Genomic DNA, 72,089 nt, shown 5'->3' with positions numbered 1-72,089 from the left:
TGTTACGATCAATATTAATACTAGCTGTTTATTACTAATAATGACTGAGTAAGACGCTTAAAGAGCATAATGTATCTGATTTTATCACATTTGCCGGTTATTATTAACTACCAATAAATTTCGATCAGTATATTAATTTATTTTTAAAACAAATACCATTTTGATTTCGATTAAGCATACAGGATTCCTGAATGCAAAAGATTTGCTAATAAATATCATATTTTTGTTATCATATATTAGTATATCTCATTATTATGAATGCAGGGCCCGAGCTAAGGATTTCAAATTATTAGCCAGTAAATTAGCCAAATATCAAACATATTCGTCAATTTTCGAAAATCTTCGCCAAATGCAAATCTTAAAATTTTTTATGATAAATTTTTTTTTTCTATAGAAAACTATTTTACATTAGTTTGTTTCAGGTATATATTAGACCCAATTCTAACTCGCATCTACCGAAAATTACAGTATTCAAATAAAAAATATTGATTTGTTTAGAAAAATTCATTTTGAGGTAACTTTTAGGATCAAATTGAATATATATTTTTCCTTCTGGTGGAAAAAATCATTGGCCAATACTTTCGCCAAAATACAGTTTTATTTGCCAAATTTACGATTTTATCACATTTGGTGAGATGGCGAATGCTTAGCGCCGGCTTTGTGATTCTTAAGTTTTATATTATCTGGAGCTTTGATGTAACATACTTTGCTAAAGTAAATGCATTGAAATCAATCCATGACATATTTCTAATTTTATACAATTTATTCAATCTGTATTAAATCTATGCTGTATCTGCTATATTAAAATTTATTAACTCAGGATTTCAGAATTATCATTCATCAATAAATATTTTGATGGATAAAAAAAAACAAATTAAACTTTTAAAGCTATTATTTAGAATTCAAACGTAAATGAAAATTCGTTTTTTCCCCTAACCCTTCCTTTCTTTCAATTTTACAAATTTTTGCAATGGCAAAATTATTATCACAGGAAGTAGACAAAAAGAAAATTGTATTAAAGTTCAAGTTTCAATAAATTATGATTATCCATTATCGATTGACAATTCTAAATTATAACCGTTTAAATCACATTCATCGAAATTTGCAATTGCTATTAATAATCACCGGCTATTATTAATAATAGCCAGATTTAATACTTTAACAGTAACATATATACTCGAATATAAGTATTGTTATAATTTTTTTTAGAAAATTATAAACACACCTAATATGTTTCTAAAAAAAATCTTGTTCCATTCAAATATCAATGTTATTTCATGTTCAATAATTTGTTACTTTACCAAGTTGCAGCTAAATACTTTCAATTAATAAAATATTTTTGAATGATATTGAAGTACATCCTTGTTTCTCCACATACACATTTCTAGGGATAGAAACTTCATTTTTTAAATCAACTTTTTGTTCCTTGCTTAATTAAACCATGGAATGTAAATTAGTCAACTTAAGACAAACAACTTTTTCAGTTGATTTGAACAAATGTCTAGAATTTCAATAAAGGTCTGTTTTTGGGGGGAGGACCTAGATTTAGCGTAAAAATAGTGATAAATAAATAACCAAAAATAAAACTATTTTGTGAGTTGATACTAACGTTGCTTTTATATTCACATGAGAGGCCGAAGTAATTTTCATATGTTTAAGAAAATCAGCTTCATGCCATGATCTAATTAACAGTTTCCCTCATGTGAAAAACTAGTTTAAAGCTAGAAATAATCTAGTTAAATGTTCTCAACTAATAAAAAAAAGTCATAACATATTTTTTCGCTCCAATCATAATTGTAAATGAGAAATTTGATTGAATTATCAAAAACTGTAAATATCTTTTCGGATGAACTCTTGTTTATATTATCAGTAAAATTAACTTGATTAGTCTGGTTTGAGTGCATAATTTTGTGATTTGAATTTTTATGAGTTCGTAAATTATTTAGAATATTTAGAACCAAGGCTCAATGCGGTAAAATATGCATGTTTACAAGGAAATACTAAAAATTATTATTATTCGTTTTTAGATGAGATCAAAACAAATACTTCAGTATAAAAATTTTACATTTGACCAACGGCGATATACATATGAATTTTTTATTGCTTCTAAAAATGAAACCTTCTAAAACCAATATTCTTCAAAGTTTTAACGCAGTTTCTTTACAATGCTAAACTAAAAGCGTCTGTCTCACTCAATTTACCGAAATCAAATAAGATTTTTTTTGTATATTTTGTTTAATGTCTAGTTTTGTATGGTAAGCTAAAATAGGACGTAGTTAGAAATTACAATTTATTTCAAAACTAATAGAATTTATGAAAATGAAACTCAAATATGTCTCGATGCAACATAAAAGTATATTGTAATATAATAGTATTGCAATATAATGGTTTAAAACTATCTGATATTGTTGTCAACGCATTCTTCTTGGCCAGAAAAATCACATGATGTAGGATACTTAATCGAAATTTTTTCTGCAATTAGCTTAAAATTAATGAAAGTTATAATGCTATTTACCTGTGTATAATTTTTTCCTTGTTTAGCAATATTTTTACTCTGTTCTATTCTTATTTAATAGATATCCCTTAAATTAGAGATTTAAAAGTAAAAGTGCTATTCATTTATATTTATATAAAGTAATGGCATCATATCATTTTTTTATGCTACGTTTGAAGATGATATTTAGTATGGATGTAAAGTTGATAATTTGTCAACATTTTGTAAATTATTGAATGTTTAAAAAGTTATGTTTCCTTTTTTAATTAGCTAAATTTATTTTTAAAATGAAATTTATTTAATACTTAACACATTCAATCAAATTTTCTAAATAATCTTTTTGATGAAAAAGATTTAGATTGAGTTTTTATAATTACATAAAATTAATTCAGAATTTTAAATAAAAGGATTCTGGATGAAGTTGCTATGGTAACCGAGGAAAATTATTTAGCTTCCGTAATTTTTCATTGAATCATAGTCGATGTTGAATAAAGATTCTCCATTGAACAGCTAGAACGGGATTGAATCATAATTATTAAACATCAAATCTACTGTTTAAGAAATATCCATAAAATTTATAGAGAGTTGGCTGTTAATTTATATGGACAACTTTCTATTAAAAAATAACCTAGCATCCACAATTTTAACGAACTTCATCAAAGTTAATAGAGTTAACCGTAACTTTATACAGGAAGATCCCTTTTTTTTGTTGAAAAATGCCCAGTGCCTGTTATAGTAGTGAAATTCAGAGATACTAGTAAAGTTGACCGTTAATATATACACTATTATGTAAAGCTTCTTAGTGTACACCTTTTACCTTCTTGTTTACAGCACTAGGCTATGGACACAAAAGTTCCAGGTATCGATCCTAAGCTCTAAACTCAGTGGCACGACAATCCATAGAGGGCCAAGGCCTACCGGGCCAATCTCAGTTTTCGTGACAATGGGCTCTGGGGTGCAGGAGCAGATGTTCCGGTAAGGTGGTCAGTCGAACTCGAGCGCGTAACCCTAAGTGTTTAGTTCCAAGCATGCTTGGTACTCATTTATCGACCCACTGAAGGGATGAAAGGCCGAGTCAACCTGGCCCGGCCCGAGGGTCGAACCCAGGACCTGTGGTACTGGAGCGCGAGGCGCTACCACCTGGCCACCGGGGGTCAGGTATCGATCCCAGTCGATGCTTTATACACACTTCCTCTACATTGGTGTCCACGGACTACTTTGTCTCGTTTTATGGTTTGTCTAGATTCAAAAAAAAAAAAAAAAGAATCACACGAGCATAATGTTGATTTATGGTCATTGGTCATATATTTTAAGAGAGAAATTTATTGTCGGATTTGTATTTTTAAGGCCATAAAAGCTTTATGGGCATAAATTTAATTTTTCGATCAGTGACTGGAATGCTTTTTGCTGATTGCTGACCGTAATTTAAGGGTGAAATTTTTTAGAGTGTAGAGATAATGCAAAACAATGATTAGATGTTGAATCGTAGTAACTTGAGTCCCGCAGTGGTCTGATCGTTAAGACACGGTTCCCATCAGATCACCGAAGTCAAGTATCACTGGCTGCGGTCAGTGTGCGGGTGGGTGACCACTTGGATCAGTCTGCGTAGGGACCGAGGGTGTGCGGTATTGGTCCTCGTTAAAACTGTGCTACCGTAAAGTGCTCGACTTCGCGTGCAGGTCGTCGGGCTACCGAAGCGGGGGTGCCATCCCCTCTGCAGAGGATCAAAATTGTGATGGCATGTCTTCGGATCATCCTCAGGGATGTTTCCCAGACCGTCGCCAATAGCCCATTGTGCAGCTCTAGTGCGACGTAAATGAACTACAATTACAACAACAACAGCAACAACGTAGTAACTTGACGATGAACAACGATGTCAGACAATGATGAGATGATTTTCGGATATGGAATCATTATTACTAATCATTTAAGCTTAATCATTGAATCATAGTTTTTCGACATAAGAATAACGATTCATAACGATAACTCATTACGATTTAATGTGTCATAATGATGATTCAGAATGTTTTTTTATTTCGTCTATTGCATTGGACAATACAATAAATATTTTTATGATTTCAAAGTAAATATTATTAAAGTAAATATACATAAGCTTATTGCATGGTAATTATTTTAAGCTCAATAAGTGATATTTTGTATTAAAAGATCTAGGTATTAAATATATATGGTGTTATGTATGTGTTGCTACATATTATCTGTTTGAAGCTGAAACTTTATTTGCGTTCGTTTCTGATACTAATAAATTTTACATTTACATTTTTTAAGGAAATTAAATACATTCTAATAAATTTGAGTAAAATTAGGTGATTTGGCCATTAATTTATGCTTCCAGCTCTCTTCTTTAACAAAAATGCCCAATGTCTGTTATTGTAACGAATTTTAGGAAATTTAGTATAGCTGATCTTTATGTTTTATGGTTATCATATAAATCTTTTTAACTCAATGTGCGATTGTACACCTTTTTTCGTGTGGGCTACAGCATGAGAAACACAAAAATCTCGAGTTCGAAACCAGCAATAGCCAAAGCACATTTCTCTCGCACTCCCTCTACATTAGAAATTGTTGACAGCAAACCCTCAACTATTTCACTCCATAACTAATTTCGCATCACACTATTTCGCTCCGTTCCACTGCTCGTCTTGATTCTACAACGTATCGCATGAGTCCCAAAAAAGAAGGCAAAACCTGAATTAAGGATAATATTTACGAACTTAACGTTATTTACGGTCAGAGGAATATTTATATATATATATATTTTTGGAAAAAAATATACAGGTAGAACTCCTTTTTCTATGGTCATGATAATTTTACGGGTATAAAATTATTTTATACTACTTTAACACTGGAACACTTATTACTTTGTCACGAGCCGTAATCTAATGGTGATACTTTTTTAGAGTATATTATCTGTTTAATACTACTGAAAAGAGCTGAAATGTTATTGTTACCATTTCTGTTACAAATAAATAATTTCAATTATATTTTATTTTATGATTCTTTACTGAAACATTTTTTACTGGTCACTAGCTGTAATCTAACAGTGATAATTGTTTAGAGGTGATTATCTGCTTTATACCACTGAAAAGAGCAGACATTTTATTATCATTTCTGCTTCAAATAAATAATTTCAGTTATATTTTTAAAGCAAACAGATATGTTAGCTAGCTTTACTTTATTCAATTATATTTTACTCTGCATTTACGAAATTGTTTTGTGTTTTTAAATATTTTCATACGAAAAGTGGTCGCAATTATTTAAAATAATTAGTTGCTTCTGACAGGAGTTATTTTTTTTTCTATTTTGAAAAATTTTTTTCTTTGCTATAAAAGGAAAGTCTCCACAAACAATTATTCTGAACATCATGTTACTGCATTCCAAACTTTTTTTATTCCTTGTATAAAAATGAATTGTTTCGCCGTTCGTATAATTATCTTTTTTTCCCTTTTCCCCGGAGATGTCATTTTTTCTAAACAATTATATTTTTTTCATGGTAATGTCAATAATATTAATGATAAATTATTGTCACTTTGTTGGCCTCAGAGTAAACGTGTCAAATGTCACAGAGGAAAAAGAAAAAAAAATTTTTTCCGATTTGAAACAAATTTTTTTAAGAGAGTTAAAGTAAAATTTTTTTAAATATTTTTTCCTCCCTTATGGAAATAAAATAAAATGTTCCAAACCATGTATAAATTAACCATGCAAAACCATGCAAATACTTCTCAAAATATCATAAAAATGTGATTGTTGTTAGAACGTTTCGAGCATTATTGTACAGAATCATGTGTTATATGTTCATAAATTTGCAAAGACTCTCTTAATATCATAAGCTATAATTAACGTTACACCTGTAATTAAAGCTATAAAATTAATTAACTTTAAATCAGCATTCAACTGCCAAGTACAATGCGTAAAATAAAAGCAGAATAATTTTTGATCCCTAATTGTCAGATCTTCACGTTTTAGAACTCAATCTTAGTTTCAAGGGGGTAGTTTCAAATATGATAATGAAGACAGGCGATTTTTTTAAGTTACGAAATCAGACAAAAAATGTAATTTCTTTGGACAAATATTTTTTTAGACGAATTTGGATTTCTGACCCGCAAAATATAAGGGATAGCTGTAGTGTGGGAAATTTGATCACAATAGTTAGGTCAGGGGGGCTGTCCAAAGTTTGGACCCCTTAATGTTAATTTCACTTCTTGTGTATTTCCCTATATCTCGAGAACTTTTTAAACGAAATGAAAATTGTTCTCACAGAATTATACAGTTCGTTTATGAAAAGGAATTTCATGCAAAAAATAACTTTAAATGAATATTTACTATTTTGAAATATTTTATTTAATAATAGTCTGAAAATTTTTGAATTGTAAGATATACAATTATTTACATCATTTCAAAGAATGCAATTTTGGATGACAAAATCAAAATTTGTGTAAAATCGATTCAATAGTTCCTTAGAAAGTATTTTTTTTGCATAAATATTTTTTAAATTCTATTCCCCATGAACTATTTAACCGATTTCCTTCAAATATTTTACTTCACCCTGTAAAATCGCATGCTTTAAAATAATATGTATGAATTATCGTATACCATGCAATTCAAAAATTTTCAGACTATTATTAACTGAAATAAGAATAAATAAAATAAATATTTACTAAAAGCTATTTCTTGCACGGAATTATCGTTGGATAAATAAATTTTATAAGTGTGTGTAAAAGTAAAATTAACATTAAGAGGTTCAAAATTTGAACCGCCCTCCTGACAGAACTATGGGGACCCTATTTCCCTGATAGCGGCTACCACCTATATTTATAATGTCAAAAAATCCGAATCCGTCGAAAAAAGGTATATTTATTCAGAGAAAGCATGTTTTTGTGTCTTATTTCGTAACTTAACATATCGTCAGCACAAATTAATTAGCATTTTAGAGGTCATTTCTTTGAACCATTAAGATTGAGTCCTAAAACTTAAAGATCCGATCATTAGATCAAAAGTTATTCCGGATGGACCGTTTTTTATTTTGCTCACTGTACACCAAAAAAATGACTTAAAACCAATATCTGATTCTGATAGATATTTCGATAATTATTTTAGTAAAAATTCCGTCATGTGCAATTTTTTCCCAGCTACCGATCCCTTGTATTGTTATCTAAAGGAAATGATAGGCATTCAATACTATACGTTTTAAATATTTATCCTTTGATATTTATCCTTTCATGTTTATTCTTTTAAGCTAAAATTTAGAGTGCTTAGGCTAGTCTTTATGGTGAATAAGCGAAAACAAAATCGAACTTTTAAGTAATAACATTCGCATATATTTTTTGTTTTTGATAGATTTTAGTTCAAAATGGCTCTTATTCGTGGGATGAAACAGCTATAATATTTCCATCTGTGAAAGATATGTACTGTTTCCAGTATGTTATTTTGCTGAATTGCATAAAAACTATCCTATGTCGATTAAATTTCTAGCTTATACGTTAGCAGAATTTTTTTTGTGCATAAAAATTAGAATTTTGTATTCATTTGTACTCACTGTACTTACTTGGACATTTTTGCGCATTTGAGATTGCCACTTAGACACGTTGAGTAGTGTGAATTAAGTCAATGGAACTAATAATTTAAATGCGTATTGTTTTTTACTTGTTTATGCATAAATCCCTTAGAGGTATTGAAACTATTATTTATATTGATCGATTGATTTTTTTTATATTGTTGAATTTATCGTAAAAAATATAACAGAACAGAAACAATCCTCATTTGTCTATTAGTTAATGACAGAACTGCTAACAAGACTATGTACGAAATTGTACTTTTTATTTATAAAAACGTCGATGACTTTTAAACTATCAGTCCCATTGAATTTGATTTAGTCTATTCAATTGGATTCAGCGAAAAAAATTACATAAAAAATTTTAAATCTCCCCTTGATTAGACGTGTCAGACGTCAGACTTATCAACGTCAAACGTGTAAATAGCTGCAAATAAAAAATTGTACATAATTTAATACTTACATAACTTACTTAATATTTAAATACTAACACATAATACTTAAATAACTTCTAAACTATTAGTTCTATTGACCTGATCTCATCCAATTATAGATAAAAATCTACGCCTTAAACAATACCTCATTTGTCTGCACAGCAATAGTTTGGTTACTCCAGAATTCTTTTCCCCATATAGTCAAGCCCAGCTCGTGAAAAAGTCTCCCTTATGTCACTGAATAGAATGGATACCATATTTGAAATCAGCTCACTAAACATTATAAGAATCAGTCGTAACTACTCAGTAACTTTTTTTTTCCTAATTTTTCAGATCTGTGTTATTTGTTTATCCCACATTCACTTGCATTCAACTCAGGTATTTATTCATGATCCCTTTTTTAACATTTCTCTGTCATTAAATCTTTTATTTTATTACTGTTCAACGTTAAAAACTTAAGTCCTTTATTAAATGGCTATCACGTAATATCGGGCTGTTTATACATGGTATTAAGTTATGCAGTAACTTTCTTAAAAACAATTTATTTTCAAAATATGAACTTCAAAAATCATTCGAAATCTAATTTTTTAATCCAGTAACTTAAATATTTTCGTTTTTTCGCATTGTATGATTTACGGTGCATTAGTCAAAATTTTCCGATTCTTTAAAAAAAAACAAAAATTCTGACTAATATTATATTTCAATAATTTATGTAGCCGCGACCAGTGCAAAATAGACAATTGTTAAAATATATATTATTTCATTATAGAAAAACTAATGTTTAAAATAATCCATCTTGATTCGCGAGGGACATATTCTTTCTTGTTGGACTATTTCGATATCTTCAAATTTCGGTTTTCACTTGAGTTTTAAAAATTCATGTACGCATATTAATATCATTAATTATTGGGGACCCAAGTGCCTTGTTTCTACGAGATAAAATTTCAAAAGAGAAATAATTGAGTTACCAGTCTTTCAATTTTTGAAAAAAAAATTGAAAGGGACATTGGTTTTCTATAGGTTAATTAGAAACGTAGTAAAACTTTTAAGAAATTTAAGAATCTTTAAAAATGTTTCAAAAATGTATCGTAAAAACCTTTCATTCGTATTTCCTTATTAAATTTTAAGAACTACAGAAGAAAGGAATTTTGGTGACCAAAATTAAGTAATTATTTCTACTCGCATCCTTCTTTAATTAGAACAAGCAATTATAAATAAGATCATTTAATGAGACATCCTTTTTTTTAAACTCTTTTTGTCGGAGTTTTTTTTTTACATTATGTTTAGTGTGCTAAAAATAGAACAATGTAAATTAATTAAGATAAATAACTCATCGATAGCCTATTTTAAAGATTAAAATGGTAAATATTTTACAACAAAAGCGCAATTAAATAAACTAAACAAAGTTTTTACTCACGAAATTCTTAGTCATACTTATTACGAGACACGCTCATTTACATTCCGGTTTCGTAGAAATTAAATAATTAGTAAAGGCAAATTACAAGACGTGTGCATCAAAAATATAACATCATTGCTTTCTTATTTTTGTTTTTTCTTTTAATGAGTAATTTTCAGAAATTCGGCAAAAAATTCTTCATAAATTGATATAGAAAGAATATGGAGTTCGGTCAAGAATAGTTGTAATTCCTATTTATGATGTATATGGAGGGGGGTACTAATATTGTAATTTATATTAATGTTGTAATTTATTCTTATGAGAACGATGCACAGTGTGCCAAAAGAAAAACGAACCAACCTGAATAACTTTTGATATAATGATTGGATCTTCACATTTTAGGACACAAACCTAATATCTGACGAGATTGACTCCAAATATGTTAATTAATAAGTGCAGATGATATTTTAAATTACGAAATCAGACACTAAAACGTACTTTCTTTGAATAAGCATACCTTTTTTTTTATCTGCATAAACATACCTTATTTTAGTCGTTTCATTCCATGAATAAGAGTCATTTTGAACTGAAAATACATGTGAATATTTTTATTTAAAAGTCTATTTTTGTTTTTGTTTTATCACCATCAAGACTAGCCTAAGCACTTTAAATTTTAGCTTAAAAGAATTAACATTAAAGGATGAACTTTAAAGGATAAATATTTAACATCTATAATATTCAATGCATATCCTTGTCTTTAGATAACAATACAAAGGACCGGTGGCTGGAAAAAAATTGTACATAACGGAATTTTTCCTAAAATCACTATCGAAATATCTATCAGAATCAGGTATTGGTTTTAAATCACTTTTTTGGTGTACATTGTGTAAAATAAAAAACTGTCCATCCTGATTAGATTTTGATCTAATGATTGGAACTTCACTTTCTAGGACTCAATCTTAATGATTCGAGGGGATGACTTCAAATATGCTAATTAATTAGCGCAGAGGATAATTCAAGTTTAGGAATCAAATACAAAAACGTACTTTCTCTGAATAAACATACCTTTTTTCGACGAATATCCACAAAATATAGATGGTATTTGGAAAACATGGTCGCAATAGTTAGGTCAGGAGAGCTGTCCAAATTTTTTTTTAAGTAAAATTAACATTAAGGGGTCCCCCTTAATGTTAATTTTACTTTTTGCGCATTTCGCTATACCTTGAGAACTTTTCAAATGAATTGAAAAATATTTGCAAGCAATTATAAAAATCGTTTATCCAAGGATAATGCGGTGCGAAAAATAACTTTTTGTAAATAATTATTATTTTTTATTACTTTCTTTAATAATGGTCGAATAACTTTGAATTGTAAGGTATAAAATCTTTTACATCATTTTAAATAATATAATTTTTCATGGCAAAATAAAAATTTTGAGCAAAATCGGTAGAAAATGTCTTGAGAAATTGAATTTCAAGAAAGTTAGTTATCTAAAATTCAATTTCTCAGGAACTATTCGACCGATTTCGCACAAATTTTATATTTTGCCATGTTAAATTATGTTCTTCAGAATAATGCAAAAAATTGTAAGTCTTACAGTTTAAAATTTTTTCAACCATTTAAAAAAGAATAATCCTAACTTTGGACCGCTCACCTGCTTTAACTATTAGGACCCTATTTCCAAGATTTCTCTACCCCATATATTTTAAGGCTCAGAAATCTGAATCCGTCGAAAAAAAGGGTATGTTTATTCAGAGAAAACACGTTTTTGTGTCTGATTTAGTAGCTTAAAATATCGTTTGCACTAATTGATTAGCATATTTGAGGCTTCCCCCTCAAAGCATTAAGAATCATTACGTGAAGTTCCGATCATTTGATCAAACGTTATTGGAGGTGACATTGATGCCTTTACGCTTTAAACGTCTTGAATAACAATTCGAAGATATCTTTAAGATTTTAACCTTCCTAAAAAATTATTTGTGGAAACTTTAATTAGAATCTTTTCCTTATATACTTTCAGAAAGAAATTGAAAACAAAATTTTTATATGGTACCTCAAAAATGGGTTTTACAAAAATAAATTTCCTTTTAATAAATTAGTTACATTCATTACTATTAGTAACATTAATTAATTAAAAATCTCATTACTTAAACTGATTGAGATTGAGAAATCACGAAACCTTTATCTTTTTTCAAAATAAAAAAATAAATGAATAAATCGTTTCGCTAGCGTAGTTTCTTAGCAACCCCATTTTTTACAAAACTTTTACCGCAAAACCTCTTAGAATACTTTTAAAATCCATGTCTGTGTGTATTATTTGAATAATTTTTACGGCCAATTTTTATTATTTCAATCTTCAGAGAAAATAATTATTTAAAGAAAAAAAAAGTTATTATTGTCTGTATTCTGTAACCTACGAAAAAATTGTATAACAATTGTTTTGTCTGAACCTCTCATAAACTCCTCAATAAAAAAAGTTTTTTTTTTCGAAAAAGAGATTTTTTCTTTTATTATAAAGACTTTCATTCATTAAAACTACTCATTACTTAAATCTTGGTCAGATATGTTGTTTATTAATGAACAAATATGTTCCCTGTAAATTGTGAGATAAAACTGAATTACTATGAACAGTAATTAGGTCTAGAAGCCTCTATACTTTCTCCTAAAAGGTAATGCTTGAGGAAAATTTGGAAAAATTCTTTTTTTATATTAATAATTAGTTCCATTAATTAAGATTACTCGTTACTTAAATCCTGTTGAGATGATATTATTTTATTTATTGTATGTCCCCTATAACCATTCGAGTAAAATTGGATAGTAATTGTTACTTTTGTGTATATACGCCTCAAAATATTCCCCTAAAATATCGTTTCAAGAAAAATGTGACTAAATTTTTTTTTATTAAAAATTAGTTCAATTAGGATTACTCATCACTTAAATGTTGATGAAATAAAAAGTTATTTTTTCTGTTTCTTGAAATCTTAGTCAAGTAAAATTGAAAAATCATTGTTTTGTCTAGATGCATCAAAAACTTCTTAAAAATTAGATTTTAGAAAAAGTAGGCTTTTTTTAAAAAAATTATAGAGATAAGAAATGGTGAGATAAGAAACGACATTGAATAAAAGACTGTTCTGTGTCCATTATTTTCGCGCATGAGCAGTGTTGGAATACTTTAAAAGAGAACATCCATGTGACTCTTAAAAACCATCCTTACTATAACAACATTCAAACAAAACATTTTTGAAAGAAAAAAAAGTTATTTTCTTTTCCTTTAACTTTTGAAGAAAATTGTATTAGGGTTATTTTATCTAGATGCCTCAAAAAAGTCTTCCAAAAAATGAATATTGGATAAAAATAGCAATAAATAAATAAAATGTTTTTTTTTTTAATGAAAAATTAGTTCAATTAATTAGGACTTATCATTACTTTAATCCTGCTGAGATTAGAATTGGAAATGGATTGATCTGTCCAGTTTCTGTAAATTAATATTAGAAGCCATCCTAACCATTACGTCCTTCACAAAAAAATTATTTTGAAGGAAAAAAATTAATTATTTTCTGTTCCTTAAAACCTGTCGGCGAAAATTGGATAAGAATTGTTTTTTTTATAGACGTTTCGAAAACGTCACTAAAAAAAAATGGATTTGTGAAAAAAAATTCTTCAATAAAATTAATTAGGACAATTCATTACTTACATCCTGTTGGGTAAGAAAACGAGATCGGAAGAAACAGTGATATGTCCTGTTCATATAAATAACTGTTAGAAATCGTTTTTACCTACAGACAAAATTATTTTTGAAAGAAAACATATAATTATTTTTTGTTCCCTTTAACCTTTCGAAAAAAAAAATTGGATAATAATTGTTTTATCTAGACGTCTCAAAAACTTCTCCCCAAAAAAAAAAATGAGTTTTCGAAAAAATATTTTTTTTCCATAAGGAATTAGTTCAATTAAATTAGGACTACTTCATTACTTAAATCCTGTTGAGATAAGAAATAAGATTGGATAAAAAGACTGATCTATGTTCATTATTTTTCTCGCATGAGCAGGGTATTGGATTACTTTGAAAAGCATCATCCAGTCCATGTGACCTGGTTACCAAACTGTTGGGCGTTTTGTTTGGCTTTTGTTAGCGAGAACCATGAAAACCTTTCCACTTGAGGGACTCTTAGAGGAATCGCTGATGGGACACAAACATAAACGAAAGAAATTAGCAGAGCATAAGCCACCTTTTATTCCACCCGATTTCGAATCTTTTTGTCCATCATTTGTGCCAGTTGTTAAAAGACGTCGACGCCCAAACACCTACTTCCGGAAAACTGAAGAAATCGCATCGATTATCTGGCGTCTAAAAAGAACTTTTGGTTGGCAATTACTAAATGAAACAAATCATCGGGTGGATCGTTTGAGAACAGAGAAAAAAGTTAGCCATTTTGTTTCGAGAATTACGAAGATAATTAGGGCCTCGTAGGGTGGAAGAATCTTATGCCTGAGGTTGGTTCATTGCTCTGAATTGTTCTGATAATTTTCTTCCCAAGTGTGTTCAAAGGGTTAAAATGAATGAAAGGGTTTTATTCTTTGTTTTCTGTCATTATCTGAAGATAAAAGAATGTTTTAAAGCAGGGTTTATTGTGACTTTATAGTTAAGCAATTAATTTCAATAATTTGTTCAACACTCTTAGAAAAAGGTGAATTAGATAATATCTAGATAAAAATCAAGAGTTATTAATGGGTTTATTTACCACAATCTTATTCTTACATCTAATTTTGCTGGTTTAATTGTGAATAGTTAAATAATATTGTGTTATTTAACTACAGCAAACTATTAATTGCTCAAGTAATAATGTTATAGGTCTATTTACAAGATTTTTGAAATTTTAAAAAATGTATTATACATATTTAATGTTTGAGTAAGTAATATATCTATTGTTTTTTTTTCTTATTTTCACTGAAAGTTTTAAAGAATATTTTAATTTATTATTTTCCGAAATTTCTAAAAAAAGTGTGCTTTTCTAAATTTTTTTGCAATGCTCCAAACCTAATTTGATATTAAATGTTAGTAAATTATTCACAAAGTTAATATAAATAAGCGGGATTTCTGTAAGAAAAAAAAAATCAAAAGCAGCTCAGTAAACTTTTATTCAAAAAAAAATTATCTCCCATTTTATATATTTTGATCCTTTTGAGTAAATTTAAATTTAATTTTTAAAAAATTAAAATTATTTCAAATATTTAAAATTTGACTATTTATGCAGAGTTAAAATAAGACAATAGTGAAATTAAAATAGGACTTTTGTTTGTCAAACTTGCCAAAAGTAAATTAAAGCCCATCGGAACTAGTTCAGTCCAAATAACTCTTTCATCCCATTAAATAGTGAAAGCTTTGTTTCGAGCAGTGTTTCCCAAAGTGTGGTACGCGTACCCCCAGGGGTACGGGAACAGTTTAGCAGGGGTACGCCTTCTTATGCAAAAGAAGTTGCAACAAACGAAAATTTTAAAATTTTTTATTTAAAAACAAAACTAGCCACGGAAATTGACGATCGTGCATTTTTCTATTGGCTTTTTTTTTCAAAGTTAACAGTTAATATAATTAGTGGTGTCAACAGCCAGTTGTGATTTTTAACTTTTGTGCAATTTCTTATAGTAAAAAATACATTCATTTCTTTATTAGTGGTACGCAGCGTTACGAAAAATTTGGAAAGGGTACACTAAAGTCATAAGTTTGGGAAACACTGGTTTAGAGGGAATATCAGTGTGAAAATTTCAAAACCGTTGTTCTTATTTTCATGTAAAGAGATAAATCGTATGAATAAACTTAGTATAAATATCAAAAATGCAATGCATATTTCTTAATTTTGGAATCTGTATAATTTTAGGATAGTCCATTAATGTAGCCTAAAACGATAGAAGGAACTGAAACCGAAATAATAAATTTCTGATTTATAATGAATTGAATTAAAGGCATTTAGAAGCACTAAGAAGAAATAATAAATTGCATTGAAAAGTTCGAACCTTGCTGAATTGGTTTAGAACTTGGTTGAAATGGTTTAGAAACTGTTGGTGATGTTAACAATTAAAACCGAAATAAACTTCGACTTTTTTTCTAAACCACAATTTAAATGTCTTGGATTACATATAAATTGCATTAAAAAATTAAAACATTAATGAACTGGTTCAGATGGTTTGGAAACTGGCTAAGATGCTTACAATCGAAATCGAAATAGATTTCGATTTTGTCTTTCTAATCCGGAATTTAAATGCATTGGATTACGTTAAAATTGCGTTAAAAAATTAGAACATTGATGAACTGGCTGATATAGTTTGGAAATTGGTTAAGATGTTTACAATCGAAACCGAAATATATTTCGATTCTTTTTTCCCAATCCATCATTTAAATGCATGGGCTTATTTTTAAATTGCATTGGAAAAGTTAGAACTCTGTTGAACTGGTTTGGAAACTGGTTGAGGATGTTTCGAAACTGGATTTAGTTTGGAAAGGCTACAAACCATTTACAATAGATTTTTAAATGCATGTTAATGTAGAAAACGTTTAAATTAATTGAAAATCATAAAATAGTTTCTCATTCCTTTAATAAATTTAACAAAAAATACATATGTACAAAATTCTCGGTATTTTACCGAGAAACTTTATTTCGCTGCAGCGAAATCGAATTTTCATAAAAACATGCTTTTGAAAAACACAAATAAGAAAAAATTATTTCTTGCATTTGTTCATAAGAGAAAAACAGATAAATAATTTACAAAAAACATCAACAGCTTCACGTGAGGACACACATAACAATGTTCTTAAATATACATCGAAATATAAATATATTTTTTAAAAAAGTGACTGTTTTGGACATTAAGAGTACTTCTTTTCATCTCTTTATAATTGGGTGATATCGAGTGTAAAAAGTGATAACACACATCTTACGAAATTTCAGTTCTTTTCACTAAATTATGATATCTAATAAGAGCTTTTATTTCCTCTGAGTCTCGGCCAAAATAAGAAGCTATTGATAACAGTGCTGGTTCACTTTCATAAGCAATAATACATCTCTGTAGTATCTGAGACAGAAAAATCTTTATATCTCTAAAATGCGGGCTACCACTTTTTACCGCCGAGTTCATCAGTTAATAAATATTTTTAAGAGCTCGCACCATTTATATTTTCTGTAAGACTAAAACTCTTGTTGAGACTTAAGAGCTTTTGAGAAGAGGTTGAAAATGAAATAATATATAAATTAAAAAATCTATTTCAAACTATATTTAAAAATGTCACCAAAGCCTCCAGGGCGCTAGTGTACCTTTGCTGGAAATTAACTCGTTTTTGTCCTGATTTTCACATACATCAGAAGCTTATCAGTTATTTTAAAATTAAAACTTTAAATCCTACATAGTTATTTTAAAATGATCGTGAAAAATGAGTATTTCATATATAAGATGTACGAAAATATATTACGAATATATGCTACGTATACTAAACTAAAAATCTGATCAAGATTATCAATTTTTTCTTTTAGATTTATGAAAAAATAGTAGGTAGAAATATGATAATCTAAGATTCATAAAGAAAATGGTTTATAAATCCTGTTGGCTAAGCAAATAGAGCAATTAATTAAAAAATTTATTTTAATATTTTTTTGCAGAATGTCGTAAAAAATAAAAAGGAAAAATTTAAGAATACAGACTATGTGCAGGAGTTTGTGCAGTGCAGTTTCCCTAAAATATCACGAGGCACTTACCTAACTATTTTCCCCATCCAGGACTTTAAGAAGTTAAGCCATATGAGTTTGAAGACCACGAACAAAAGAAAACGAGTGCTGGTTTAGAAATGTTTTTGAACTTTCCTTTTAAAGGAAATATGTAAAAAGAGTTTTTTGAAATTGAAATGAATGCAGGATACTTTCAGATATCCAATCGATTCACCAAGTCAATAAATAAACATAAATATTTGGACCAGGAGGTGAAATCACTGGATATATATGCGAACAAAAACAATCACCTCGTTTTTAACGGTTTAGACGTAAAACTCACACAACTTTTTAAATTATAAACAGTTAACTTGAATACCGAGGTAGTGTAGCACCTACAATATTAGTTCAATCATTTACCTGCTTCCAACAAGTGACTATCTTTCTAAATGTTAAAGCAAACAGTTTGAGCGTTAGTGAACCATTGGCACTGCTACCTTTAAAAACTCTGTGTTGTCGTACGAAATAGAGTTATCTTCTTTTGCTGTTAGGTGCTTGACCCTCATGAACAGGAATCCTGCCACGAGAGTAGATATGGCAAGTAGAAGCAACAGGAAAACTAGTCCTACGGCAAAACTGGGGATGGACATGCATACGCCCTCACCTTCAGCTCTGCTGGCATATACCACTGTTTCTTTTTCGTCGCTTGGCAAGCTGAAGGCTACGTCACCAGGTGCCACGACCTGAATGACCTTCTGTGTCGAAATATCCGTCATCTGTTCTTTCGTTTGACGTCTTTTCCTGTTGTGATCTTTAAGAGCCCTCGGTGTACCGCCAGTACCTGCTACCCCATAACCACTGCCTATATGAACATTGTTACCTTTAGCAGGTACTTGCTCTCCTTGACGATTGAAGAAGACAGGAGCATAGTCCTTATTTCCAACAAGGGAAGGATCTCCATGATGGTCAAGTGATCCGTGTCCAAGGGATCCATCATGATCAGTTGCTCCTAAAAGTGCTTGATGATTAGAATCCGGATGACCTTCAGGTCCGGAATAAGATACTACTTTGTTTTCCGTGTAAGAAGGATCGCGTGGTGCTGGTAAGTATCCAGCACCAAGATCACCTGCGCATTGCGGTACTGGACATTCATATCTACAAACTTGAATTACACATTGGAAGTGCACATTCATTGAATCGGGGAATTTGAATGCTTGGAAGTAAGCGAACGATACCACTGAAGCCGATGATCCAAAGTTCTTAACCTTTTGGAAGGGACTCATGATTTTTGGTCTTTGGACGCAGCCATATTCGTCCACCAGTTGAATAGGCTGGTGGTGACCGTCATGGGCAATACAGTTTCTGACCAGCATGTCGAATTTATTCTCTTCATCCTTAATGGCTAGTACCATTGTCATAGTTTGACCAATTTTTACGATTCCAGCCACTTCGCTCGCCCAGGGTCCCTTACCAACTTGGATTTGCATCCAACATTGAATGTTGTCTCCAAGAAAATTGGCTGTTACTGCGTCCAACATGTCGACTTGGAAAGGTCGAAAAGTAACAGCTTTTTCGTAGTAATCATACCATGTGCATCTAAGTCGTCTGGCCTGATCCCAAATTTCCTGCACTTGTGGATCATATTGAACAATGATGGTGTTCTCTATGAACAAGCCTGTGCTCTGTTCAGCGGGTAAGTTATAACCGTTACTTTGGCTACTTGTCATGCCGCACCCTCCCAAGAAAATGTCGAATTTAGCTTCGAGATGTCCGGTGCCGGGAGGGAGATGAACACATTTTGAATCACTGTAGTGGCCTTTGCTGAAGATCATTCCATAAAAGGGTCGGTCGAACTCGATGTATACTTTCATGTGATTTTTCTCGCATTTAACGTTGAGGGCTTTGATTTGGGCCATGTCTGGTCTGCCACCTGGCCATGGATCATGGCCATGTCCTGGTACCAAGCCATTTCCTCCAAACTCTCCCCCATAGTCCCCTCTGTGTTCGGCAGGAAGATTAACAGATTCTTCCTGTTGTAGATCTTGAGCACTGTCTATTTCTTTGGCCAAAACCTGCATATAAAATAAGGGAAAATTAACTGCGATGATAATAATACTATTTAGGCTGATAATAATGTAAATAAAACTAAGCTTGTTATAATTATTGTTTTCAGAGTACCACTTATGATATAGTTGTTTTTCAGATAGTTATAGTTTCTGACCCTTGAAATCATTGAAATCAGTCCTCAAAAGATTTTAATGTGTTTTCCATTAATCGAAATCTAATTCTTTTTTGCTGATAATCATTAATTAATTTTTGTTTTTTGTTTGTTATTAGATTTTTAAAATATGTCTGTACGACTCTAATCCCTCTCTCATGTAGCTTATGGGTAGGGTAATTATATTTCCTTTTACATAATAATTTTATTCTACGTTGCTTACATAACACTCGTGACAATTATTTCATAATAATGTGGCAGCTACTCCAGGGCAGTACTGATTTCAGATACCTTAAATTTAAAATTAATAAAAGTCCTTTAGAAGTTATTCAGAATCGCACGGGGAGTTTAATTTTGAAGTTAATCTTGGAGTATTCTTCTAGAGTTCTGATATTAATCTTGGAGAAGTTAATCGAGAAGTTAATCTTGAAGTATTCTGCATAGTTAAGATTTATATTATAACTTTTCAGAACGAACTATTTAAAAGTTCTTGTTTATTGTTATCAGTGTATTTTATGAACAAAAAAACAATAACCACAACAACTAAAACTGTATGTTTTAATTAGTTTTAATTCATTATTTGTTTAAGAGCGAAATAAATTTTATAATTCTATTACACTTGTGTAAAATTTTCAAGTCTTGAATTCTTCCTTTTCTCTTTAATTACTTTACTTTAGCTTTAAACTCTTGATTTTTACTCTTGAATTACTTTTAATATTTATTTGTTGTATACAATTGCAGGACGTTGAATTTTTCTAGTAACAAAAAAATAATAATCATGAAAATTGCTTGGATAATCGTTTATTTAAAGTTAATTATTTTTCTTTATGACGCCATATTTAATTAAATTCAAATTAAAAATGTTAAAGTTTTTAAATTGCGACTCAAAAAATTTACCACGTCTAAATGAATAGAACCATTCGGAACAAATCTAATCTTAACAATAATCAAACGACATTAATCAAAATTATATTTAAGTCGCGTTCAATTTCACAGAATTAACTGTTTCTTATTTTATCAACACGCAATAACAACGATTAAAGAACTAATAAAAAATATTCTATATTAATTAGTAGTATACAAAAAGTATAAAAAAAACGGTGGATCGGCCTTGGCAGTGATATTCCACACCATTTTCAAGGATGCGAGTTGAGTTGAGTGAACATCCGTCTGCTCTTTTATGGAACAACTACTACAAGATCCTTTCTCGTTCTACTGACCTAATTTTTAAAGAGTTTCTTCACCTATTGCTACAGGGTTTTGATCTTCGCCAAGAAAAACGACAGCTCTCATAATGAGATTCAATTGTTGGCGCACTTTTGATTGTCACTTTGTGTTCTTAATAAGAATCTTTTTGGAGACATAATTATGACTTATGTCAAGAGCCATTAGTGCGTGGCAAAGTTTTGGGACTTAAACATAGTCTCCAATAAAAGAAGAAAGGATAGAATGTAAACAATCGCTTGCACCCAAAGAGATTTCGATCTAGAGTATAGGGTTCTTTTAGAATGTCGTGGATCTTTTTTGAACAAGAAGGCTATTGTTCTATAAAGGTTAAAGCGCCACTTGACTACCTTGGCAATGGCATTGTTTGCGGCCATAAAAACAACTTATTTAAAGACAGAAGCAAAACGGATTTAAAGAAAAGTTAAATCAGGAAAGGATTTACTTTAGTTCTTTATGCCATTGAAAGTGAACATCCATCGCAATGTTTACACAAGGTTAAATAAAGAAACGTTACTAAAGCTTAAATATAGGTTAAAATGGAACAAATATTATTCCATATAAAGTTAACTTAACAATAGATATACTAAGTTTTGAAAACCACGTGCACTCATTGTTGATTATAGAGACAAGCTCAAAACATAAGAATGTACACATTTTTGTGACTATGCCTACTTTCGTTCAAACAACAAATTTCTCAAAATAGGAACATTTTGTGTAGTGTTTGAGACTGTGAAGCTTGCTAAAAAATAATTAATTGTCTTTTCCCGCCTGGTATTATACACAATAATGAGTACATGGGGTTTTCAAATTCGACTATATTTGTTTCTAAACAATTTTGCTTAATTTTTAGAAGCCTTGCTTTGAAGTGCCTAATCTTTTTTATTGACCATCATTTAACAACAGTTATTTTTATTATACTGTCTGAAAAATATAAGGAAACAACTATAGTTTTAAGATTTACAAGTTTTTTTTTTGTTTAAATTATTAATATGTTAAATAAAAAGTAACTTTTCGTAATCTTTTCTTAATTTTTAGTTTGCATTTTTAAATATCCACAAATTGACAGAAAAATCTTTCTAGGAAAAGTTTGAATTATGAATATTTTGCCTGAATAAGAAAGCATATCAATAATATTATAAAGACTTAAAATTCTTATCGAACTTCTAAAACAGATATTTTTGGTAAGTTAAACATCTATTCGATTCTTTTTAGTCAAATTTCTAAACTTTCGAACCCAATTGAGTTTATTATTTATCCTCTCAAAATAAATAAGTAAACATCGATTAAAAGCAATTCGAAAAGTTTTATATAAATTTTGGTTTAAAATTCCAACGAGTTCCTGCGTTAAAGTAGTAAATAAGATTTGAGGAAATATATTGCGATTGATACATGAAGCAGAATTTATAAACTTTCATTTTTTCAGAAACTATTCGACCGCTCAAAATTTGAAATGATGAAAAAGCATTAGCACCTTAAAATTCATTAACTTTTCGATTTTTTTAAAAGAAAATTAAGCGATAAAAAAAAATTAATGTCAAAAATTGTGTTTTGAATTTAATAATTTTTGGTGAAGTGAGTTTTAAAATTGAGTGTGTATTTAGCATTCATCAAGTATAGTAAAATGTTAAAATTATAAGTTAATATCTTTTGTCAGCGACACAAAATTATCAATATTAAATTCAAAATGTTTAATATAAGTATGACACATTTACCTCATATTTTTTTTACTTCACTATAAATATTCAATTTTAAATATTTTGTACCATTGGTACGGTAAAGAAATTAATTTATAGTTCAAAAACTTTGCACTACACTACTGCAATCAACAAAATTTTCATTTTCAGCAATAAAATTTTTTTTAAATATTATTTTTTTTAAATATTAATCAAATTTTGATCTATTTCGACTGCAAAAGATATAACTTTAGGATTATAAGATTTTTTTACTTTTTAGTTAAGATTGTTATGCCTTATAAGTTAAGTATATGTTAAGTTACATGCTAAGCCTTTATTTGTAGGCAGTAAATATCATAAGCGATACGATTGTAAGAGCAGTTCTTTGTGTTAAACCTTACAAAAGTTAATATTTTTTAATTTTTTTTATCAGCTTCAGCTACGTTTTAAAATTTCTATAAATTCAATTATTTCTTTTTAAAAAAAGAATTTTTTTAGAGAGTAATTAAGACAAAATATTATTTGAAAATTGATAATTGGGTATTAATAGGTAAAATAGTTATTCCTGAGTAATATAGTTTAAATTAACTCTAATTACATTTTTTAATGTAATTTAATCGAAAAATAATGCTTCAAATGTATCATTTGCTTGCTTATATTGTTTAAAATTTCTCTTGAACAATTTCTAAAATATGTTCTATCAAGAAGTTTCATACATCTTATTTTCTAGCATTTTCAAATATTTATAATTTTAAAAGTATAAAAGCATAAAATATTAAATATCATAAAATTTTTAAAAGTATAAAATATTAAATTTCAAAATAAAAACTATTTTCTTTCTCCTGCATTAAGGACTGAATCAGTGCTTAATTAATAAATAATAAACTACTGGTTCAAAAGACTCTTTAAAGATATTTAAAGACCCTTTTCATTAATTAAAAGGTCATTTAATTTATACAGACCCTTAAAAAGAATATTATTTTTATTTGTAAAAAAAAACGATTTGGTAAAAAAAATTGATTTTATTTCAGCTATTCTTAGTTTTTAAGCAAATTTATTAATTTATCGAAATTTTCAACAAAGATTGCTTTAAAAAATCTAAAATTAATGCATCATTAAAAAAAAACATATTAGTTTTAAATAAACGGAAAATGTAATAATTGCTTTGTTTTCTTTTTTAGAAAAAAAAATATACGCATAAAATAATTAACCATGACTCAAAAAATGTAACCAAGTAGGAAATGCGGGTATCATTTTTTTGTGACCCAAAAAATGATATGATTAAATACGTATCCCGATTCTCAACCCGTATTCATTTACAAAAATAGAGAGAATTCAACATTTGGCCTGATTTATGATAAATGTATTTTTTAGTTGGAAAGATTACGAACCTGTTGGTGAATCGATGACATTGATATATAGATACTTTAAGGAAGCATTACTTCACGAAAATGGTTATAATAAAACATTTATAAAACTGGAATTCAATAAAATGATTAATGTTGTTGTTTATAAAAATTTTTTAAATCGTTATTTTGAAATGAGTAAACAAAACATGACTCTTTTTTTTTTTGGAGTAAAATATTTTAGAATAGTGATGGAGTACTTAAGAGCCTCTTATTGTTTGAAACCTGTAGTTTCTGAAAACTGCATTACTATTCTGTTTTCATGAAAATTTTCTACTCTACGAAATCATAAGATTACAATACAGTGTTATTATAATTGATTTTATAGCATCATGTTGTAGAAATAAAATAACTCATAAGTTTAAATATTGAGAAAACATGGAAAATGATAAAGGTTAATTAAAAGAAAAGAAGAAAAATTATAGAAATAAAATTATTTTTAAAAAACGAAACATTTAGAAAAATTTTTTATGTATCCCCCAAAAAAGTATTAAAATTCCAGATATTTCGCTCTGTCTAAATTAATACAATATTAGAAAGCACTCTTTTTTGCGGATATAACCGAGTGAGCTGATGAAGAGGCTATATGTTTTTTTCTTTATTTCTTTTCTGGAATTTTAATGTTTTTTTTTAAGATGCATAAAAAAAATATTTTTATTTTTTCTTCTTCTCTTATATATATATATATATATATATATATATATATATATATATATATATATATATATATATATATATATATATATATATATATATATATATATATATATATATATATATATATTAATATTAGATAGGCTAAACTTGACCCAACAGTCATGGGTAATAGTTCCAAAAAGTCACAGCAGTTATAAAAATAGCATATTATTCGCAAAAAAAGCATAATTTTATTTTGCGATGGAGCCTTCGGAAGGCAGCTTTAGGCCAATGAGAAAAAACCCTCACAGACTTAGTAAAAGTTTTGAACCAATTTAAGGAGCAAGAGCTAAAATTCCCTCAAATACCCATCATTCGAATTTCTGCGCAAATGGCTCTGAAGATTCAAAGAAAAACACATACATATTCTTTTTCCATTATATTACAGATAAAACATAGTGCTAACTAACATTTTTAAAAAGTAATTTACTAAAGTTATTTTTAGCGTATAAAATCACGTTTCAAATTCAAAACAAATTTACCGCTCGAAAGAAGAGACTGATTTGATTTTGGCGTCCTCTTTTGTAAATGTAAGTGGATTTATGCATAACAAAATTCAAATCACAAACATCAATTCGTTTTCATTAAGCCCAGATTTCGTAGGACTTTTAGATAAGAAAAACTGCTTCTTATCAATTTTTCTCACTTTTCGAATTGTGTCGTGCATGTTGCGTCAAATTGACATTAATTCGAAGTAAATAAATAAATAAAACTTTTATTACATTTGTAAGATAAAAAGAAAATTATTCTTATTTTTTTTCCTAATAAAATTACTTTTCTGAGAAAGGTAAGCACGCTAGTTTAGAATGCGTGAGATGATCTCCATGAGATTTGTATTTTAGATAGGAGTAAAAGTTCACACGACAGATTTTATCGACACGTGAACTTATTTTTAAGGTCAGGTAACTGTTATTTGGCATAAAAAATTGGCGGAGAAAATGAATTCAATTTCATAGATGACCTCTAGTCGATTCCGTACATATGTGTATTATTTAGGCTAATGGATTTTTCTGCAATTATAGATTTATGAGCATAAAACAAGGATTTAAACAAAAAATTTTTTGTTCTATTCCAGAGGAGAATCCAGAAGAGAAAAGAGCAGCAAGAGCATCTGCTTCTAACATCCCATTCGGTCTAGAGTTTATTGACGATTAATGGGCCGAAGTCTCAATATAAACGTACATGATTGCCAATCACTTGCGAGACCCGCCCTTCTCTCTAATCTTGGCTAATTTCAAGCAATTTTGTGAAATATATATGCGAATTAGTGGCATACCCTCCAACTTATGAGGATTTTGAAAATAATTCTTTCTAGTGGTAGCGAACCAAAGTAGAAATTTTTAAACAAATGGATCTCTCATAAAACTTTTATCAGAACTTAAGAATCTAGCCATATGGCCTGCACTTTTATAAGTAATAGTGGACAAGTTACGCTAAAATTAATTTTTTTTAAATATTAAGACATTAATTTTGCTACCGTCTGAAAAGAAGATTTCTGAAACTACGGAAATTCCGTAGCAGTTGGAGGGTATGTAGTGGCATTATAGCAAGACGAGCGTAATTCAAACAAGCCTCAACTACTATCGTCATTCTGAAGGATTACGCACTGCACCAAGTACGATTTGTCCCTGAAAAACACTTTACGAGGGACTTCGTCGGGGAAAAATTATCCAATGTTCACAACGAATTTTAATTATGTTCAATGTTAAAATTTCATATAATATCATATATCTTTATATAATTTCCCACAATTTCCTATGTTTTCATATACGCTCAATTTAAAAAAATTAAAATCATTACGATATAGTTGTAAAAGGAGACAGTTTTATTGTTCATTACAAAACTTCGCATTATTGATTAAAATTACTTAATATATAATTGATACGTTTCATGTGTTTGTGTTTCATCAGCTTGTTGACAAAATTAACATGTTGCTTATCATATTCGGGGCAAATTGCATGCATTTGTATCAAATTGTTAGCAGTTCAATCGAAAAATTAGCACATTGATTAACATATTTGTGATAATGTTTGCATCGAATGTTAAGCAATTCGTATGAAACCCCAACAAATTGATTAACATATTTTAATATTGGAGGATGAGTACTATCTATAATGTCAACCTTCATCCATCTAGAGGTACCTCCAGGCAGAATCGAGTTAGCATGTCTTATATATTAGTGAATTGGAGTTGAATAATAGAAGAGGTAGACACGCTGTAGTACTAGCCCACCAGAATTTTATCAGTGATAGAATTCGATGAACGGATACAACTAGTTGATTCATTGCTGTTTTGTAAGAAGCCTGGAGAGCTGTATTAGGATCACCGGACTTTGAGTGCTGGACGTGAGAGCTGTATTAAGTACACGATCGTGGTCACTTCTGTTTTACCATTAGCAGTCGAGTGAATACAACCCGACGTTGTGTGTGATCGAGACTAAGTAGCAACAGCGTGGTGAGAACAATTTCGCAGTCTCAAATAGCAAGACAACTGTTTAATGTGAACCATCTATCGAAGTAGTCGCGTTCAAATCAAAGCAGGGGTATCTGTCGAGGTAGGCGTGTATAGATTGCGTCCGGGTCAAACAAAAGAAACATAAGATAATGTTGAATAAGAAACATGTTTCTCAGATGCATGGTCCTTTAGCTTATGTTTAAATAGCTTGCATCATATATGAGTAGTGAACAACTACGAACTTTTAAGACATTGTTTGGTTTAAACATTTGAATTTTAACGAAAGCTAATTTTAGTACTTTTTATTTAAGATTTCGAAAGACTAAAATGAACTTTAAAATCAAACATTTTTATTTTAAATAAAAATCTTTAAATCATTACTTGAAATAAAAAATTGACTTTATATATTTAACTTAGAGTTTAAAATTACAATTTTTAAGCTTTTAGTCTGTTACTTTCATTAAAATTTTAAAATCATTGTTCGATTTTAATAATGATAGTATTATTTCATAATTTAAATTTAAATATTTTACACTACTACTTTTTTATTGTATTTACAAAGACCTTTAATATTTTAGACGTATAACTCTTTCACTATTGCAGTTTTTTACAATCTTTGTTTTTTCTACCATTTAAGTAATAATAATTAATCTCTTTATAATTTTATGATTTCAGAAGCTTCTACTCTTATAGCCTATGAATCTTGTAGTCTCTCCATTTAAATACCTGTTTTACAGTTCTTGTTGCTACTGCTATTTTGCTATAGCTAATAAATAAATTTTTGATCTAATTTTGCATTCCTTGAAATCCTGACTATTTTTCAATTTCAGAGCAGTATCTGTAACATCTCTATTTAGATACTTTTTTACAATATTTGTTGATAATAATAATTTGTTATAAATGATCTATACTTTTTTATATTTTTTATAATCTCAGAAGCTCTTACTATTTTAAAAATAATGTTTGCTCACTCTGTATTCATGAGAAACAATCTCTGTTCGCAATATTCCGCTGTTACTACTGTTTTGGTAGAAATAAAGTTGAACTTTTTGTTTAAAAATTCCTGAAGATTAAACTATTTTAAACCTATGAAGGTTGCAGTCTATACTAAAGTGATTGCTGCCTTTTAAAAAAGGTATCTTAAATATTTTAAAATTAATAATACGTAAAGATCGTACTATTCTATGTTTTTTTTAACTAAAACCACTAATGTAAGATAATTAAACGAATCTAATTTAACTTAAACTATTAAATTAAATGTTCAGCATAAAATAATATAGTTAATACAAAATAATACATTTAATTATTAAATAGCGCAATTTTATGAGAGAATTTTAAAGAAATTATATTATTACATATTTTACAGAAATACAATTTATTTTTCTCTATAATTTCTAAATCATATACTATTTTAGTACATTTTACTATTTTTTTGTTTTTATTATTTTGGTATTATTGTCAAATCTCTAAAATCGCTATTATTTTTCTATTGATAAATAAAGCAAAAATAAAAAAGTGGAACTGCATATTTTACCAGTTTATGTAACAATTTGTTATTCTTTGGAGACACGTTTCAAATTTTAGAAAGAATTGAGATTTTAGAACGGAGTCCGAATCAAATCTGACAAATTCCTATCCGTCTTATTAACACTAATCATCATATGATATTTAACAATAAATAAGTAAAAAATACCAGCGAAACTATTATATGGTTTCATATTATGCTATTTTATTTAATGCGTTGTTGCTCTTTAGAGACACCTTACAATGTTTTGAAAGAAAGTTCGAGAGTTAAGATTTCGGAATGGAATCCGAAACAAAATTAGAAAATGAGAAATCCCTATCCGTCCTTTTACTTTTCTTCTTAATGAAAGGCTTAACATTACAAATCATTTCATACTGAAGCCTCTTGCAACCGTTGGCGACTAGCAATTAGTTTAGTGTTTCTGTTTAGCGACGAAAAATCAATTTCCGATATCGTGTCCCAAGGCGACATCCCTTCCGCCAAACGAGATTAAAAGACTTCAGATATCTTCGGTACTCAAGGATGCGTGCGTTGATGAATCGCTCCTTCATTAATTATTCCACCGTTCCATTTCTCGCTCGATGATGAAACAATCTATCCTAACTTCATAGGTTTTAACTTGGAAATAAACTGATGGAATCCCGGTAGTAACAGGATTGGGCGTTCATTCGAATGATCTCTGTAAGGGTTCCGAAACAGATAAGAACAGATCTTATTAGAACTTTTATCGTTTGCTCTAAAGTAGAATTTGATTAAAGAACATTCTATGATTTATTTTGAAGCATTGGCAAACTATACGCACAAATTAAGAATGGTGTTGCAATTAGATTTAAGCATTGAAATCAAGACTAAAAGGCTAATCAACACTAGTGATTCAATTGTGACAGCATGATTGGGTGACGGGGTGTAAGAGTTCGATGTAAGAGAAAAACAAATATTTTGTCACTTGCGTAAAAGTTAAATTTGATTAACAAATACTCTATGATTAAGGAATAGATAAGACTTAAATCGTACAAAGTATTTTTCAATTAAATTCCACAACAAAATATCAGACTAAAATATTAATCAACACTAGTGATTCAATTGGGACAAGATGATTGGACGTCATTTTGGATGAACAGTAAGAGTTCCATAAAGGACAAAAGTATTTTGTCACTTGCTCAAAAGTTAAATTTGGTTAAAGAACATTTAATGATTGAAGCAATACAAATGATTCATTTGTGTAAATTAGATAGAGAGAGTTGTCTTGGATTAGCTGAAGGGTTCAAAGAAAGTAAAAAACAAATCTTATTGAAATTTTTATCGTTTGCAAAAAAATAGATTTTGGTTAAAGAATATCCGATGGAGGATTAATGATGAAACATAAGCAAACTATAAAAAGATATTGCAGTTTGATTTCATAATTAAATCTAAACAAACACTTCAACTGTGACAGTAAGATTATGCATTGTTCTGAGAAAAATGAAAACCAATATTACTAAATTTTTTATTGTTTGCTCAAAGATATAGTTTTGTTGAAGTATGATAAATGTTTAAGCATAAGCAAACTGTATGCAAACCATGCGAACATTTTACGAAAGGTCAGTTTCTCTTTAGAGCTTTTTTAATAATGCCTTTCGCATTATTTTCTAAGCTATAATATTTAATCACATGATTTTATGATAGATTTTCAATTACAAAGTTATAAATATCATCGCTGTTTTGTTTTTAATTTTTTTAAACAAGCTAACAGTTTTAATTTTTTTTAAAACTCGTTGAAAGTCATGATCACAAATCACTTGAGTTTAATTCCTTGTATAGTTTAAGTCCCTATTCGAGTAAATAAAATGTCTCATAATAATTTTAAAAAGAATTCAAATAGTTTCATGTGATGAGGGAATTAAAAAAGCCAAACTTACGTATTAAAAATTTTCGTGTATCTTAACACTAAAAACGATTGCAATTACTTTTGAAACAACATCAACACTCCTCTTGATGTAAAGTGGCTGGACACAATATTTTGTCAATCAGTACCACTAATATTTATAAATACAGTGAGATAAGAGTCAATGAATTTATTTTTTAGAGACAATTTAAAGTAAGAACAGTAAGTATGGAATACATACATACACTAATTCATAAAATTAAAACTAGTTTATAAATACACGCAGCAAAATGTGAATATTAAGACAAATCCGAAGTAGAATAAGAGAGCAGAAGTATATAGAAATTATGCATAAAAAATTGTTCAATACAGTTTAAAGAGATTTAAAACTAAAAATATCCTCATTGCAGAACTGAACTCATGCCTACATTTTGTAATGGTATTTCTTTAAATGTATAAGCAGAGTGCAAAAATTCGACTATTTCCCTCCAACTCATGATCGATTGTAAACATTCCACGGATGATATAAAAATATCGAAAATATTGGTGTTATCGAAAACGAAAATATTTAACTTATGGTGTGAATACGCGTGATTTGGTGTATTCTCTATTATAAGTGTTTTTGATTCATCTACCCCTTGATACATTAATTAACTGGTTAGCCTTTTGAATGAATATGCCAGTTCATTAATAATCTTATTTATTGATTTGTTAATTCAACCACGCACTGATTATTTCTTCACTGGTTAGATTTTCAAAGATAATACCTGTTCACCAATGATATTGTTTCGTTAATTGGTCCATTCATTTCGCTACACTTAAATACGCTCTATCGCACTATTTTGATTAATCTGTTCATTAATACTCCGATTAATTAGTTTAATACTGTTCAATGAATTAATTTTCACTTTTTTCCCATTACTTTATTTATTTGATTCTTTATTAACTTCATTTATGCATTTACAATATGAAGAGTTATTCCCTGTAGTGATAGTTATTAAGGAGCAAAACTAATTAAACTAATAAAACTAAAAAATTCCTTAAAAATAATCACGCGTAAAAAAAAATTCTCTAGCGAAAATGTTAGACATGTGACAATTAATATAGGGTTTCTTTTTAATTGTTTAACATTTGACGTTCTGTATAAAGTCATAGTTTGAAAGCTATATTGAAGGAATATAAAATATAGTTTGTCAAAAAATGATTATTTAATTATTTACGTGCCGTATCATTTATTTTAAATTTATTGCAATTTATTCTAATCAAATAGGAAAAAAAAGAAAAACACTTTGAAGAAGAATAGGGAATAGAGCACTCGCCTCCTAATGAGGTGACTTGGGTTTGAATCTCTGTGATGCCTGGTCGATACGAATTCCACACCCGGCTCACTCTGATCACAGTGCTCGCGTGAAATATCCTTAGGAGCAGATTGATTATCCTGACCGTCGGGCTAACTGTGGGAGGTCCTCTCCCTGTAACGCGGGTTAGTTCCATCAAAAAACCCTCCACAAAGACAAATTTCTCGCAATACTCGATCCAATAGTTCCCTTGTCTTCTGAATTGGATTCAAAATTACAAGGCTACGGAGTTGAACATTAGAAGTCGTAAATTTAAATTCGGGGCTGTTTCTCAACACCGGAGATAAAATAAGAACTTAATTATTATCGCAAAAAAAGCAATTAAAGAAATAAAGAGCTTCCACTTAAATTACTCTTAAATAAGGAAGTGTATCACTCATAATGAGCCTGAGAACACCCGAAAACAATCCCAACGGTACCATTCTAGTTCTCATCAAAACGATACACACCCGTAGAACATTTAATTCCAAAATAGAAAGACGGAAGAAGAAAAAAACGTTCTTGCACCTCTTTCCAGCAGCCATGTATAACTAACCAAGACATTTGATAAATAAGTTGATGATGCCCTCAAGGGGAGGACAGAGAAAGAAAAGAACCCGACCCTAGATTCCAAATTCGTGATCAGCTCAGCCTCTAAACGCATTTGGAAGCGGTCTCTATGACCTCTACTTAATTTCAGTGACCATTAGGGATGTAAATCGTTGATTTAGACCGCTGGGCGAGAGTCTTTTGGTAGAAAAAGGAACTTTTTTTCTTATGTTTGGGTGCTAATATTTAACGCATGCTAAGAATTCAAATAAGCAAAAGATATTATGAGATGTTATCTTCATTCTACACAATGTTTCTAATTTGTTTTTACATACGAAAATGGGATGTGATTTGTAAATGAAGTGAAAAAAGTGGGACAAAAAAAATTGCTTTTCTGTAATTGGTTTTTTATTATAATATGTGTTAGGGTTAGATGAAAAAAAACACACCAATTTGTATATTCAAATGAGCCGCGTTTCGCACAAAATAATTTTTTTAGGTAATTAGGTAGTTATTTCTGTTTTATTACCCGAGATTTGAAAAAAAAAATAGAACACTATGTTAAATAAGTTATTGTGGCTCATAAAAAAGAATAAATTGCAAATAGGAAAAAATTCATTTAACAACTTTCCTTCTAATTGACTCTTTGATACCTTTACAAGTAACCACACTTACAATAAAGTAACAGAGATTAATTTAAGCCGTTTTACAATACTTCAGTAAAAGCATAGTTAAAACATAGTACTTCAAATTAATATTTTAAGAAAAGATTCAAATTTATTAAAATGATAATTTTTTATAACTAAATATCTTTAAGGGACAAAATCTTTTGTACATTTATATCTTTTTGTAAATAATACCACTCGTATTTTTGTCTTTCTAAATTTTTAAAAAACATTTTCAAAATTACAAAAAAGGAATAATGGTATTTATATTTCAAGGAAAGAAAGAAATCTGAAAAAGTAATGTTTAACCTTGTATTTTGATTTTGATAATAATTATCGAATGGATATTGATAGTTTTATTATAATTAAGTCATGCAGGTTTTGACTTGAATAATATTTTTTTTTGGAATATTTATGCGTTTTAGAAAAAAAATATGTAATATTTACTTCTTAATTGAAAGATAACATTTATTATCAAAATTATATTATTATAAAATTAAATTATTGTATAAATTTATAAATTTGCAGCCTTTTTAATCCTTCAAAACCAGAACATAATTTGCATTAACTCTAACAAATGTTTTGATCTAGATATTCTATAATATAACTTTTTCGTAACATACGAATGTTATCAAAGTTGAGATAATAAATTTAAGCGTATGTTCTTGGTTGTTTATTATGAATTTTATCAAATTTAAAAGTATACATAAAGGTAACAGTTATGGGATGTTTGTTAAACTGGTAATATATGAGTGTTATCACAATTCTAAAACTGAATTAAAATCTTAGTTTTGAGATGTTTACTTTACTGAAAATATATAAATGTTACCAAAGTTGGTCATATAAATCAAATTGGTAGTTTTGGGATAGTTATTTCACGTGTAACACACGCGGAGAAAAAAAAATCTGGTATAATTAACCATACTATAATGACATTTCTGGTTTAAAAAAAACTTAACTCTGATTGATAAAACCAAAATATACGATATTTGAGCCATTCAATTGGTAATTTTTCCATTCATAGGGTAACAATTTACCGGAAATTCTGGTTTTTAAAATTCTAGTTCTTATTAACATATATTTAGTGAAAAATACAAATCTGTAATGTAAATGTAACTGAATAATGGTTTTTATGCTATTCTCTAAGGTATCATGAAAAAAGGTACCGTGATGAAATTACCAAATTTTACTACCATTGGCAAATTTTATCACACATTATAAAATCATATTTTATTGGTAATTTTTGCCAAAATCATTACCTAAGTGCTTCGGTAGAAATTACCGAGCTTTTTGTTGTTTCCATAGAACCAGAAAAACGGTAAATTTTACCATATTCTGGTAGTTTTGTCCATACTTTTTTTTCTCAGAGCATGAATGTTAGCAAAGTTTGAAGAATATATCTAGGCTGTTTATTTTGCAATATTTAACTTAGGTCTAATACTTTGATGTTAGCTAATTGATGTACAAAAATAATTTAAACAGATCTTACAGTATGAAACTATTTGTATTATTAGTATAAGTTTGCATTATTTAATAAATAATTACTAGGAAAATTAAAATAATCCAAAAGGAAATCTAGTCCATACTCACCTGAGAAAAAAGAAGTGTCAGACACAAAATAAGAAAACTTTCTTTCCACGAGAGCTGTATCCGTCTGCCCATAATAAGGTAAGCTAAAAAAGAAAGTAAAATTAGAATATAGTCAAAGTTAACATGCTTTATTTTACTTAGTGAAAGTTTTTTGAGACGAAATTATTAAAGAAATTAAAATGTATTTGCATTATAATAAATAAATTGCAGTCACATTATAATTCAACTTAAATGCATTTACATATAGTTAAGTTGAATTATTATAAGTAGCATAATAAAATAGAACTTTAAATTATTTTGCAGAATTATTAAAAGGAATTCCTCATTGTTAAGTTGAATTACAAAAATATTTACATTATCATACAAAATTATTAAATAAAATAAGCCTATTTCTTATTTCTACTTAATTAGGCTTATTTTATTTAATAATTTTGTATGATAAAGTAGAAATAAGAAATAGAACCACCAATGAGTAGATTTATTAAATTATTTTCATACCATATAAAAAAAAATTAAATGGAGTTTCATGTTATAAAAGGATTTTTGTTTTTTAAGACTCAATTTTACAAACATCCAAAAGAATTTTTAATAATTTTGTGTGAAATAGAATTCTTAGATACGTCTTTAAATAATTAAATAAAATAGTTAAATCGAATTTCACATTATTAAAACAATGAAATAGTAATTTATATATTTTATCAAATTAATTATTTTTTTTAATGTAAAACAAATGTCCAACAGATTTGTCATAAAATATCTTATATTAATATTATGTAACATTTATCTACAAAGTTTCGTTACATTAAACATAACTCAAATATTAAATTAACTCATCGTATGTAATTTAAATAGTAAGCAATATTTACATTTAGAAACTTATATAGGATTTACAGATTAAATTAAATTTATGCACATTAAATAGAATTAACATATTTCATATGATCTATTCCAGGTAAATTAATTAACGGATGAAACGTATGTATTTTTTTTTCTTTTGTTATCTTTCCTATCACTAAAACGCTTCTTCTGTGTTCATTTTCGAAACAGAAATTTTAATTGATCAGCGTAACAATACGAACGCATAAATAATATGTTCAATACGAACGCACTCCAGGAAACAATACGAACGCATTCCATGAATCATTTTTGAAATAAAATTTGAGAATATGATTTATTTCCTCCACTTAATAGAAATTCCAATGCTTTATAAATTATAAATCATTTCGGAAAATTTGATTGATGATTAAGCTTTTCCGGATTCTTTCATTAAAATATATCCTCCATGTTGGCATAAAACGTAAGAGGATTTCTCTAATAAAATACAACAAGGAAAAACAATGAGAATAGCAAATCTTTAAAAATGGCGAATTAATAAAAAATACCTTAAAATATGCTAACGTTAATTTAAAAAAATAAAGAGGCTTTTCATGTTAGATGAGTTAGTGAAGTACCGAGAAAATATAATATAATATAATATAATATAATATAATATAATATAATATAATATAATATAATATAATATAATATAATATAATATAATATAATATAATATAATATAATATAATATAATATAATATATTTTATCAAATTATATATTAAATTATATATATTATTTTATGAAATTATATTTTAAAGTTTAAGAATACATTAAGTAATCAAATTAGTATTTGCGACTTCATAACAAAACAACAAAAAAATGCAAATTTATTTTTAATCTATCGAAGCATATTCTATTGTACCTAGTTACAAAATATAAATTTGAAGATTTCTTGTATCTTTTAAACTCGAATTTTCAAAATTTTTTAACTTAGAAAAGTTTAAAAAAGTATTTGAAATCTAAAAATTGAAATACCGAAAACTAGTTTAAATTGATCACATTTCAATGAATGAAACGAAACAAAAAATATTAATTATATACTAGACAAATGATAAAATGTTGTTCGTTCTCTGTTGTTCGAACTTTAAACTTACAGTGTCATAAAATGTTTCGTAAAATCTTACAATAAAATATAATAAAGTCTAAAATTTGCAAAAGTTTGAAATATTTTATTCTAATTTACTAAAGTATGTAAAATTTAAATAAATTACGAATATAAAATTTAAACACAAAAGAATTAAAAATATTTCTTTTTAACTGTTTCTTAAGCAATCTTTGGAATGAAGTTACTTAAATACTGAAGAATATATTTTCATACATAGTATGAAAAATTAAATAAATGAAAATATACCACAGTATAGTTTTAATAACAAGATTTAAAAGTTAAAATTAAGGAAAATGGTTTTTGCAATTCTCTAATAGAAAATAACGAAAATATTTAACATTTAGTTTCATAAGAAGAATCACTTTAAATCTTCAACAGTTATAATATTTTTATAATTTTTTTAAGAAACTAACGCATATATTCTTCATAATTTCACAATCATTTTATACCCTTATTTATAGTAAATTACACCTTGATCCATAAAAATAGACATTTATATATTTTATTCTAAAGATAGATAAAAGCGCTAAATTTATTCGTTATCACAACACTTTTAAACTTCCTAAGTATGAAAATTAAAATTCTAAATACAAAGATTTTGAAGCTTATTTTCTATCGGTTTAAAAATAAAATTTTAATCTTTTACAACAAATAAACGCCTAAAAAACAAAGCTAAAATTAGTATTTGCGTGAATGCAAAGGATAAAGGAATAAAAAGAAATGCATAGAACAATACATAATTTCGAAATTCGAAGAGATGTTCTATTAGACAATCGGGCACACGACTCATCCTAATTTGCATCCCCCGCGAATCATCGATGCGGGAAATATTGACGGCATGTCTCATTAATTCTCGTCTGCCGTCATACACGCTCCAATTCAATACCTTTTTGTGGAACATCTTCGCCATTTTGCTTTTAGGTCCTATTTGCAACATCTTAATAAATAACAAAAAAAACGTGTTGCAATATCTTTGTGGATCATGAAATAAAATAGCATTTTGTAGACATTTTGTTGCAAATCATTAAAATATTGTCTATTTATAAAGACTAATACGGCATCCGATTTCGAAAATTTTTCTGTATTCGTTAGAAAATGAGCAGAATGTTTTCTATTTAGTAGATGAAAGAAATAATATAATCTACAGAACGAAAGGGAAATCAGTAGGAATTGGAATAGATTAAATCTATTTATTGGAAGGAAAAGAAAGTGGAATAAAAAATAATTTATAATAATAACAGTAAAATATGTGAAGAATCTAAAGAATGGAAACAATTTAGTGGATGAAAAAATTATACTGTGGAGAGGTACAGTATAACATTTTGAGGATGAAATAAGTAAAAATTGGAGTTAATAAAAATTATTTAGTGGATCGAAAAGTGGAATAGAAATATAATAAGGTGAGTTAAAAGTTTTGATTAATAAGAAATTAGTGGAAAATAATAAAATAATTGAAAAAAAAATTTAAATGTTATGGATAAAATAGGTGAGGAGTGGATTGAATGAAAACTATTTAGTGGATTGGGTAATTATAGTGGAATAGAAATACAAAATAATTATAATATAACAAATCGAAAGTGAAATAAATGAACGATATTTAGCGAATAGAAAAATAACGCGTAAAATATAAACGTTAAATAATGAGAAGGAAATGAATGAAACTAGAATACTTTAAACTCTTGGATGGATGGAAAAACGTAAAGAGGTGAAAAATTTATCAAATAATAATGGAAAAATGAGAGAAAAATAGAATGAATAAAAACTATTTAGTGAATGAAAATAAGGTGGTTTAAAATTATAAAAATAATAATGAAATAAGCAGAAGGTGAAATAAATAAAATATAAGATAAAACAAGATATAAGAAAAATATATAAGAAAAGATATAAGAAAAGAATAATATATATAAGAGATATAAGAAAATAAATAAAATATAGGAAAAATATAAGTTAGTGGAATAAAAAGTATATGGAATGAAAGTTATTGATAATAATGAAATGAGGTAATGAGAAACCAATAAAAACTATTTGATGAATGAAATAAATAAAATTAGCGGAATAAAAATTATATGGGATAGAAATTATTAATAATAATGAAATGGGGTAATGAGAAAATCACTAAAAACTGTTTTGTGAATCAAGTAAATAAAGTTAGTGGAATAAAAATACTACACGCTAAAAATATATAATAGATGAGTAATAGTTAGTAGATTAAAGGATAATATAAAGAAATAAAACTATCAAGAGATGTATAAAACAATTGCATGCATAAATATTGCTTTGAGGCTAGAAGGAGAATATAGCGTTGTCGAAAAAAATAATTAACATGCAAAAAATATTCTTAATTACATACCATTAAAAGAAACAACATTATATCAGGTTTACAAATATTGTTTTTTTTATATGTGTAACTCGACTGCATGTAAGCTTTTTATAATTTTCCAAAACAGAGTTTTGAAAACTCTACTTAATCTCTTACGAATTTTAAACACGTTTTTCTCAAACTAAAATGTGTGTAGCAGTTATAACGATGCAATTATATTTCTCATCGCTTATAAATAATGCATTCATTATAAAAAACTTTGAATATATTTGAATGTATAAATGAGAATTATATAAATTAATGAATAAAAATTAAATTGAATCAATAAATTAACTTTATATACATAAATTAATAAGCTGACTGTTGCTTAGACTATCTTTTCAAAGACTATCTTGAAAGACTATCTTTTCAAATTTATGATTGTTTTGCTTATTACGCTATGCTGTGCTTATGCTGTGTCTCAACCTTTTTGATTTCCAGAGGTTTCCAGGTCCATAAAAGCCATAATATACAGATAAATAAAAAAAAAATAATAAAAAAAGTCTAGGTTCAAATCTATTAATTTTAGAAACATTTTCTAACCTTATAGTAGTAAGTACCAAAAAGGTACAATAATGTATTATTGTTTCATTACAATTAGTACAGAATTTTTCAGTTTTGCAATAGTTAGTGACTTTGCTTAAATTGTGGTTTTACAAAAATGTTAAATTTTTGTAAACTTGGTCTATTGTTAATTAAAGAGCTCACTTTTTAAATTTAAATTGCGCTTAATTTTAAAACAAATCAGATTTACAATTTATAATTGTATTACCATATAATAAATATTTATTGAAATAATCGAAATATTTTAAATGGAATTAAAGTAAAAAATATCGAATTAAGTTTCTGGATAATTTAACGTCGAAACATCAAGCGAACAAAATAACAAATCAAGAAAGGTGATTCACTACAAAAGGAAGAAAAAGTATCGGGGCGAATCTGTTTTATTCCAGAAAACCGAATCCATCCATGCGGTGAAAGATATGCACTTTCCAGAAGAACACCATTGTACTTCTAAAGAACATAACCATAGAACCTTTTTCATCTAACCTACTTCTAGGATATTCCACTCAACCTGGATGCCAAAACATCTCTTTTGATATCAAAACTTTCCAACTGAATATCGAAATAAATGAACCGTAAGATGATTATTTTAATTAATTACTAAAGAAGCGGCTAATCTTCTTTTGCTAATCCAAATTACATGGATCTTAAAGACGTATTAATAAAGATGTTGACTCAGCTGTGTCATATTAAGTGTTTCTGACGAGTGGATTAATTTTTAAACCACAAGTTTCGACATCAAAGTATACTGATTTAGAAAACTCTAAAATAATGAGGGTTCGTCATTAAAGTTATCGTACTCTGAAGGCGATTTTAATAAATGAACTTAATTTCGTTTTAAATAGTAGGAGATACTTATAAAATAATCGGCACTCATGCTTGGTGAAGAAATTTATTTAAATTTTGAAATTGGATGAAAATACTATTTGGAAACACAATAAATTTATATCTTACGTAAATATAAATTTAATATTCATATAACATTGATTCCCAGATTGTTTGCCGTGGCACTCTATTGTATAAATCGCTTATATTTATTTTATCAATTGTACTCTAAAATATAACCGTTGTCTTTTCGGAATTTCACCGTATATTTATTGGTTTAAAGCCGCTTTGTTGACAAAAGGGTTTTTCTCCGTTTTTTACCTTAATCACAAACCGATCAAAAACTTCAGTTGCAGTTTTAATTCCTGTCATGAAGTTTTGCATGTATTATTTCTTTACTTTTTTCCCAATTAGTTTACGATTATTTTCTATACTTGCTCTTACTTTTTCTGAAAATTACATTATGGTTTTGGAAAAAGTATAAATAAAGCTGCGATTAGATTTTATTGTCAAATTTATACAATACAGATGTGAAATTCTGACTATCACAGTTTTTTTCATAAAAAAAAGACACCTGAACGGCAGTGACTCAAGGGACCGAACGCGTGCCTATCAATGAAGTGAATCCTAGGTTTGAATCCCAAGGATGGTGGTCACTACAAAATCTAGCAGCATAAAATAGTCTCCGTTGTTTGAAAGTCTATTGAGACAACGGATTTATTTTTGTAGTAAAAACTTATACTGTTACAGTAAAAAAAAATTAGTTTGACTGCGGATTTTCTTCATAATGTTTACGGAAAAACGTATTTATGTATGGTAAAAAAAACTGTTGAGACTAAGCTACGGATTTATTCTGTAAATTGTATGGTTTTGCACAACCAACACCTGTCGGTTTAAAGCCGTACATTTAAAGGGATTTAATTGTATATAGTTCTTAAATTAATTTTTTTAAACTTGTATACTTTTCTTTAATCTAGCTTTTTAAGTTGGGTATTTTATGAAATGTATGCGACCCTATGTATAATAAATTTGTTTAAAAAAATCTCTTAATAAGCTACTACTTTACTAGTGCATAGAAAATGTGCTAAATTGACGCATTAAGTTCAAAGAAGTTTTTTCATATATAGTTTTTCCACTCGGCTTTGAAAGAAGAGTTCAGTAAAGGTAAATTGATCGGAAGTAACTTTTAAAAAGAATATTTATGAAGTGACAATTTAAAAGCAATTACCGTCAATTAACTTTATTTAGTGCGATGAAACTGGCTAACAAAATTGTTGGAAGTATAATAAGATATCTCGAGACGAGCATTTTTGTTTAATTTCACAATTTCACACTTAGCTCAGCATAAGAAAGTTACACATTTAGTGATTTTGACAAAGTTTCGTATTTCTTTTCAATAATATTCATACTTTTTCATTAGAATCGAAAATAATATTGCACTTTTTACACAATATTTTAATATAAAAATAAATTCCAACGAATTAAACTAAATTTATATTTATTATTTCTGTTTGAATGTATTATTTTTGATATTCCGCCTTCGAGTCAAATTTATCATTACTGACATTCTGTTTTCAAACCAAATTTATTTTTTCCGACATTCTATTTTCGGGACGAATTTATCACTACTGACATTCTATCTTTGAGCCGAATTTATTACTTCTGATATTCGATCTTCGGGACAAATTCGCTACATCTAGCATTCTGTGCGTTCGAATTAATTACTTTTTACATTTTGTCTTCAGGACGAATTTATTACTTCTTACATTTTATTTTCGTGCCAAATTTATTACTTCTGGCATTCTAATTTGGGCCAAATTTATTACCTCTTACATTCGGTGTTTGGGCCGAATTTATTACTTCTTACATTTTTTTCTTCGGGCCAAATTTGTAACTTCTGGAATTCTGCTCTAGGGCCGAAATTAATTACTTCTTACATTCTGTCTTCAAGCTAAATTTATTACTTTTGATATTCTATTTTTGGCCCAAATTTATCACTTCTGGCATTCTATCTTTGGATCGAATTTATTACTTCTGGCATTCTGCCCTCGGGTAGAATTTATTACTTCTGGCATTCCGTTTTCGGGCTGAATCAGGATATCGAGTACGACTAGCTAAGTGCAATCTTCGAAGTCTCTAATAATCATAGTAAATTAAATATTACAGCTTTGAAAATGAATATTTTTATCTTCAATTTCCTAAACTTTTGAAAACAAATATAGCTTTTACGTCAGTGTTTCCTATAACAATAAAAAAAAATTAAAGAGCATATATAAGCCATAAAAATTAAAGAGCAATCATTGCTTACATGCGCATGAGCAGGCAGTCTATAATAGGGAAATACCTCTAACATTGTACATTGATAATTCCCATTTTCAATCGTTATGGTATTCCTGACCTCTTCCCAAAGTTTGTAAGTTCTGTATTAAATAAGTCCGCGTAAATATGTTTAAGAGTCAAATTTCTTTAATATTCTGATTCTGAAAATATCGTGGCAAATTAATAGAAAGTTCGATACCAACTGCAATTTAGCAATAGTATTTTTAATTAAATATATTATATCAGAAATCTTTTTTACTGAGTTAAATATATCTGTTAGCTGGTTTATTAAGTTTCAGAAAATTGGGAACTTAGTTTTAAATTTTCTAGTAAGAAACACAATTTTTTTTTACTTTAACATTCTAAGACAAGGGCTTTTAGTTTAATTTGGAATAAATAATTTGCACTGAGGAAGTTCAAACATGAAAAATCATTCGGAATTTTAAACCTTAAACTAATTTTAATTAATTGGAAATCAAACTTCAGTCCAACCGAGCTTAAAGGATTGCTCAAAGAATGAATAGAAAATTAGTTCAGGAAAGTATTGTTTACCTTCTATTCCTCAAAGGTTAATTCCTGAGTTTAGGAATCACTTTTAACTTTATAGATTTATTGGAAAATAGAAGTTTCTGTTTTATTTATTTTTTTTTTTACTTTCAAAAAACAAACAATTTAATTCAAAGCCAAAGGGAAATATTCTTTTTTTTTCCAAGCAACTTACGAAATTCTATTTTTAGAAATAGAGTTGTTCCCCAAACTGTTGAAACATAAAATAGAGAAATAAAAAAGGGTTTGAAAAACTGGATAGTGTTTAGGATCAAATTAGAAATCCGGAGAAATAGTTGGAAGAGGAAAACGGAAATCGATATTTATTGTTTGTAAGAAATCCTGGTGATATAAAAATGATCAATAAGACGCCTGGAAACATTTTACACATTTACTTCCTTTTTTTTGGATTTTTTTTTTTCACCCAAGATATTCTAAACAATTTATCTCAAAATAAATGTAACGTTTGTAATTTGATCAGTGAAAGAAAAAGAAATATTTTAAGCTGAAGTTACCAACTCACTTATTGATTGGACCGTTTATTATGGTATTATCACCAACCGAATATTATTAGTTGTTCAATTAGATAATCTTTGTATGTAATCAATAAACATAAAATGCTTCATTGATTTCTATCATTTATCATTTTATTTCGATAACTTAATGACATAATTTTCTTAATGACTTTTAACTTGCTTATTTTTCTAATTAAATAAATTTAATTTTGGATACATCCTAGTTGCTCTTATTTAGAAACTGATTAACAATAAATCTTTGATTATAAAACTGCTCTGTAAAAATTCCTCGTTAGATTACGGCCAGTGACCAGCAAAAAGCGTTGCAGTCACAGACCGCAAAAATATATTTATGACTGCTTGCGATAATGACCATAAATAAAGGTCTACCTGTAAATTCTTCTAGTAAAATATATGACCTTTGACAGTAAATTAACATTATTCTCGCAAAAGTCTTTCTCAGTTTGGGTCTTCGTGTTGGTGTTGTTTAAAACGACTGCTAAACGATTTGTTGTTTAAACGATTTGTTTATCGAATCAGGTGACCCTTGCAACTAGGTGATGTAGTGCAACGCTGACATCGATAGAGGAGAAACACGTGTGCTGTCCATGTGTACCCACGTAGAGGCAGGGCGAAACAGATGATTTCTTAGTGTCAACTTAGATCGATCCCGGGAATTTTGTGCACAGAATCCCGGGGGGGGGGGACAAAACTGTTTTCTCAATGAAGGAAGCATCAATTCTCTCCTTTTAAATTTTACAAAGCTTTCTTTAAACGTAAGGTCTAAAATTAAAAAATTTAACTACTATCTTTATTCAAGTTCTAAATATTAATACAATTTTAGAAAAAAAAATTTTTAATTACCTTTTATCTCACTAGCAAAATTTCTAAGTAGTAAAGAAGATTTTTAAAATATTCTAAATTAATTCAACAGCTTTATAATGCTGGATATTGTGATTTAAAAAATAATTATTTATATTAACTTATTCCATTACTTGAAAAGGTGTGCAAAAATGAGAAATTCAGATTGAAAATTATGCCTTATAATGCACTTATCCAGTATTTATCTTTCCCGTATCCAGCATATATCCCAGATAAATATATCTTTCTAATGGACAAAATCATTCGCCAAAACACAATTTCATTCACCAAATTTATGATTTTATCCCATTTGGTGAGGTGCTGAATACTATATATGCTGCATAGAATGCTGCATACATACATATAAACTGCTGTTTGTAGAAAATGCAACACCATGAAGGAATCATCAAAATCAAATGAAATTCGCAGCAAATGTCAATTATAGGATATTATGCAAATTAATAAAGTTTCAGAGCCATCGCGCGTGCGTGGCGCGCGCAGCGCCCTCTGAATTGATGCTGAAAGCGTATAAATAAAGTGCTGTAGCGGGACGTTGAAAATAGTCTATGATTATTTGTTAGTGGCAAACGTTTAGTGAGACCTGAGTATGCCTCCACGACGGAAGAATAAGAAATTCAAGCAACTTACGGAGTTTGAACGAGGGAGGATTATCGGCCTTCGAGAAGGAGGATTTTCCTATCGCGCAATAGCAGCTCGTATGCAGCGGAACAGTTCCACAGTGATGCGAGTTTGGAAGCAGTGGACCGACGAGCACCGAACAACTCGAAAAACAGGCACTGGACGACAGAAGGTGACGTCAGAGCGCGATGATCGACACCTGCTCCGCATGGCGGTGAATGATCGCACAGCTTCCTCCAGGCAGCTGGCAGCACATTGGTCTACTGCTACAGGTGTACAATTGTCGGCTTCGTCAATTCGTCGTCGTCTGCTGCGCCGTGGATTGCGTGCAAGGGTGCCATTATACAGGATTCCCCTCACGGCGGATCATCGACGGCTGCGTCGGCAGTGGGCTCTTGAGCACAGAGACCGGCGAGCTGATTGGCACAAAGTTGTCTTTTCAGATGAATCACGCTTCAATTTGTGGACCCATGATGGCCGTGTTCGTGTTAGACGTTATGCCGGTCAACGCTGCCTTCCTGAGTGTATTATTGAACGACATAGTGGTCGAACACCCAGAGTTATGGTCTGGGGTGCGATTTCGTATCATGGACGATCCAATTTGATACGAATTGAGGATAATCTCAATAGCAACAGATACGTCCGTGAAGTGCTACAGCCCGAAGTCGTTCCTTTCCTTCAAGGCATCCCTGGAGCTATCTTTCAGCAGGATAATGCACACCCACATGTTGCGCGGACTGTTAGAGACTTCTGTTCAGCACAACGCATGCAACTTCTTCCTTGGCCTGCTTATTCGCCGGATATGTCGCCTATTGAGCACGTGTGGGATATGGTTGGTCGGCGTCTCACTCGTGATCCGCGTCCTGCAGTTTCCAAAGACGAACTTTGGTTGCGCATACAAGCGATATGGAATTCTCTTCCTCAAGCAGATATTCAACATCTGTTTGACTCCATGCCACGTCGTATAGCAGCACTTATTGCAGCGCGTGGTGGCTGCACCAAATACTGATTTCGGACGCTTAATTTGTTTCTTTTGTTTTGAAAATTTCATCATTTATTTGTATCAGTACAAGTCGTTTCTGCATTAAATTTCATTTGATTCTGATGATTCTTTCATGGTGTTGCATTTTCTACAAACAGCAGTTTAGATAGATATATTATTGAAGCACGAAGTTTCAAAACTATAACTATAAAAAAAATTAAATTTCTTAAATCGTGATTTTAGCGCATCACAATATAATATCCAATAATTAATACAGAAAATATTTTTCATAGCACTCAGTTTTTCATAAGACGTTTTATTTTAAGTAGATCATCACAAACGAGTAACAAGATGATTATTAACTATTTATACCGGGGAACGATTAAAAAATAATCTGATTATTCGAACGATTAACCTGACTCTAACCATCGGAGGGTATCATCCTATTTGCCTGTTGTCTGTCAGAAGATTATCGTTATCTGATAAAGAACGCTCATTAATGGAACGTGATTACACACTGATTACACACAATATTTGTACACATGTTTTAAATACATAAATTGAACAGTAGTTACTAATTGCAAGGAGTTTAAAGTAGTTGGTACGTTAATACTAGTTGTTTATTTGTTAAAGCTTTTGTTCAATTTCTGTTTAAGTTTTACTCTATTGTAGCGACGAACAAGATAACTCGTCTTACAGAAAATGGAACAGTAGTTACTAATTGCAAAGAGTTTAAAGTAGTTGGTACGTTAATACTAGTTGTTTATTTGTTAAAGCTTTTGTTCAATTTATGTTTAAGTTTTACTCTATTGTAGTGGCAAACGAGATAACTCGTCTTACAGGAAAATGGAACAGTAGTTACTAATTGCAAAGAGTTTTAATTAGTTGGTACGTTAATACTAGTTGTTTATTTGTTAAAGCTTTTGTACAATTTATATTTAAGTTTTACTCGTTTGTCACGACGAACGAGATAACTCGTCTTCCAGCAAAATTCGTTGTGCTCTATTCTTATATTAGTGAATATGGTTATTGATTGCAATTGAATATTTTTTTTAAAACTAAAATAAACAAGTTTTTCAGGAATTATCGTTTGAGAGCTGAATTTCAAAGGGTGGGCCGCGATGAAAGTGTTTAAAATATATCAAATTTCTGTTGTTAATTAGTTTTCAGATTTTGCTGAACTAAAATATGTTTTTAGAGAATAGTTAGTAACTAGTTTCTTAGATAGTTCGCGGTACTATTTTTTTCAGAAATTTCAAAACATATTTCCTATTTAAAAAAATAACAAAATGAAGCTCTCGAAAATTCATAAACAACTTTCTATTAAAAGCAAAAAATTTTAAATGAAATTCAGATATTTTTTTTTACTAGTTTATAGATGAACTTTTCTTCCTGAAATAAATCATCATAACATTTAATGTATACAATAATTAATTTTCATTGGTCTTCCAAAAATTTAATTTTATCTTCATAAAATTTCTATTCAAATTCAACTTAAGAAAACATTTAAAATAAAATTGCGAATTGTTTAGCTTATATATATATATATCTTCAAACTCAATAATCAAGTTTTTTAGCAATATTTTAAAATTTTCTGCAGATCCATTCAAGAAATATATCTGTTGTTTATGCGTTCCGGACAACATACTTTTGGGATTTATAACAGCACATTCCTATGCTACACATACATTCATGTAAACTAGTCAATTGATGATTTATACAGTAGATATTCCTCACCTTCCCTTTTTCTAAATATGAAATGAACGAAAAAATATTTTCCGAGAGAAATAAATATAGAAAAAATATTTCTTACAAAACGGTAAATTATAAATACTTTTTTGCACTAAGCCTTTTTCGTACGAACATAGTCATTTAGAAAAATGGAATTCCTAAGAAATAACCCAATTTATTCCTCCTTTTTTGTTTGAAGCGGAGAGTTTAGAGTTTTAATTTGAGTTATTTGCTGATATTTTAATTCTATACATATTATTACCGTACATTAATTCTTTTAAATTCATCATAATAGTTACTTACAGAAACAAAATTGTTATGGTGCAAAGACATACCCAGCCAATGTCTTATAAAGAAAAGACAACAACATTTCATAGGGTTTGGACATATTTATTAACATATTAGACTAGAGAGCAGGTGTGACTCAGTGGTTAAGGCCTGAAACAGTCATTGCAAAGAGCGGGGGTTTGATCCCATGTGGTGGCTTAAAGTCTGCCCAGCTAGTGTGGGAAGTAAAGGTAGCCTGTGCGCAATTATTCTGATGTTAGATCAAGTCATTGGTCACGAATTAAGGAGCCTTATAAAAGGCATGCATTGTTTTGAGCTTACTCAGTCCAATCCAATCATGTAATAAGTATGCAAAAAAATTAGAAAACCTGAGACATTTTGAAATATCTCAGATATATCTAAATTTTTGTTGTCCCGATATAACAAAAAATTTGTTTGATATTCACCATATTTAAATTATTTTAAATGGAAAAAAAATCAACCTTTTTTAGCCTTTAACGGGAAATTCTAATATTATTATATTATATTATATTATATTATATTATATTATATTATATTATATTATATTATATTATATTATATTATATTATATTATATTATATTATATTATATTATATTATATTATATTATATTATATTATATTATATTGGTATAGTGTGCAAAATACCTGAACCAATTGTTAAAACACACCAAGAGCAAACATACGTACCTTGGAAGAAAAAAACAAAAACAAGAGCTGTTCACGCGGATGTTCAAATCATGTCAAACAGCAGCCGAGATGTAGAACAATTAAAATCATCACCCAAAGTTAAAAAGAAATAAAAAGTTACACCTGTATAATGATTAAGTAAAACATAAATGTCGTTTTCAACTCTTGTGTCCGCGCGTGCATTGCTTCTTGATTCCTTTTTTTCTTGGCGAAGATGTATAAGTCATCTCTGAACTAGATTTTGACGTGAAGAAAATATGGGCAACTCGGTCAATAGCACGATCAGTCCTTTCCAACTAACCACTGGCCAGAAAAACAATCGACTTCTCTTATTAATCAATCTTAGGTCAGAAAGGGTGGGGAGGGGAAGAGCCAGATTGCTTCTTCGTCCCGTTTAATGGGAGTGGGTCACTAAAAGAGTCGCCAATTTGGAAGTGTGATAGTTATTCGCCAATAAACAAAACACTTCACTCATTTGTTCTAAAATTTTATTTTAATACATCGCTAAATTTTGATTTTAATACTTTATATATATATATATTTTTAAAATAGAATTTTATGTGTTCTTCACGGGCGTTTTTTGAATTTTTCTCTTTAAGTAATTAAAAAAGCAATAGCTTAAGTTTCTTAAAAAAAGTACGACAGCTTTAATTTTATGTTAGTTTACAGACAGAGACACGAGCTTTAAATAATAATTAAAAAATGCGATTTTCAATTACCAATATGGAACTGTTCACGTGTAAATGTGATTAAAAAAAGTTTAAAAAAAAAAATGTAAACTAAACCTTATTTTTTAAAAAATCAATTTTAATTATTAATTTTCAGCATTTTTTCTATCAATTGTTAGGATATTTTTTTGGTCATGAAATTTCGTGCCTCGTGAATCTTTTAGGAAATGTCACGAAAATGGAAATGAAACGCTATATGTTTCATGAAATTTCGCATAAAATCTGCGAAAATTTACCGTTAAAACTTTTTATTCTACCACACTATTACTTCTTTGTATTTGTATCAACTAATTTGTTAGCGCATTTTTTGTAAAAAAATAAATCAATAAGTCTGAACGCAAAACTTCCAAAAGTTTCATTTAAGCTTTGCAATAAGTTTTTATCTTACAAACAAATGCTGCACGCTCTTAAAACATTTCTGTAATTCGATTTCAAAACTTAAGTAATCTCTTCGTTATAATGCGCTTTTCGAAGTTCTATAAAAATGACACTCAAATGTGTCGTCTAATAAAAATCACTATAGGATAATAATAAAGATAACGTTATATAAAAATGTTTGATTTTATTGAAACTTGCTTCATGTAGTATTTTTGCTGAAGCAAAATTAGTTTCATTTTTGTTCTACTGAAAAAAATTAAAGTAGAACCCGATTCCCAGTGATATACCTAAAAGAATAGTAAAATATAATTCAGGTGTGCGAAAAAGCGCTAGAAATTTTTTTTAAATGTACTTTAGGCATTTCACATTCGTAAGTAAAAGGTTAATTTAATTGATTTAGAAAAGAGAGTATTTAAAATAATAAATCCTTTCTGAAATACAATTGGAATTTTTTATTTTGAAAGCTAATGCGAAAAATAATGTACATGCTATATACAAACTTACAAACAGCATATATATATATATATATATATATATATATATATATATATATATATATATATATATATATATATATATATATATATATATATATATATATATATATATATATATATATATATATATATATATATATATATATATATATATATATATATATATATATATATATATATATATATATATATATATATATATATATATATATATATATATATATCAGTCACAGTTGAGAAGTAGTTAAAGAAAAGTAATTTTACTCGTTAAGGGTATTTAACGATAATTTGATAATTTTAAATCATAATAATTCAAATAGGAAACTATTTTTGTTGTTGTCCCGTTTGAGTTGAAGGAAATATTTTTTATTTAATGTTTTTTTTCTGGCAACATCTAATCTCTCACAACTTTTGTGACTTTTATTTGACAACAACAGTGCTTAAATTGACAACAATTTAAGCACAAGCAAATGAATCAAGGATCACGAGTAAGATAAATAAAAATTTTCCTCAAAATAAAAAAAAATAGTTATTTCAAGCATACACAGAAAAAAATTTCACGGAAAAGCAATTTCAAAATAAAGATTTTTCAAAAAAAAAAAAAAAATCGTATTAAATTCTTGAAGAATGGCCTTTTGATCATGTCAAATTTCAACTCATTAACCGCACTCCCGTAGACTCCAGAGCACTCCACGGGGTATTTTTTACCGTAAGTTAAGCAGTTAACGATTCTCGAATTGATTATCAAATATTAAAATTTTCATTCAATCGTACTTCTTCGTATTTTCATCTTAAATAGTTTTTACACACACGGCAAATCAAAAGGTAAAGCTAAGTTGAATACCCAAAACTGGCCCTACATTAAGAACACATTAAGAACTGGAAGTATTTTCGCAACATATTTTGAGAATATGTTATGTATATAGAAAATTAAATATCTAAAAAATTGGCAAATTTCAACCAGGGCTGTGAAGTCGTAGTCGAGAAAATGCTTTTAGAAATTATTGAACTATATTTGGACAATAATTTAATTAGGCGAACAATATTGTATATATAAAAATATAATATTAAACAATATCGTAACAATTCAAATTATTATTCGAACAATAATTTAAAATAATGTTCGAAAAAAGTTGATATTATTCCGTTCAGTTAAAAGCTGTCAGGCCCTTTGGTTAAAAGAAGAAAAGAATATTTTATCTTATAAAAATTATTCAGACAAATACTGTATGGTTAAATGAACAAAATTATTGCTCAAATAAATATTGTTCCTATAATTTAAATTATAAGATACAACTTACTGAATTCCTCACATTTGAACGTTTTTGAACTTATGATTAATTTATTAAATTTTTGATTCAATTGAATTATTACATAAATGGATTAATTATTAATTATCGTTTGATTATATTATTATTATCGTTTGATTTATAAATCGCAAAACTAAGCTTGTTTTAATAAAATGAAAACTTAATTAAATATGTATGTAAACCAATATGTTTCACTTGTACCAGCTTTCAACGTACCTATACATTTAGGTATAAGTTTTTTAACTATTTTACTATTTTTGATTTTGGACATTCTTAAACTAAAAAACGAGTTTGAGATGCCAAAAATTCTTTGGAGGGTGACAAATCATTGAACTGTTTTGGCTTAGTAAAATATACAAAAATTAAGAATCAATCCTTGAAACACATTCGAAAAAATATTAATGATTTTTTAGGTATTTAAACCATTTGACTCTTTTTAAGTACATTTCTACTTTTCCACAAGTATTTAACACTTGAAATGTAATATTTTGTAGTTTCTTACTCGTATATAATTATAAATCAATGATCAAAAACATATTAAAATAGGTTTTTTTTAATTCTCATTGGTTGGAATTTCGAATTAAAATGAAACATTTTGAATAAGGTCAGCAACATTTTCTAGGAAATTTCATGAAATTTAAAATAAAATAAGCATTTTACATAATACTCGAGTAACAAAAAATAAAATAACAATTATATACTTGAAATTTCACAGATCTTTTAACAAATTGCATAAAATTTGAAATAAAATACAGCGTTTTATTCCCTGTTTTGTGACATTTCGCATAAGATTCATGAAACATAAAGTAAAATAATTTCCTGCGAGAGATTTCAGCTATTTTTACAAAACATTTCATGAAGTTTATGATAAAATAAAGCAGAATTGTTATTAAAGGCATTGAATCATGTATGTGTAAAGACAATTATTTTAATTTAAACAAAGACATAAAAAGAAATTTGCAGAATAGAAAATCCCTAATCGATTCGAAGCATTGTTCATAGTAAGTACAATTAAGCCTTTTGTACATGCTTATTAAATTCTTTATAAAGCAAAGACGACAAATGAAGCATCTTAAAAATGCTTTATTTTTCCTTTATTTCATCAGCATTGTGATTTTTGTTTTAAAGGTACGAACTTTCTTTCAAAAACTAAAAGAAGTTCAGTAATCTTGACAAATTCAAACATAATTAAGGACAAGTTTGGAACAAAACTTTTACGAAACTATATTCAGAGAGTTTGTTGTTTGTTTCGGATCGAAAATGTTTGCATGAAATTTACCATTAAATTTGATTTTTATTTTATGAATTCTAAACGGAATATTTTCAGTTTACCTGCCTTTAATCTAGGAAGTTGACAAAACCTTATACTTTATTTGAAATAGCAATTTTAAAACAATTAAACCATTCTAATAAACAAAACATAAAAGAATGAATGTAAGCTTAAAACAGAATAATTCTTTTCAGATTTGTTTCATCGTTATACTTCAGTTCCTATAAACTTTTTCAAAAATTTTATCGAATCTCAAAGAGTAATAAAATTGATAAATGTATAAAGTAGGTCGTTTGAGTTTATATATTGATATGCATGCGACAGACGATAAATATCATTCTCGATATATTTAAAGATAATCAATTAGGGTAGCGGATTTTTGTATTAATCCCGTATAATCTCTCAGAAGAATAGCTCAAAGCGGTTAAACTCTTGAACCAAATTTAGAAACTCAAAAATAGCAACAACTTGAAGCAAATAAATTCCTATCTTATTAATAACATAAATTAAAACACTTTCGAATTTTTAAAAAACAAACATTAAAGTGCTTTCATTTTTTTTAAATGTAAAACACTTTTTGAATTGTTTACGTAAATTAAAAGTATTTTCATTAAAACGCAACTCAACCTTTGAAGGGGATTTTAATAACTTTTATTTAATTTCCTTTAAAAAATTAATATTTTCTATCTATTACCTAACTATTTCTTAGATAATATTCACGATATTATGATTTTAATTTCACAACAAATTATGTTTTTAATGACACTAGAAATTAGTGGGAGTTTTTTTTTTCAGAATCTGTTTGACTTTTTTTCAAGAAATTATTGTAATACTATTCTTGTAATTAAACATTTTCAGAAAGATAATAATTTAAAATTAGAATGAGGAAAATGTTTAGTCCAAATTAGTCAGCATCGAATTAAACAAAATTAAGAAAAACATTTCCAAACAAATGGTATAAGTATTATTTACCTTCTAATAATATTAACTTCATAATTTTATGGATTTTAGGAGCAAAAAAAAAATTGTAATAAATTAAAAATGATAATCCACTATCAGTTTTATTTTAAAGAAGGCTATAACGTTAAATCGAATTTAAATCAAGAATCGTTGAAAAGAACATCTATTCAAAACCAGTTACTTTATAAATACTGTATATTCGGAATTATTTTTTTTTCACATTTAAACTTATGTTTTTGGAATACAATACGGCTAATCAATGCTTCTTTAGTTTTCGAAATATATTTTTGAAACTGATAAACTAAGTAAATATTAATACGTAATACGCCCATATTTTTATTCTCAATATAAGAAAAATAATCTCGAAATGAGCAATTTATTATCTTTTGCTTGTTTGAACGTTTTGTCAAAAGAAATGATTTAAACATCTTGACAAAGTCACTTTAGTTTATCATTTACAAAAATGTTCTAGTAGCTTATATAGTACATATATATAGTACATATCTAGTTTGTACTCATACTATCTTAAAAAATTCTTTGTATATGCTTTTTTATGTTTGCAGTCCCTGGTCAAATTAATAGAGCACTATAAAATTCTATGTAAAATCTTAATTATGCTATATACTATACAGCTTTATTGTTTTTACGGGACTGAAACCATTTGCACTTGTTTACGTTTGTGTAACAATTTTCAAATTTGGCGATATATTATGTAAATTTTGACATTGGGTAAATTAGACGATATATTATATAAATATGGAATATTCATTATATTATTATATTGTAATAATTATATCAAACTATTTGATGCACTGTAGCTTTTTAATAATTGCTTGCTTTGCACGAGTTTATATGCAATACTTTTATATTTAAACATTCAAGGAATGGGTTTTTATTCAGGAGATTTTTTACAAATTTCCTGTTTGTATTTATTTTTAACATACTGCATTACAATGTTAACCAAATGATACACGAATGTAAACAAGTGCAAACCGGTTTCAGCCACGTAAAAACAATACAGCTGTATAGTATCACTAAATACTCAAGATTTTACATAGAATCTTATAGTTCGTCTAATAATGAGGTCAGGGACTGTTTATTAATAATCGAAGATTCTTCCTTAAGGTAATAAGACTTTTATTGAAATTTCGTTTATCAGAAACTACCAAATCGATTTACTTCAAAGTTAGTATTTTATCTTCTAAAATCACATATTTCAAAATGGTGCAAAAAATTTGCATATCCAACAATTCTAACATTTTTCGGTTATTATTCAACAAAATTTTAAAGCTTTATAAATGGTTTTTGAAAATTATTTTGGATAAACAAGTTTTATAATTCCATGGAAAAGCCTTCCTGTATCGTTTAAGAAACTTTTGATATAGAGCGAAATATAAATAAGTGGAATTAACATAAAAGGGGAGCAAACATTCGATCGCTCCCTTGACTAACTATTATGACCGTATTTTCCAGGTAGCGACTAGGTAGCCAAATTTTGATGCTCAAACCGAAGAAGAAAAAAAAGTATGTTTATTCAAAGATACGCTGTTATCATAACATGAAATATCAGCCTCACTTATTAATTATCATATTTGATCTCACATCTAGGAAGCATTAATATTGGCATATAGTTTGTGAAAACCCGGTCATTAGAGCGCCTGAGTTATTCGGGGTAATACTTATTTTTTTCTTTCGCACTTTACACATCTTATTGCATCGTTAAGAAACTCATTACTTAAAAGTAGATAGCTCATCACCCGGGGCGCGCAAGGAATTTATTCAAAGATTCGAATTTGTGAGAGAAAAGAAACCCTTAGCTAAAATTCTATATTTAAAAGCTGTAAGATAGCCTCGAACAATTTTTCATGTTTTAGAAAACTTTTTTTAAGAAAATGAAAGAAGTTTAATAAAAGCATAATTTTTTTTTTTTTAAACATCAAAATTCTTTGAATTTTTGCGGGTTAATTACCGCAGATAAATAATGGTTCATATGGGAAAAGTATTATAAAAAGTAAAAACAAAAAGAATTTTCTTTTCCTTTTGTGATTTTCTAGGCAAAATAATTTTTTTTTTGTTCCATTAAGACTAACAACTCTATTGGAGGCGTTTTATTATAATATAAAATGCGCCCATAATAAAAAATGTTTTATCTGTATTTTAAAGCAACACTTATTATTTTTTAAACTAAATTTTAGGAAAAAATAGAAGTTTATGTTGTTGTTTATTATATTTGCATTATTGTTTCAGATATTTTAGTACTTACTATTTTGTAAAATTAATATTAGGTGGAAATGGGAGTTCATGTTGTTATTTGTGATATTTGCTTTGTATGTGCCTATCCATGTTATTTGCTTTTTATTTATCATCATTTCAATAGATAGTAAATAAGAATAACCTTTTATTAGAAGTTAATTCATTTATAAATTGCAAGGAATTTAATCATTTTATTACGAAAGCATCATAAACACTTATTTCTGTAAAAATAAATATGGATATTTAATCTAAAATTTTATTGACTAAAAGACGTTTATGAAAATTAATTTACATCCATTTAGCATTTTTTAATTAATTTAATTTTTAAGGAATTTAATTAATTTTTTTTATCAGAAATAATGATTAAATAGTGAGTATATTTAAGAATAACTTTGCTGCCTTGTCATTAAAACTGATTTAGACGCATAAATATGTTCTTCAAGTTTTTTTTAACAGAATTATATATAATAATCTTTGAATAGAATAATATATCTCCACAATGTTACTGACCATTTTTGAATGAATTTTCTTCCTATGAAAACATCAATATTATTAAAGTTATGCGCATTTATTTGTTTAGATCATAAGAGGAATACGAACGTTTTACGAATTAAATTAACGACATACAGACATCAAATCAAGACTGTAATCATTCTAGAAACTAAAATCGTTTTTTAAGAATTTTTTAACTACTACCTAAACTCTTTTTAAATTACTTAGCATTTCAATAGTAATATATTTAAATGTTACAAGACAAAGTAACGATCGCACAAATTGAATCCAAAAGATCCGATCGTAAGCAGTTTCCAATTATAAAAATTAATTTGTAGATTTTATTAATTTGCAGATTATCTTATTAAAATAGAAACCCTCAAACGTGCATTACAGAGAAAAATAATGTCCGGAAAAAATTAGATTAATTTTACCACATCAAAAAAATATTTCATTTTTAAACCTAAAAAAGATAATTTCACAAAATAACATAAAACATTTAAAAAAAAAAAGGGTCACGTATCTTTCATAAATTTAGTTGATATATGTTAAAATAATCAATTTTACATCTTTACTACGCAGTTCTACATCTTTTTTAAACAAAAAACATGCAACTTGAAATATTTTAAAAATTTTTTAAAGTTATTTCATTACAACAATTATAAAATAATTATGTAGATTTGATTATACTTAAATTTTTTTAAGTTTGGTTGAAATTTTTTCGAAATATGATTTATACTGATTTAACAAACTTAACACTTATGCATTTTGTCGAGTTAAAATTAATTTTTTTTTCAATTTTATACCAATATTATTACGATTATATTGAAAAATATTCGACATTTTCTTAAAGTGTGTAGTTGGAATCGATTTTACACTTTTCTTTAAGAAATTTTTAAAGATTAAACTAATTTAACATTTTCTAAAAGCAAAAAATTTTGTGGTTGGAACTGAAATAGCATTTTCTCAAACTAAATTTAACATTTTCTCGAATCAAAAGTCTGCGTAGATTGAATGGACATTATACTATTTTGAAATGACATTATATTAACTTGACATTTCATTCTCTCAAAGCGAAACTCATTAATATACACTTTATCAAAACAAAAAATGATTTAAATTAAATTTATTTGCCACTTTTTCGCAACAAAAGACTATGTTGATTGAACTAGTTTACATTTTTTCAAAGCAAAAATTATGTTGATAGGACGAATTTAACATTTCCTCAGACAATAAAAACTGTTTAGACTGAACAAAATCAACAATTTCTAAGAAGATTGAACAAATTTAGCATTTTTTTTTAAAATAAAAATTATGTTGATTGAACGAATTTAACATTTTCTCGAAAAATAAAAACTGTACAGATTGAACCTAACCAGCATTTTCTCTAAACGAAAACTAAGACGATTGGATTAGTTTAACATTTTTTTCAAAACAAAAACTACGTTGATTGAACAAAATCAACATTTTCTCGATCAATAAAGACTGTTTAAATTTAACAAAATCAACATTTTCTCGAAACGAAATCTAAGAAGATTGAATTAATTTGACATTTTCTCAAAACGAAAATGAAGTAAATTAAAAGAGTTTATAACATTTTCTCCAAACAGTAAACACTATTTAAAATGAATTTAATCTATATTTTCTCGAAACTAAACTTATAGTAGATTAAATTAAATTGACATTTTTCCGAGTTTCCGTTTATATTTTCGTAAAGCGCAGAATTATGCAGATTTAATATTCTCTCACCTTTATGCTTGTCCCGTTATCTTCCAGATGACAAAGAAAGACGTTTAAATGACAGGTGTGTCAGGTTCTAAGTTCCATTGCGGACTGAAGGTGTTTGTCAAACCCTCCCTCATACAGGTTGCATTCTAACTGGGTCACAACACGCGTCGTCAAGCTTCTGGAGAAGTTCGAATCTCCCGCTGATTTTTCCAACACCTTCCTTCCTTTGTTCGATTCGCGTGGCTTTTCAGATAAAGAAAATAGCCTTCTCCTTTTATATAAAAAATGTATATTTGTTTGCGGTTTACATAATGCATGGTTTGTTTAACTTCTTTATAAGCTTATTTAATTGTTTTGTAACTTTTACTCGCTTTAACAATTTCTTCGAAACAAATAAATAAAATAGTATATTCATATATAGATTACCATGAAATATGAATGAGAAAAATTTTGAAAGATAAAAAAAAAACTAAAATTTTTTTTTAGAATTTCATTTAAAAACTTTATATAAGGTTCAAAATGAGAATCTTTTGTAAATTTAATTATTAAAATTAAAGCAATCAGACGTTTTCGAACCAAGAATTATATATATTGAATTACAGTAACATTCGTTCAAATTTATTTAACGTTTTTTAAAATGAGAATTGTGCTAATTAAGCATATTTAACATACGCCAGAAAAAATAATTTAACAATTTAACATTGCATGCTTAGAAAATAATTATGTGGATTTAAAATAAAATAAAATTTTTCCAACTTTATGTCATGTTGTCTCACACAGGATGAAGTAACTAAAAATTTCTTCTTATGTTGGTTGAACTAATTCAATATTTCAAGACGAAAATTATGTATCTTAAACTGGTTTAAAGTTTTTGTTTGAAACGGAAACTACGTACAGTGAACTAACATTTTCTCAAAGATTTTCTTAAAACGGAAGTAGTGTAGATTAAGAAAGTGGAAAGTTAATTTTTGAAAACGAAATTTATGTAGATATTACTTTATTTCATAACCGTCGTTGAACAGCCAACCCAATTTTGTGTTCATCACCACCAAAGTTCTACTCCGTAGTCTTGTAATTTTGAACACAATCCAGAAGACAAGGGAACTTCTGGATCAAGTATTGGGAGAAGTTTATGTATATGGAGAGGAAAACCCTCATTTGCGTTACATGGAGAGGAAAACCCACATTTGCGTAACATGAAGAAGAAAACCACGAAAACCGCCCTTGGTTAGTCTGAAGGCGAGAGGATTCTATTCCATGATCCATCTACCACTGAGGATATTTTGCGCCAGTATTGTGGTCGGTGTGGCTATGTGCGGAATTCGTATCGAACAGCCATCGCTGAGATCCGAACCCAGTTCACCTCATCGAACTCTCTAACCCCTGGGCCACCACGGCTCACCTCCTTCTAATTTAAGTGCTCTAAAAATAATTAGTTATCTTTCTTTGGTTGATATCTTCAATCTGCTAATTAACGTTTTTTTTTTTTTTTTTTTTTTTTTTTACATTAAGGGCTCCGTCAAAAATAAGAGCGATTATTTAAGGGTTCCGTAGTAGAAAAAAAAAATGGAAACTGCAGATATGACTAATTGCTGATTGAACTAACTCAACATTTTCCCGAAATGAAAATTGCGCAAACTGAAAAATTCTAACTTTTCCTTAAATCAAATGAATTGTGAAACGCTAACTAAACAGTCATAGTTTAATTGTATACAAACCAAATTTTTTCAATAAAATTTTATGTAGATAAAAATGTGTAACAATTGAGTTTAATAGATAATGGACTTAATAGAGATGCTTAAAAAAGAATCCATTTAAATATGTTATGTGCCGAGATACGCATTTCATTTGCATTATCATAGACGAGATATTTGATTTAAAGATGTTTAAAATAACTTCATTTTTCAAAATGCTTTATAATAAAGCTAAATCAATTTTTCATAAGTAATTTTAAGATTTCAACAACCCTCAAAATTAATAAATTTAAATTTAAATTTTTTTTTAAGAAATACTGTTGTGACATGCGTAAAATATTATCATACTATTATTTTATTGAAAATATAATGATAAAAATTAAGAAATTGATTAAAATAAACGAAATTTTTAAATAATTCTTGAAGTTGTTAAAATGATTGAATGAATGAATGAACTTAGGTTTTACTGTATTGAGTACTTCAATAAACATAGTTGCAAAACTTCAATAATTTGTGAAACTATAATATTTATTGCATGCAGTACTGTGGCATAATTCCAAGAAATTACAAATGTTAGAATTTTGAAAAATAAGTGTTGAATTGAATAATTTATTTTAAATTTATAATGAATACTGATATTTAGTAAAGTTTTATAAAATTACGAAAATGTATGCAAATGTTTAGATATTCTAAGTAAACGTCTGCATAATATTTTTTTTCAATAATATAAGTGAATTTTTGCAAAACTTTTGTTAAAATAACCTGGCGATAGAAATTAATGTGCAATTATGTTAATTTCAAAAAATGAACTAATTTTTAATTGCATCGACAATACTTTTTAAATCCAGATATTTATTTTATTAAGTACGTTCTCATAGTTCTGAACAATTGTAAAATTTGTTAACATTAAAAAATTAAATATGAAATTAGTCTATTATAAATAAAAACTATCATTACAGATGATTTTCGTGTCAATTTGTGTGAGATAGTTTCTTTTGTGTTTTATGAATATTTATGCATAATTTTATTCGAACAGTAAAAATAGAGAGCTTGTTTAGAAAGATGTAATGTTTAGTAAAGTTAGGCTAATTTATATTTTATTCAAATTAAAATGAGTATAAATGAAGTAAATTTATTTTAATCTATATTAGTAGAGTAATTATAGAGTAATAGAGTAATTTTTATCTCATAATAATTAAGTAATTTTTATTTTTATCTTTAAGAAATTTCATGCTGCCACCTTTTTTTTTATAAAAACATTTTGAACAATTAAAATAGTATTGATGAAACATTGCTTTCAGAAACTTAATTACAAATTTAATTTTCAATTGGTTCCTAACTTATAAACATAAAACACTAAACTCGAAACATATTTATTTATGGTGTAAGATTTGTAATAAGACTATTTGTATAAGACTATTTTTTAAGATTTAATTTGGCAATGATTGCTTTTCTAACATTAATATTTCTTATTATAACCGAAATTTAGTATTCAATATCAATTTATCCAAAAGTGGATTTAAGTTTAGCATTCAAATGAATTTTGAAATTTTAGTATGTTTACGACGTCAAATATTTCAATTTAAAAAAAAATTCCTGACACTCTTGAAGAAAGTAGTATTACAGACAATTTTGTACCAAATTTCTATATTTTGTTTTAAATTCAAAAATTTCACAATTTCAGTATAAAATATGATTGTGATTCTTCATCATAATTTATAATTTTAAAAATTTAGAATTTTCACATGATTTTTAATAATCCTTTTTACAAGGAGATAAAATTCTGGTAAAATCACCGCCCTGTACGGTTATGATATTTCTAAAGTTGATAAAATCAAAATATACGGAATTTAAGAAATTTATTTGGTTATTTTTTCCGTTTTTATAATAACGGTTTACCGGAAATTCACGTTTTCAAAACTATAGCTCTCATTATCACACATCTAGTAGACGACACAAAATTAGAATAAATTGTTTCTATGCCCACGCTCTAAGGTTTCATGAGAAAATTTTCAAATTTTATTACATATTATAAAAGCATATTTTTTTAATTTTACGAAAATCATTACCAAAGTTCCTCGGTTAAAACCATCGAACTTTTTGATGTTCTCGTAGAACCAGAAACACAATTTTATCATATTCTGAAAATTTTGACCATACTGTTTTTTTATCAGTGTGCTATTCATTATTTAAAAATACTGATAAACGCAGTTACTATTTTCTAACATTTACTTTCAGTGAAGTCTGATTAATTTTAAATTGCTTAAATTATTTCTTTTCTTTTTTTTTTGTAATTTTCAGATAATACGGATATCAAAAGTAGCATGTCAGCATTATTTGATTCATTTCAATTAAGTTACATTGGTTTCATTTTCTTGCTTTTTATTTTTTGTTGACACTGATAAATCTCTTTTTTAAAATGCAGTTTTTGTTTTAATTTCCTCCATCTAAAATGTTATAAATTTTTTCGATTCGTTTATTAACTTTTACTGGTGTTTTTAAATAAGATCACTTTTTGCCCCCTAATAAAAGTTTATGATAGCTCATAAATTGCATTGGTATTTAATAGTTTGTATTGCTCCTTCTTGCAAAAATTTAAAAAAATCAAACATTTTAAAACTTAATGTAAGAAATTTCAACAATTTTTAATTACTTAGAGAGCAGCTTCATCTCTTTATTTAACATGAGAAGATACGATAGCAATAATAACTGTCAAAATTTTATTTACTTAGGCTTGAAAAAACTTAAATAATAGCTAGATATGATATTTATTCCCAACTACTTTTGACACAGCGAAGTTCTAAAATTAATTCAATAAAAATCCATGGAAATCTACATTAATTTGTAAGAAAATAATTTGTTTTATAACTTTATTAATTCGTGAAATGAAATTCATTTGAAGCCTATTTTTACTAAAGGAAAATGAAAGCATTTAATAGCTATAATAATTTGTAAAATGGGATTTTTTCTAAATTTAAAAGAAATTATTAAAATGAAATTCATTTAATGTCTACATTAGTTCATTAAATGGAATTCGCTTGAAGCTTATATTATATTGTGGAAAAATAATTATTTTAATGTCATTATTATTTTAACACCTGTAATAATTATTTTAACACCTGTTTGTAAAATAGCATTCGTTCATTAAACTATAAAAGAAAAATATCGTTTTATGCCTGTATTTGCTTGTTCAATAGAATTTGTTTGAAGCCTGTATTAAATTATAGAAAAGGAATTCATTTAATATCTATATAAGCTTTTTGAATGGAATTCGTTTGAAGCTCATTTTAAATCATAGAAAAGGTATTATTTTAATGTCTGAACCTTTTCCTAAAATAGAATCCGTTCTAAACCTATATTAAATTATAGAAAAGGAATTCTCTTAATGTCTACATTAGTTCGTAATTTGGAATTCATTTGAAGCATAAATCAATTTATAAAAAAGGACTTATTTTCATGTCTGCATTATTTCATAATATGGAATCCATTTGAAGCATATATCAGTTCGTAAAAAAGGACTTGTTTAATGTCTGCATTAATTCGCAATATGGAATCCATTTGAAGCATATATCAGTTTGTAAAAAAGGACTTATTTTCATGTCTGCATTATTTCGTAATATGGAATTCATTTCAAGCATAAATCAGTTTGTAAAAAAGGGCTTTTTTTTCTTGCCTGCATTAATTCGTACTATTTGATTCGTACTATTCGTATTCATTTGAAGCATAAATCAATTTGTATAAAAAGACTTGTTTTCATGTCTGCATTAATTCGTAGTATGGAACACGATTATAAACCTTTGCTGATTCGCATGAGTAGAATTCAGTTAAAGTTAATATCAGTTTGCATAAACCCCCCTTTTTACATCAATTGTGATTTCTTTGTATCAAGATAATCTTAGACATAAACAAAAATAATTAATAGTTGTTCGCAATTAATTCCTTACCTTTAATCCAAAGGGAATCAAAAAAAATATCTCTCACAATCACAACAATGGCACACAATCAGTGAATAGTCCACAAACGGCGTTGATATCAGTTACAGCAACACAAGTCCCAAAAGTAAAGTTCCACTGAGATCCGTTCGTTAAAAGCGTTCAATGCGACTAGTTAAAAGAAGATGCGGCAAACAGTGTTCGTAAAACTGTGCCACCATTCCAAAACACACACACAGCTGGTGAACTGCTTCAATCCTCTACAAGATATCTCTTCGAAGTAATCCGCCTTTGGGCGATAACGGATCTTTTATAACCAATTACCTGGTGACCTATATACAAGAAAGAGAGAGATAGGATCCTGAAGAAGGTAAAAAAAGAGGGCCGGAACTCGCCCAAAAAGCCCCACTTTCGCCTTCCCGCGCAATAAATACCCATAGAATATACGAATTTCTACCAGAAAAAAGAATTACGTTTTAGGAAATTCTTGATCTTTAATTGTTGATAAACGTTGGGTACAGTTCCTCTTCGAAGTTCAGGATATGTCATTGACTTGACATTGAGGTTTTCCACTGTGATGAGAAATTTTACTTTTTAAGGTGAAATGGAAAAAAACGTTGAATCTCATGGTTGGTTGGTTAGGGTCAGGTGAAAATCGCTAGCTCTGGCGCGAAGAAAGTGTTTTTGTTCTTTCGTTCTGTTCTTTAAGAATAACCCTTTATTGATAGCTGAGCTTATATGATTATTAATTTTTGAATATCTGCGTTTTTTTTTTGTTACATTTTATTCTTTGTAAACACAATGTCAGACTATGAATAACTATAGAATCGAACGTAGGAAATGGAATTAAATATTGTACAGAGAGAAAAACTGTTGTCAATTTTGAATTTTCAAGGGAATTAGTATAAAAAATGTAAGTAGTAATAACTATATTACGGAAACAGGCACGCAAAGTATTTTCCCTGAATATAGAAATAATGGATTTTGAAAATGGCCGTCAAATCTTGGGAGAGAGTAGCCGAGTAAAATTTGAAAGAAATATTGCTTTATTGATCCCTAAGAAGTAAAAGTTATAGCTCTTTTAAAGTTTTGTAACTTGAGAACTATTTAATCGTTTTCGTTCAAATTTGGGATTTTATCGTTTCAAATAACATGACTTAAAATGATTTAAAACCTTTTGCAACTTTGTATATCTATGTAATTGTATTGTAAAGACTCGTTTCACTTAAGTGATAAACTAATATTTTTTTACACGAATGGTTTCATTAATTTTTTGTCATAACGAATCTTTTAAAAGTTTTTATACACATTTCTATTCTTAGAGTGAATTCAATTCCATGATAATCTAATAAGACGCCCGGTGACTGAGTTGTAGAGCATCGCGCTCCCGTGCCACAGGTCCTGGCTTCGATCCTCGGGACGGGCAAGGTTGACTCAGCCTCTCATTCCTTCAGTGCGTCGATAAATGAGTACCAAGCATGCTTAGGAGCTGAACACTGAGGGTTTGGTGTTCGGCTGTCCCCCTAACCGGAATATCTGCTCATGCACTCCAGAGCTCAAGGTCAAGAAAACTGAGATGGGCACAGTAGGCCTTGGCCCTTTATGGGCTGTCGTGCCACTGATTTTAGTAGTAGTTTAGATAATCTAATAATCTATTATAATCTAATAATCTGCTAAATCTAATGAATTCGATTCTTCATAAGTGAAAATATATAAGATATTTTACGAATCTGTCACAATGTTTAAGAAACAAGTAACGTTTTTACAAGTTCATATTTTTTTTTCTGGGCGTAAATACCAATAATTTTTAAGCATGATATTAGGAAAAATAACATAAATTCATCAAAAAAATTTTCAAATTTAAAAAAATAGAATGTTAATTTGATTGCTGCAGAGAAAAATTTTTTAAACATTAAACAGAAAAATTTCGAAATTCTAAGCATAAAATATGTCATTAATAACAGTACCTGAGTTTTAAAATTATAACAAAAGTTGCAAAAGAGTATTAAAGATTATTCTCAAGTTACAGGATACTTTTAAATAATTCAGATCTATGCTTTAGGCCTTAACAACAATTGGGTTTCAATTTAGGTTTCATTGTGTGAAGCATCTTATTGTATTTTCAGACAAAGCAAGTTAAGAGTTTTACGGTAAAAAAAAAAAAAAAAAAAAAAAAAAAAAAAAAAAAAACATACGAAACCGAGTTATTACTTTAACAGAAAATAAATTAAAGTAAGTATTTTCAACTGATTTATTTATTCTCCAACCGATTTTAAGAGTTTTATTACTTTATTGTAAAATATTTCTGTAACAAAATGCCATTTTCTTACATATACTTAAAATTAAAATAACAAATGAAATTAGCGTAACATAATTGTTCAAAAATGTAGTGCATGCAAAGCCAATATTTTTCTCATAAATTAATCATTTTAAGATATTTCGACGACTATTATAGTGTTATTTAAATGGAAAAGTGTTTAGCATAAGTGGTGAATATTTAGTGCATGCATCATAAATATACATAGAATTTAGATTTTTTCCCTGTTTCCATTATTGCTCTCACACGTAGAAACAAATTCTGGTAAAATTACTGTACTCGATGGCAGTGATATTTATCGTAAGAAAAAGCGGAATTCTGGTTAATAAATCCAAAATATACAGTATTTTTACCATTCATTTGGTAATTTTTCCGTTCACGTAGTAAAGGTTTACAGGAAATTCCAGTTTTAAAAAGTTCTAGTTTTCATTACCTCTCATTTAATAAAAACTGTATGTAAATTTTACCGAATTAATTATTTTTATACCTTGCTCTAAGGTATCATGTTAAAACTTTACCACATTTTAGAAATTTTATCACATATTATAAAATCATATTTTATTGTTAATTTTACTAAAATCATTATTAAAAGTGGTAAAAATGACCGAGCTTTTTGGTGTTTCCATAAGAGCAAGAAACACGGTACATTTTACCTTTTTGTAATAATTTTAACCCTGCTTTTTTTTTCTCAGTTCACTTTCTAAGCTATACCTAACAATAATTTTCCATATAATTCCATCAATGTTTTAAACATTCTCAAATCTGTACCATCTGTACAATACAAAAAAAAACATTTTCTTGTTAACTGTAATTAAATTGAATTGAATTTCCCAAGTTAAATCAAAAATGATAACGTATAGGGAGTAACCGAACGTTCGTAAACTGTTGCCAAACAACTGAAGAAACCGGAACTCAAAAACCCTTCAATTGATTATACTGGTTTCATACTACTTCGAAAACAACCGATTAATCGATAGGAAAAAAATCTATATAACTTTAATAATAATAAAATTTAATAAAAAAATATTTCTCGTAAAGAATTCTGATCGTGTTCTTTTTTCCTTGCATCTTCCTAAACTTCAATCTCAGTAAATACTCTTATTACAGTATGCTCTCCATATCTCAAAGTTGAAGGAAAATTTCGAGATAACGAGTTTTCAAGATGAAAAGTTCAGAATTAAATATGCTTTAAAAAGTAGATTAAATATATTCTTAAATAAAATAAATAACTACCCATAAATATGTATGTAATGATAAGTCTAAATACGGTAATGATAATTTTATTTTTAAAAGTAAGACAAAAATAATTATGCATTAAATAGAAAATAATTGGTTTACAATAAACTTACTTTGTTATTCTTCTGAGAAAAATTCATTTTCTATTTCGTGAAATATTCGACGTAACAAGATTTTGAGAAGAAACTCTTCGACGCAGGAATTCAAATTAACTTTAGGTGAATAAATAATGCTGAGGGGAAAATTATTTTTTTGACATAACGAAAACAAAGTTTTCGAGATTTGAACAATTTTCCATACTAAGCAAACTTATTATGAAAGAAATAATGAGCAAAATTTACAAGCTTTTAAGAAAAGTCACTTTTTGAAACATTTTTTATTACCTATGCATGCACATTAAAAAACATTATTTGTAAGCAAAAATTAAGAAAACAAATAATTAAAATCGGTTTTAAAAACTAAGCGTGAATGACGGTTTTCTTAGTGTATAAGTAAAAAAAAAAAACAAATAATTAATGTCTCTATGAATTTTCATGTTTAAATGATAACTTGGTAGAAAAAAATCTTGTGCGTGGATAACTGGTTCAGAAATTTGATTTCTGTTAAAAAAATTAAAAAAAGTGGTAATTTTATTCGTTGTCATATTCGTGATCTTTGCAAAATTTTTAGCATTCAAAATTGTACATCTTACATGAAGGAAAAAAATCTTTGAAAATAATTTGTACTGTATATTAATGATACATCTGATAAAAGAAAACCATAATTCTGATTAAAAAATCAAAATAGGAGGTACCCTTAATTTAAGCGGAAATTCCGGTTATCAAAATTATAGCTCTTATCACTCATTTAGTATAAATGCAAGACTTAAAAGAAAATACGACCTAAAAAATGTTTTTTATGCCATGCTCTGAGGTATCATTAAAAAATTACCAAATTTGAGCACTCATTATAAGACCATACTTCATTGGTATTTTTACCAAAATCATTACTATAGCTCATCGTTAAAATTTCTCAGCTTCTTAGTGTTACCAAGGAGTAAAATAGTAAATAGTAAAAACATAGTAAAACTTACGATGTTCTGATATATACTTGACCATATTTTACTCAGAGTAGGTTCTGTAAATTTTTTCTACATAAATTTTCGCAGTTGAAAGTAATGTTAAATTTAAAAACTATTTACTTTACTTTTATAAATAAATTTACCAATTTTGTATAAAAAATATAAATTTGTATTAAAATTTTTGTATAAAAATATAAATTTACCAATTTTGTGGATCTGAAATGAGAAAAGTTTCAACAAAATTTTCGACCAGTTTCCAAATAATTGGAGCCCCCCCCCAATCCCAACGGGGGGCTCCATGCATAGTAGGAATTTTTGTTTCAATTGTTTCATTGACCGCTGCAAGTAGAATTTATCATTCTTTTATTGACAATAATTCAAATTTATTTTCAGTCTAAATTCCGGCCATTTTTAGACTTACTTGAGGGCTGAACATAGTGCTTGAGGACAATGCAATATTATTTTGTTTTATTTCATAAGTGTCGTTGAACAACCGACCTAATTTTGAGTTTACAACAACCAATGTTCAACTCAGCAGCCGTGTAATTTTGAACCCAACTCAGAGGACAAGGATCAACTCCTGGATCAAGTATTGGTTGAAATTTGCCTTCGTGAAGGATTCTTTTATGGAACTAAATCACCTTTACGTTACATGGAGAAGAAAACCTTCCACAGTTTGGTCTGACACCAAGGAAACTCTAACCCATAATAAGTCTACCACTGAGGATATTTTTCGATCAGCACTGTGGGTGGTGCGAACCGAGTGCGGAATTCGTATTGACCAGCCATCGCTGGGATTAGAAACCGGTTCACCTCATTGGGAGGCAAGCACTCTATTCCCTGAGCCACCGCGGCTCATAATGCAATTTTATTTTATAACCGTCGTTGGACACCCGACCAAAATGTTGGGTTTACGACTGCCAATGTTCAACTCCGTTGACTTGTAATTTTGAACCCCATTCAGAAGACAAGAGAACTGCAGAATCAGGTATTGGGAGAAATTTTTTCTTTGTAGAGGACTTTTTAATGGGGCTTAACCACATTTGAATGACATAGAGAGGAAAACCACGAAAGCCTCCCATGGTGTGATCTGACGGCAAGGGGACTATAATCCATGATCCGTCTACCACTGAGGATATTTCCCGTCAGCACTGCGGTTGGTGCAAGCCGGATGCGGAAATCGTATGGACCAGCCCTAAGGTGTTATTCCAACCCGGTTCACATCAATGGGAGAAGAACGCTCTATCCCCTGAGCCACCACGTCACACTGCTTTTGAACCATTTCCTGACAGCAACAGAGTTAACAACTGTGTTATAATTACAAACTTTTCGCAATTTTAATTATAAAGCACTTTTCCGCCCAGCTAGATTGACGAGTACTGGGGCTTTTCAAGGGAGGAAAACTCAAGTTATCTTCATTTCCCGGTCGCGAAAGCGCAATTTGTATCGACATTTTGTCGTCATACAGAATTAATCTTCAACTAAAATATTGACTCCTGTCCAACTAACCGAACTGCCCAAATTTGCATCAAGACTGTGCTTGGCTTCTCGAGTTACAAAAAATTACAATGGTTTTCAGTATTGTGGAAGCACGATTTATTGCCATTTATAACCAATTCAAATTTCGACCACTTATCAACAAAAAAAATAAATAATAATAGATACAAAAGTAAAAGGAAGAAAATAATTGAATGAAATAAAATAAATTCAATAATTTTTACACCTTGTGAGGTTTATTTCTTCAGGTTGTTTTTGTTGCTAACTTCAAATCAACCTCAAATAAGCCTTAACACCTCAAAACAACCTCTAAAATACCTTATATTTTTGTAAGCGTTCTATCTAAATGCACGCGTATTTCGAAAGCGATGCTCTCGACGAGTTTTCTTCTTCCAGATCTGATGAAATTAAAGTTATTTTCGTCTTTGTTGTCTCTACTTAACAACAATGTTTCATTATATTTTCTTATCAGAGGGAAAAATCAAAACTAAATAACTGTATCAAACTATGGTATTGTAACACGCTATTAGTTGTGACAAATGACCGTTTAAAGCAACCAAAGCTGATCAAATAATTTTCATTTAAATAACTGATCTCACATCAACAGTGCCGAATCTATATTCACTTCTCGTTTCAGCTGATGAATTAATAATACGAACCACATTTCATTGTTCTGAAAAACCGATGCCCACGCCTATCCATGAAAAGTCTGTTGTTTTAAACCGTATCCGTTTTGAATTGTTAAAAGCACGCAACTCAACTCGACAGAGTATAGAATAAATAATTGTCTGAATCATACACGCGATTCATTTCTAAATGTCAAGATCAGGGACAGAAAAAACTCCTCCGAAATTGTCCTTAATTTTTCCCACGTAAGTTTCCATAACCTATAACAATATTATTTGGGTCACTGTGACTGTTTTTTACTTAAAAAGTATCGAAAGATTTATTGATATTAAAAACCAAATCAGTAATAAATGTCAATCCCACGCTCTGTATTTACTAGTTTCACTTTATTTTCAAAGAATCTTAAAGAATAGGTAAAAATAAAAACTTTTTTATATTTGTGGCCTATTTTTTTCCTCTTCAGAATTTAAGTTCCAATAATTGTTTAAATGTATACAGACTTAGAAAAACCGATTCAACGTTGAATCATAATACATTGCAAATTATTTGCAATCGAAATTTTTGTACTTTTTTAAATGTATACACACTTACAAAAATCGGTTCAACGTTGAATTATAATACAATGCAAATTATCTGATATTTCAAAGTTCTAAAAAATTTTTAAATGTATACACACTTACAAAAATCGGTTCAACGTTGAATTATAATACACTGCAAATTATCTGATATTTCAAAGTTTTAATAATTTTTTAAATGTATACACACTTACAAAAATCGGTTCAATGTTGAATTATAATACAATGCAAATTATCTGATATCTCAAAGTTTTAATAATTTTTTAAATGTATACACACTTACAAAAATCGGTTCAACGTCGAATTATAATACAATGCAAATTATCTGATATCTCAAAGTTTTAATAATTTTTTAAATGTATACACACTTACAAAAATCGGTTCAACGTTGAATTATAATACAATGCAAATTATCTGATATCTC

The 72,089-nt window shown here is 28.3% G+C and overlaps 1 protein-coding gene across 2 annotated transcripts; it reads right to left on the bottom strand.

The window, feature by feature from the left end:
• Nucleotides 1–16,467: 16,467 nt before the first annotated feature.
• On the bottom strand, nt 16,468–64,671 carry dyl (transmembrane protein dusky-like). Of its 2 annotated transcripts, none has more exons than XM_016067614.5 (3): nt 64,366–64,671; nt 34,792–34,874; nt 16,468–19,659 (listed from the first exon to the last, which is right to left on the bottom strand). In XM_016067614.5, exons 2-3 carry the CDS (start codon nt 34,861–34,863, stop codon nt 18,061–18,063), a joined length of 1,671 nt encoding a protein of 556 aa, XP_015923100.1. In that variant the 5' UTR covers nt 34,864–34,874; nt 64,366–64,671; the 3' UTR covers nt 16,468–18,060. The 2 variants fall into 2 exon arrangements, with proteins under 2 accessions (XP_015923100.1, XP_015923101.1); XM_016067615.4 differs by lacking the exon at nt 64,366–64,671 and adding an exon at nt 58,749–58,881.
• Nucleotides 64,672–72,089: the final 7,418 nt, after the last annotated feature.

This window comes from Parasteatoda tepidariorum, chromosome 6 (genome assembly GCF_982258835.1).
Source record: "Parasteatoda tepidariorum strain Cologne lab strain chromosome 6, Ptep-v5.0, whole genome shotgun sequence".
Lineage (NCBI taxonomy): Eukaryota > Metazoa > Arthropoda > Arachnida > Araneae > Theridiidae > Parasteatoda > Parasteatoda tepidariorum.
Note: the sequence above shows the minus strand (reverse complement) of the source record. Positions and strands in the feature narration are given on the sequence as shown.

Excerpts from the sequence above, each read along its gene's own strand:
- dyl (XM_016067614.5), bottom strand. The coding sequence starts at position 34,863 with ATGGGCAGACGGATACAGCTCTCGTGGAAAGAAAGTTTTCTTATTTTG. Across the intron at positions 19,660-34,791 it reads TGACACTTCTTTTTTCTCAG|GTTTTGGCCAAAGAAATAGA; the intron begins GTGAGTATGGAC and ends TTTTATATGCAG.